General features: G+C 37.1%; 3 protein-coding genes across 3 annotated transcripts; 2 read left to right on the plus strand and 1 right to left on the minus strand.

Annotated features, from left to right (window-relative positions):
- The first annotated feature begins 11,105 nt into the window (after window positions 1-11,105).
- Window positions 11,106-27,742, plus strand: LOC100374757 (galactose-3-O-sulfotransferase 2-like). The gene is made up of 5 exons (XM_085492229.1): window positions 11,106-11,430; window positions 19,416-19,511; window positions 21,712-21,839; window positions 26,149-26,265; window positions 26,388-27,742. Exons 2-5 carry the CDS (start codon window positions 19,506-19,508, stop codon window positions 27,424-27,426), a joined length of 1,290 nt encoding a protein of 429 aa, XP_085348355.1. The 5' UTR covers window positions 11,106-11,430; window positions 19,416-19,505; the 3' UTR covers window positions 27,427-27,742.
- A 13,596-nt stretch (window positions 27,743-41,338) lies between these two features.
- Window positions 41,339-44,105, minus strand: LOC144359205 (uncharacterized). The gene is made up of 3 exons (XM_078012436.2): window positions 43,967-44,105; window positions 42,809-42,962; window positions 41,339-41,697 (listed from the first exon to the last, which is right to left on the minus strand). The coding sequence occupies exons 2-3, from the start codon at window positions 42,900-42,902 to the stop codon at window positions 41,474-41,476; spliced, it is 318 nt and encodes a 105-aa protein (XP_077868562.1). The 5' UTR covers window positions 42,903-42,962; window positions 43,967-44,105; the 3' UTR covers window positions 41,339-41,473.
- A 23,352-nt stretch (window positions 44,106-67,457) lies between these two features.
- LOC102802527 (putative G protein-coupled receptor 21) lies at window positions 67,458-68,555 on the plus strand. Its single transcript, XM_006812172.1, has one exon. It carries the CDS (start codon window positions 67,458-67,460, stop codon window positions 68,553-68,555), a length of 1,098 nt encoding a protein of 365 aa, XP_006812235.1.
- The last annotated feature ends 3,534 nt before the right edge of the window (window positions 68,556-72,089 follow it).

The following is a 72,089-nucleotide window of genomic DNA, read 5'->3' on the forward strand; positions in this document are numbered from 1 at the left end:
GCACGATAGACGCAGTCTAGTGCAGTCCTGGAGAGCCTTGGGGCGAGTGTTGACGCAGTCTAAGAGAGTCTTGGGTCAGCCTTGCGATAGTCTTGGGGATTTTTCCCCAGGGCGCTGTGTCTTATAGAGTGCTCGATTGACCGACTAAGACGAGAGGTGAAACGTATTTCGTTGTGTGTGTCTTATTTGACTGTAAAGTATAAGTGACTTTCCCGATCCCGTACCTCAAGGGGACGAGATATAGAGACGAGACGAGTTTCCCCCCTGGCAAGTGTAGAGAACGCAGAGGAGAAGAATTTTCCCCCTGATATTGGTATCATTTTTCAAAATTTAAAACATGATCATTTACGAATTAAAATTACAAGTTCGAATGTTTGTACCTCGAATGGAGCTCTATTTTGTTCATTAGTGTGAATAACTATGCACGTACATTGAATAGAACTATTCTAATATCAACAATGTTCCCACTGGATCGGCACGTTTACAAATATAGTAATGATTTGACTTATTAAACCCGTCATCAAGTGTTTTTTCGCATTGTCACAGTGCAAGGCCTGCTTATTGATATTGAGAGGGACACCCACAGAACTCAATAAAATAGGGAATTGCCAAAGAAGTGTACATTCCTTGATAGTAAATCAATGGGACATTTTTAGACAGCTTCTTCGTTGAACATTTGGATGATCCATCAGTTAACAGATCAATTTAAACCCAAATCCTGGCTCTGATATACGAAAAACAAGCTAAAATATAATTACCATGTAGAATACCGCAGTCACGTGTGATACCTATCAGAATAGATTAATAATTATAAAACAAAATGTCACTTAAATGTAAAATGTAGTGTTCGGCAGACGGATTATTTTTTTTTTCTCCACCACTGAACATATTATATTAACATATAAACCATTCACCAAACACATTACAGCTGGCAGCAGTTAGTCTAGCTAACTGTTGTTTTCATTGTCAGCCCATTGAGTCAGCTTTCTGCTTTTCACTATTCCATTACGATTAACAAAAGAACGCAGTTTAGCAGGCACACCATGGTATTTATTAAGGGCATACAATGTGCGTTTATATTAAAATGAACGCGTATAAATGGTGCCATACAACTGCGAAGCGTACACTTGATTTAACACGTATCGATGACTACAAGCAAATAAATTTACCGTGTAATCATGTAAAAAATATTTTCATAATAACTACATTAACGTATTGTACAGCAACTAAGAAAATCTGTATTATATTCTCTTTTACGGAGAATTATCGAATTTACCAGGTAGCTGTAATCTTCACCTTAAGCTGTAAAGGTGACATAGACGAAATAATATATTTCGTTATAATAAATTGTCTTCTACAATACAAATAAATATCAAGGCATCAAATAATAGACTAAAACAGTTCTTAATTTAGGATTCTCGAGACTATAAAAGAACGACGACCCTTTCCCTCAAGTAAAATACAATTTAGTCCCGGTGAATATGGTACACTGTAGAAAAAGAAGTAGTGTGCACTACAATTTCATTTTCACTATACATGTTAATATCATCACATCGCCATTCATGTATAACAGTCGTTGTAGTTTGCGTTAAAAATTGATATAGATACTTAATATGCAGTTCATTGGACATTCACAAGAGATATAATTCGTTCTCGCCATACAACATATTAATACAATGTACAATAATTAATACTGAAATATGAAGATTCTGGTCCATATATTTGTGTAGTTACTACATATTTCATTAACAATATTTTCGAAATGCAAATATTGCCATAGTTTATGATTGTAAAATTACTTTAGGTTGTTAAATGTTGATCATTAAAAACTCGGAGAGGCAGGCAATGGCAAAAATTTAAGAAAATATATGTTTCCGCCATCGTCCTTCAAAGAGTTTATAATGATTTAACCATAAAAAATTGTCTTGTATTGTATACTTATACATAACATCTGACAGGAGCATTTTTAAAATCACGAATTGGCCGGCAATAATTATATTGGTGGTCATTCACATCCAACTATTCCGGTATTCGTATTTCAAAATGTCATCAAATATCTATATCTGTATCAAATAACTATAATTATTATACATCTGTCACCGTACCTACATATGTTACGTTATAAGTATTGCACTGGGTATTTTAACTTATAACATTTCTGACTGACTGTATCACGTATCACAAGGAAATTTCGACAGTGGTTGAGGATGGGGACAGATTTACGGCCGGAGTTGGGTCTGGTTAGAAACTAGTGGGGTACTGTGGCAAATAATGGTTTATTTGTGGGTGGCTTTAAGTTTATAACGTATATCAGGGTACTGTAGTCATGATTTTTGACAATTCTTGAAACGTTCTTCCTTGAATAATCATAGTAAAACAATCGGTCGCCGAACCCATCATTAGTGAAATATACAGTGATTTATAATGAAATTTATGTCATAATGGTCACGAATTCACTAAATAATTGTCAATTTATCAAAGCATTGGGCATATTTCCCGGTGATGTGGAGGATTCACTGGATTTTGAGTTCAGACCGGTGTGTGGGCCAAAGGTCAAACATTATACATCTTTGTAAAGCAAGTAATAATTTAGTTTAGACTGTATGAATTCTAATAATCCTTGAAACGCGACACTTGTCCCTTTGCAACAGGGTTCCAATTCTTTCCGCCATCACATCCACTATTGCAAATGCCAGGGCTTACGTAGTTTGAGAGAACAACAAACAAGAGATCGGTGAAATTTTGCGTCTAAAGTCTATTTTGAAATGTGAAAACTGACTGCTGCACCTCATTTCTAACGCTGGTTGACCGTGCTGGAACTAGGTTTTATATTTATATTTCGTAAACAACTGAAAATCTACAGTGTAGCTCTCGAGCTAATGGAGAGAGTTTGAAGAAAATAGCAAGTGTTTTATATTCATACATACATATCGCTGACGCAATTTTCAAATACGAACATGTAATTATGAGGTCTGAGAACGTTATTGTAAATTGTCGCACAATTATATAATATACACGCAGTACACATGTAGCGATTATCAGTTGCAAAAATATGCTTACCATGATCAAATCTGTTTTAATATGACGTAATCTATCTATAATTCCAGGTAATATATGTATACATCAACCATGGAGCTTTTTTTTTAGTTCCATGCATCAACCTAGCATTATAGAATGGTCTAGCTAGTGGAACGTTTGCAGCTTGGCTGCTGGCCATGTCAGTCTCGTTGATTTCAGACAACTAGCAGATTGACGCTCCGTGTCATTGAAAGTTGGGATGTTGGCAAGGCATTGTCTTGAAAGTCGAAATCAGACTAACGCCCAACGTATAAATACATACTGGACCTTACGTTGTGTCTGATACATATGACACTTAATATAACAATACGAAATTGGTATAGAGAATTATTACATCACAAATAAGTTAATCACTTTATATAAAATACAATACGGAATGGATGTTTACCACTGACACAACAAAATACTCTTCTGTTGCAATATGCATCCGTTTTATTGATAAATTAACTGGAAGGCAACGAACAACATACTAGTGTGTAATGTAATTTATAGTATATGCAATTCAACAGATACTAATTAAATACTCATCTGCAATTACGAATAGAAGACACGAAACGATATAACATATTACGATTTCTTCTGTTTGCGATCGTGGATGTATGAAGTGAATTGTTATGCAAATATGACATTTAATAAGTAGGAACAGGTTGGTAGGGTAAATGAAAATCTGTATTGTATTGGGGTCAACGAGGCTGACTCCTGGCAAATTTTTTGAAAAGGCAAGCCATTTAACCAAATATTCGACGGATCGATGAGAATGACTACTGTTATTGCATTGGTCCTGGTATATTCGCTTATATATAAAACAATTACATAGATTTAGTTTTATCCTGACAGATGTGAAACACCCGTCCAAATATTGGTATAATATAATAATACAAAATGAACTTTTTCCACACTTTGAAAATTGGACAGCAACACCCTGGTTGACAGTTTACTCGAACAGCACCTACAGTAGTTGCACATTGATTTACTGCGACTTCTAAAATGTAACATCACAGAATACAGCAATAGCAAAAGCCTGTGGCGGTGGAATCACCCGCCAGTTGACAAATATGGGCATATAATTTAATATGTATTCGGTGATTGGATATTTTTCAAAGGGGTAAAGGTCGAGATATACAAACATATAGTGCGCGGAACAAGAATCGTATAGCAAATGTACTGGAGTATAGTTTCGGTGACAAACAAACGGAGCAAGCTGGTTATGGAGTATCGTCACTCTCCCTTGCAGAGTCTTCTTGACCTAGGGAGCCACAGAGAGCTGCAACTAGACTCTGCCACAGGCGACATTTTACACCTAAATTGTTGGTATTCCGCGTTTTTTTTTAATTCATTTGTTTCTGATATCCCAAGCTTCTGTTGAAAAAAAATGTGTGTTATTTAAAATAAATATGTCAAATATTTTTACATTCAGTGCTAAAATCTTTTCAAAATGTTAAAATAATGAAAAAGTGGATCGGTAGGAGACGTAGATGTGAATCGTCAGTTCAAATCGTCTGTGCGTTCGCATCATTGCCTCGGGGTGACGCGGGCGCCTCGCGCCTGCCCAGTTTTTGTTCGCTTGCTATATGACGTCACAACTGGGCGATGTTAGGAAAAAGATAGCGAACTACGAAATCGATAGGTAAAAAGATGTTTAGGTAATTTTCTCTAACATAAAATGCTAGTGGGCGTGATTTCAAAATAAATTTTATACATTTTATACGAGTTTCGTTCGCATAGCAGCAGACCAATACATCTACTTCCTACCGCGTCGTTTGCGGCACCCCCAGGGAGCGACGTGAATGCACTCACGGCAAAGCAAAAAGTAATCATTAATATTTAAATTAGCTTGTGGCAGAGACTAGTGAGACGTTCCCTGGCGACTACCTAGCTTAGTGATAAAAGACCCATAGTCTCTGCGACGGAGAATGGGGTATCGTAACTAAGTTCATTCCAACCTTCACAACATAGCTGTATACGTAGATTGTGACGTCAGAGATACGACCTGTGCTTTACCATCCAGTCTCTGCTGGGCTTTGTTTACTCACAGTCCCTGTATGGTAGAGGGGCTGTGGTTTACTGTTACAGTACACCATGTATGTAAATGTGTCGAAATGGGCGTCGTGCGAGTGGTTAGTGCTAGTAGCACTAATCCGAAAAAGTACTAGATCTAGTGCTAAAATGGCACTAGATCTAGCGCTAAAATGGCACTTGATCTAGTGCTAAAATGTGCACAGTGCGAGTGGCATTGTTATCGCATTCTCAACGACGTCAAATAATAGGCGTGGCATCAACAACCACTTTCATATGCAATCTGCAAACAGTATAAAACATTGGCAATATGCGTGAGATGTCCATAATAATACTTTCTTTATATAATACCGGATTCTGCCGTAAATTCGCCCATCCGAAAAATCGCCCTGGGGATTTCACGGCTGATGGGCGCTTATTTGGGGTTCAAAATTTCAAAAAATAATTATCAAATATTTTGGGGGGACATTTTCATTGTATCCAACTACACAGACTTTCTACGCCGTCAGTTGGGCCACCCAAGACGAAAGAAACTATTTCAGAATTAACAATAATTAATAATTCTTGCTGAATTAAAAAGTAGACCACCTGAAATGTCATTAAAGTGTCGCCCAGTGTCATTTTTCAAATACATTTGTTTTTATTTTATTGGCAACAAAAGTATATTTTAAACGACGTTTCTAATAAAAACGAACACAACTGCATTCAAGTTAAGCGATCCCGGCATACGATCACAGATGCTCAATCCGGACATGCACGTTTCACAAACGTTGATTATTAGTCAGTAGTGATTATAATAACGCACAAAAAAAAAATCGTTAATTTTTATGAAATTCAAATAAAATTCAACTTAGTTTCATCGTAAGCAAATGATTCCGATCGCATATAAACGCTCGATGCGGTAGGATATCCGCCATGCGCTTCTCTTGCATGAGTTGAGCTAATAGGTCAAATCGCTAATTAAGGCTACACCGATTTAATTTTATGGATGACATCCGCGCGCGCATTAGTTTTCGCCTGTTCTCAAAAAAAAAAAAAAAAAAATCTCCTACGACGAGTCTCCACAGATCGGTTTTCTGTCCGGAACTTGCCGACTCATATTGTCGCAAAGCGCCGACTTGTCGTAAAACTCGTTTTGGACTACCTCAAAACTTCGCTGGTTCCCGGCGTCCTTTGCGAATGGTAGGTAGGAGGCAGGTAACTAGTAATCGCCATATTGTTCCATTTGGGCCGGTTTTCCGGCCGGAAGGCACGTGACTGAGTGACGTAATTTGAAAACATTCCAAGTTCCGTTCTGCGTAAACATGTCTATAATACTACAATAAAGCCATGCTCAAACATACTGCCTGCTTAGATTTACACATTTGAGATGTTTCTGACATTCCTCGCTGTTTCTGTGAAAATTTATAACAAAAGAAACATTTTTTTATTCACCCAACTTTTGAAAGTAAAAGGAAACCTCTGAACGGCCACGAGCGTAAGTGCTGCCGTCAGGTAACCAAGGGAAATAGAACAAGCAACGAGAAAGTGACGGACCAATCAGAATGCCGGATTCATTACTAGTTACCGGCCTCTTGTGGCTTGGTACGCCATGACACTTGAGGCGGGAACCAGCCAACCTCAAAACCAAACTCCGCACAGTTAGATGCGCGTTACGTAAAGCGCAAAGACCTATGGGAAAGAGATTGCCTCAAAACATGCAAATTTTGCCATAAATGATCCAACATGGCGACCACACCACCAAAATACGTGAGCATAAAAGTTCAGAGGTGAAACGGAGGGATTGTTGTAGACTGGTACGCAATTGACATTGGCCAGGGAGACGTTTTTACAGCTATACGAGAGGTCGGTATCGGCAAGCGAGTTTCGCCCAGACAACTTTGAGAACATATTGTCCAGAGTGGCTGTCCCACGTTTCTTCTGCAATGTCGAGAGAAATGGGAGAGGAGTGGAGGTGTATGGTGGCCTAAAAGTCGGTCAGGCGACAAATCAGTTCGGTTGCTTTGTCCGCATTGAAGTCGACGAAACTGCAACGAAAGCAGCAGAAGCTCCTTGGCCGATTTTCTTCTTATTTTTTTTCATTTTCTGATTCGGATAATTTGCTTGCACACACATTCAGTAATATTTTGATCATATGACGCATTTTCATCAAGATACATGTACATAATTTTCTGCATCCAAATTTTTGTTGACTCTCTGTTGGTGTTTTTTTTTCAATATCGATCCTTGAAGTAGTTCTTGAGCATTTGTGTCTACACTTAGTCTATCTGAAGTGTCACTTTAAAAGCTGTAGTTTGAATGTCAAAGAAGTTAATTTCCAGGTTGCTGTTGACAAACTTATTGTTCATTTTTAATTATTTTTTTTTTCAATACAAAACAGTAAGTTTTTCTTTATTATTGAGTTGATGTATATGCCTTTGGCAAAGCTAACATCTGCCTTACCCTATTGCCTTTTCAAAATCAAAGGTGATGATACCTGTGACAGTAATACAGTACGAAATGAGTACATCAGCATGTGCCTCCTACAAATAAAGACTTGTTGTTTTTTTGATACACTGTGGTTAAATTCGTAATAATAGCTCCGTAGTCCTGTGGTTTTAGCAGCGTTTTTTTTTTTGGCCGAATTTTTTTTTTTCGCCCTCTCGCATTAGTTTTGGGGTCTTCAGAGGATGTCATCCATAAAATTAAATCAGTGTGGCCTAACCAATCAAAATGCTGGATGATGCCAACGCGTTCAAATCACCATAGCTCATTTAAATATGTTAATGTTATTGAACGCAACGCAGAAGAGATTTGACGATGTTGTAGTACGCTCTTTTGGTTTGGATTTTGATGGGAAAATGGCATGATTTTTTTTAAAATAAAAAAATAGTTGTTTTCAAAGATGAACTTAGCATAAGAAGAATAATTTAACATTGTTTACAGTGATAACAGCTCTTTGTCCAAACGGAGCTTACGCTAGTCAAAATAAACACGCTCTTGAATAAAAACTTAAATAGACTGATTTAGGCGTCAGGAACGATTGAAATGTCCGATAAATTACGACAAAATATTTTAAAAAATAAATTTAAAAACTGCCGAAAAATCGCCCTGGACGATTTCTTGGTCCCATTTTTTTAACGCGACCATACACTGGGTTTGTTTAGCTGTAAGGGTTAAAATACGTATTTCACAACCGGAAATTCAACAGACGAACTTGTTACTTCACATGTTTTAATTATTAGCAACTGTAACAAGAACAAGATTTTGAGAGTCTACAACAAAAAATCCTAAGGGCTTCTAAAAATATTATTGCAGAGAAAGTGTCTAGACATATATAATATGATCACGTTAAAAAATGTTAAAATCGGCGAGGTTACATCATATTCCGTTAGTTCCTCCATGATACAATGTAACAACAGGATTTCGTGAAAATTGCAGTACACACACAATCCACCGAGCTTTACAGGGAGCCGGGACTTCCCCCACAATACCATTTCATACAGTATATCTATTCACAATTTGTAAAAATTGCGCAGTTCGTCAGTTCGTGGTAGTTCGTCTGCCTACAGAGGCGATACGAGTACCGTGATCGGGACTTCGAATTATATTGTCATCGTGTAACATCGCGCCTTGTAACAAATTTGTTATACGGATTCATTTTTTTTTTCATTTCTGTTTTTTAGTGTGTGTGTTTTGCCGTTTTCCTGCTTTCTTTATTGTACAACTTCATCAAGATCTAAACAAGGATACGATTCAATAAAGATTATATTACTTTTTTTCGTATTTTATGTGTGTATGTCAGTTTGCGTGTACGATTTATACTAGTTATACAAATATAGTTCATTACTGATAGTAGTAAAAACACACCTGTAAATATGCGCGGACTCACATTCAAATGGACGGAGTCAAAATCAAGTCGTGTATTATTCTAAGCTATTGCTTTTCAGTGGAATTCACATATAGAAACGGTATTGTTTTCATACAGGTGGGACAGCCTTTGTTCTTGATTGAGGTACATGCGCACAGTGCGTGAACACCAATGGCGGGCTGTCCTATTTGGTAACTCAAGGTTCCGAAAAAAAAGGTACAGTATGCTTTGCTAGTTCTTTCTCGAAGGCAATCCAGAAGCAGATTGACATGAAAGTGTGACTCGAATTGGACACTGTGTCGTTGTTTTGCCAACGTCACCTTCTTGACCACGAACGTTTATAGTACTTTTGTTTTTGCTTGTTGGTGGTCCCATGGTGGTCCATTGTCACAAATCGTTCTAATTTTACTGACACGTTACTCCCGTAATAATAATTTAAAACTACTGTTGTCTTATTGCTTATTTTGCCAAGCTACTAGTATCTATTTTCCGTTGCCATGGATTGCTCAGATTTGTCAAAGATGGCAGCCCAAATTAGTACTTTGATCCGACCCAAGCTTCTAACACCATAGAAGGGAGCACCGCCACTTATGATGTTTGAAGGTCAAACTGTTCCTCTAACCATATGGTAGGCCATGAATATGCAGTAACGATTCTCCTTGTTTGTTTGTTCGTTTGGTTGTTTGATCATGGAGGTTTTTGGTTTGATGTACATGAAAGGTCGCTATCGGCCGAAACGTACCATAACAAATGAAAAACACAGTATATCGCGGGTACCAGAAAACAAATACTAGTATGCCCTGATTGTTCAAAAATATAAATGCTTACAAAAGGTTGTTAATTACAAATACATTTTCGGTGTTCATTAGCTAAATTACTTGAGTTATTTATCCGTGGTTAACACTACGCTATATGTCGTTATATTTAGAACGAAATAACAAAAAATGAAACTCACTTACAAATCTACGATAAAAACTTTCCTTTAACATTGCTATACTCATTTGTTTTTTATGCAGAAAAATACAGTAAAATTATATTTATTAGAGTTATTGTATATACATTATTCTTAATATAGCCCCCCCCCCCAAGCGAAAGAATTTCATAATGTCGAAAATGATGTTAAAGCGCGGTGGTCGTCGCGCAGCGCGTGTTCGAATTTCATGTAAATAAACAATGTATTTTACACGAGTTGTATACGTCGCTATGAGTCTCCTACCGAACAGGACGCGGCGCGACGACTGCCGCCCTTAAACTTTCTATTTCTCGTCACTTGGCAATCGCTATTGTCTACCCTGTTCAATATAATACGTGGAATGCTTATTATTATCGACTCTCAGATGCAAATGTTGGTCGTGATTCAGTCTTGCATTTGACATAAATCCACTGACGTCATCAGGATATTTTTAGATAGCGGAAATCAATATGACAAAACAATACGTACCGGAATAATAGATGACGGATTCATTATTTCGAATGTTTTGCCATGCATCCGTGATTAAATAGCGGCTGTTATGTGTGTGTTATTTGTATTGCAAGTTTATTCGCTCTACATCGACACAGTGTCTTCATACAGCGTACAAGTCACACACTATGGCATGCCTACTACATGTAAATATACAAGAGAAGGAAAACTGAAAACAATATAGTCAGCTATCTCAAGATAAGGTCATGTACATGCATTAGTAAACCAAACATTCACCAACACAAATATGGAAAACATTTTTTTTTCTTGTGTATATTTTTTTAATTTTATTGTCACTTTATTTGTTTGTCTTTCTTCACATCTGTATTGCATTTTATTCAAAATCCTAATAGGGATACGAACGCAATAAAGATAACTATTATTATCATATTTAGAAAAAATCTGGAACTACAGCAAGAATCACGGAAACTAAAATTCAATCACACAACACGACGAGGTAACTACTGACGAAACATAACCTAAAACTATTTAGATAATGGGCGAACAATACGGTGACTGATAAATATTTGTCAAGATTTCACCCTGGCTTTCATAAATAAAATGAATCAAGGGGGTATTGACAGATCAGACTCGCACACAAATACACATTAACATAGACTCATCGGGACAATGCATATCGAGTAATTTATTTAAAACGGAACTGATGACTAATACGTGGTCGGGAATCCTGGGAAGTACCGAGAATGAAAACATGATGTACTCGACGACTTGTATGGCGTCTAGAGACTATGATATAAGGGATGATGCAGCGACAAGCACCGGCTATTATAAACGACGTTTGTAGTCGAGCATTCGTATTCGCCAAAAAACGACAACGTTTACCTGTATACGAAATCACTAATAACATGGCTCCAACATATGTAGGCACATATCCTAGCACGGGAAAGTGATGGAAGCGGAAAATGAATATTCATAGTACTCTGCGAAGATTGACCGGGATCGAGGGAAGAGAACGAGACAGGACTCGTCTTTGTCAGCGCAACGCGCAACACAAATCCGTTACGTGAGTTTAAGAGCCACCGTTGATATCCATGATTAATATGAGTTGTTGACTGCAGATTATTGGACAAACGTTCTCATGTGACGTTAAATTCCAGCTATTGATCATTAACAAGTTACTACTACAATGCATTACTCGCAAATCTAGCGGTTGCGGGGGAAGCTGGCCGTTCATCCTCCCCCTCTCCCCTATTCTACACACATAGTCATATATTTTGTTTTAATTTCACCAACTCAGTCAGGGCCACGTATCGCATACATTTTAATTGATACTACCATCTCTACTGATCTTCACGGTGTCACCATCTTCTCTGTCGTGTACTGCCACAAATAATAATTTAATTCGATATCCTAATAAAAAATACACGTATTGTTATGTGTTACTCACGGCGCTTTTATTCGGCTGAACATTCCTAATTTATATCACACTGAACAACGACATCGTTAGATGACCAGACCCTTGGAAACAGCTTTGACGAAAATTTTGTTATTTTACGTTGCGACAATTATCAGACAGTACCAGGTGTTGGGGGTGTCATGTATATATATGCAGTCGTCTCACGTCAGTGACCTTGAACCCGGTTCTGAAGTGCTGTGGGCCCACAGTGTTATTATATTTACATGCATATTTTGTTATTTTACTTTGCGACACATTAGGAGACCATGGAGGTACTTTTCTACCTCCATAATCAAACGAATAGTACCAGCTGTTGCGGGTGCCATGTACTGTAAAATGGTTAATTATTCACTGGGTTTTAATTTTGCTCATTTCGCTGACTGGAAAATGCGCTAAATTAACTTGAAAACCCACTGAATATGCCTGAAATGCTATTTCAGTGAAATTTAAAATGAATATATTTACGTACATTCATATACATGTTGACGAATTCGAATCTTTGACTGTCTGGTATTAAACCAGGTATGGTACGCCTACCTATAACGTGAACATCTATATATGAACGAACGATATCGTATGATTTAATTCCTTACACAATATACTAAAGGGATTCCCATTTGAAAACTGGACGGGGGGGGGGGAATTTAGTAGAAAATGCTGCCACAGTCGTTGAAGAGACAAAAATTCAATTGTCAATCTAATGTGATTGAAGAAAATCGTGTAAAAAAAAGAAGATCTTAAATTGAAAATCCCTATACTGTAAATACTTTATTTCCGCTTTGAATTTAATTTCGCTATTTTCGCTGAAGGAATTATTCAGTGGAAACAAAATCCAGCGAATATACCTTTTTCTCCTAAATTTCACATGCAACTCACCAAAAATCAGTAAAAATAAATTCTATACGAAACGTCAAAAATGCCCTTTCAGTGAAAATTTAAGTATTTTACAGTCCATCAGTCTCATACAGAACCACCCCTTATCTATTCTAACAACAGGAGGCAGCTGTCAAATCTGCGACGGTGAGTTGGAGTTGTCGTGTTTGCGTACTTCAGTCGACACTACTATTCATGCATTCGGGAATAACTGAAAGTCAGACTTCAGAAAGGCCAACTTGGTCAGTTGTGACGTAACATTCTTCATTCGCATGTTAATAGTTGCGTTCACGCACAGCTCCTTAGCACGGGCTAAGAGGTCAAATTCCTTAGCCCGTGCTAAAACAAAACGTGCGTGAACGCTTAGCACGGGCTAAGGAATGCTAAGTACGGGTTAAATCTGATCCGAATTTAAGACGCAGTCTAGACCTTAGCACGGGCTAACGAAGTATGCGCGAACGCTTAGCACAGGGCTAAGCGCACTCTGTGGCGACCTTTGGGTGTGAAAATTGTCCCATGTTCGTATAACGACAATATTCCACCAGTCATTACTCCGCGCTCGCTTCCACACTAATCGGGTCACTGTAGTAGAGCGTACAGCAGCCAGCTCCAATCGTAGACAAAATAAATTTGGTTCGCTGTCTACGACATGCATTAATACACGGTTACTAAAAATGATTTAGTAACCGTGATTAATAAAACTCTGTATTCTGTTACGACCGTTGTATACTGTTTATGTGCATCCAAATAAGTTGGGTCCGTCTTCTCTCGCGTTCCTGTGCACGTCGCTTCAAAATTAGAAGGAAGCATGTCAGCAGCAGAAATAGAACCTCGCGCGTGTTATCCATTTTTCGTTCGTGAATAGCGGCTTACCAAAGGTCACCGACTAATGGCACCCCTTAGCCCATGCTAACGACTGGCCCTCCCTGTGCGTGGACGCAATTGGGTCTAGCCGAAATGCAAATATGCTAGATAAGCCTAATTCAGCTTAAATATTAGCCCGTACTTCGTGTAACGTGTTGTTTGCTGTGTCCTGTTTAATGACCAACTTGAAAGGTACGTAAATAAAACACTCCTGAAATTAAAAGTCTAAAATTGATAGACTAGTACATTATATAACATTATTTTAAGACAGTTACGCAAAGACCGTGGTTGTCGTAAAGCGTGTGTTCGAATTCCGTGCAAACAATGCATCACACCATGCTTAAAGCCGATGGAAGGACAGCATACTCGTGATCCGTGACATCCGTGGCGTCGTGCATACGGTTTATTGTCACCGTGACGTGACCTCTTGAAATTGACCTATACAATGTAGCCATAATGGAGTTATAAATAATCAGGGTCATGAGATAAGTACAACAAGTATTGTAGCAAATTGGAAGAAAATACATTTTACCGTTTCCTGGTTTACAATCAAAGGGTACACAGATCCAATGGTAGTATCATGGAACTATAAACCCCCGGTAGTATGTAAATTATAGATGAACGAGGCGAGTGAGCTCTGCCCAGAAACTGAGCTAACACATTTTTAACAATTTTACTAAATGATGCTCTTATAAATCAATTACGGAATCCTTGCACAGGGACATATTTGTTGTCTTTAACAGATTAATTTTAGCTCAAACATATAACAAATCGTGTGTTTAGTCATGGAACTATTACCCCAGACCATTCGTCCCGGTGTTATCGCTATCGCCACACGAGACTCCAGCTTGTCTCCTATACAATTTTCCTTCCGCCCACTTAATTTTAATATTCATATGACCTTTGCACTGACATCGATAGCCAATCGCATTCGACCGCGGACGTCACTCTAAATAAACAACTGAATAAATTAATATACCATATTTGGAAGATAGCGGGTAAATTCAACGTTGTTGGTGTGTTCCTTGGGTTCCGAAGTCGCACGAAACGAGTTCATGTTCCGTTATCTTTTGCAAGTAAAACAGGTCGATATGTATTAAACATGGCATTTGTTTTCTTGTTTTAACCCCCTTATTACGCAAGCTTCCGTCGAAGTGGTGTTTTTTTTCGACGATTTGTGGCATGTTGCAAAACGAACGAAACATTGCGGCATTCTTAGCGGTGGATAAGGGATCGACTATGTCGTCACATTTATGTCTCGTTTGAAAGAGAATAAACAACCGCTCAGAAAAATATGTTGCTAATATTTAAGTGCGGTGCCTTGAAATCGCCTGCCCGACGTCCAAATTTCAAAAGGATGTTCGATTTGCAATGACGACCGTTCATATGTACTAGGCGACGTTACTAATTACTACTAGGGTCGGTGTTTGCATTAAGAATTATAGAACAAAAGATCAGCAAAGCAGTGCTTTTGTCGGCGATTTTGTCAAAGGGAATATTGATAAAATGTTGCAAAACAGAATCGCGAGTTGGGTGAAAAATTGCGCCGGCGGCATTCTCAGCGATGGCGACACCCGAGAAACACCGTGTCACGGTGCATTCGTGCATCAGTACACCAAAGAAATACATACATATTGTTGCGGACGACTATTGTAGACTGTGTTCGTGTAGTCTTCGAGTTTGTGGACAGTTAAAGTCGTGTGTGAATTTATTCAAGCCAGGAAAAGCAGGAGGGATAACTTATGGAAATCGTCTTTCCAATTTGATCCAGTGCGACGTTGTGAAAGGAGCGACTCTGTCGTCTCATCTATGTCTAGTTTGTAAGAGAAAGATTGATAGCGCAGAAAAATCCGCCAATAATGTAAAACAGTGGCGTGAAATTGTCAGTCATTCTAATATCTCCCAACCTGTGAACGAAAGGGTTAAGCGTGCTGCCTTGAAATCGCCTGCCCGACCACTCCGATCCGATGAACTAATCAAAACTAAAATGGCGCGTGTCACGTGACTTTGTTTACTAAAGATAGCGTGGGCGTTTGATTGACACTCAACTCATTAGTATTCCACCAATCACAGCTACATCTACTTTCTGGATGTGCGCAGTCAAATTGTATAGGAGACAAGCTGGAGTCTCGTGTGGCGATAGCGATAACACCGGGACGAATGGTCTGGGGTATGGAACTATAGTTTAAGGTAGCGAGACTATTATTTGCATACTTGTTTTCATCTTCTAATTGTGACTAAATGACTACAAATAGACCCGGGAAAGTATATATTTTTAGAATCGCCAGACTTCAAGCTTTTCACAAGTGTATTTTGCATGCCCGTATCTGCATTCTACGACGCGTTACTCAATCAAAGGTGAAAAATTACTTTTTCTGTTAAAAAAATAATTACGCATTTACGCTGGCGATAAGAAGTATTTTTTTCACTTTTCCTAGTTGTTCAATAGTCTAGTAAATTGAATGTGTCTGGTCAGTTTTATTCAAGCAACGCGTTTTAAAAAATAGTGTGCTGAATTTCAATTACTGTTTTAGTCACATTGCCCCCAACTCAAACCACAACTCGTTGGTAAATAATCGATGAAATAGTTTGTCTGGACACATTCAAGTTCCTCTCATTGTCACCTTAAAGCTGTGAAAATTTGGTGTTAATCCGACGACAATAAGTATACGTTATTTTTTGTTAAAGACCTTGTATTTTGAAAAACATAAACTCCTAGAAAACGTCCATGAAGTAACAGCAAAGATTTTCAAGCTTGTTTATCGGCACAATCAATTTGTTTTCCCATCAAGGTCTATTTTACCATGTGTAAGGGCATCCAAATGTGTAAGGCTATTAGAAACCAAAAAATAAAGGAATGGGATAGCTATAATTGGATAAATTCGGCATATGAAAACACCAAAATCAATGATTTTTTTTCAGTGGCTGTGTGACCTTGTGTCTGACACATTCATATGCAAATGACTAATCTGTGAAACAAACAGGGGCGGAGACAAACCACTCGAATGTTTGGAAACACTCATTGTGTGTCAGATAGCTACTGATAACACATCCTAACATTGCTTTGTCTTGAGTTTATCTTTGAAATTTATAGGCACACAGATTAAACCTGTGTTGTTGATTTTGGAAAACACTACTGAGGCTGCCTTGCTTCCCTTCAGAAAATATGCATTTTAACCAACTTACATGACATTCTATGTTATGTTGACTTTATCATATGAAAGTTTATAGTGCATTTCATCAATTAATAAATAAATGTGAAAATCGTAATTTTCAACACAAATAATAGTCTCGCTACCTTAATAGAGAAAATACATTTCAGACGCGAAATATTCGATTTTGAAAATTGGAAACGTAATAAACATTCTTGATGTAATACAAAGTAATAAACGTACTCTGATCTATACCCAAGCTCGTATGCAGATGCATCATGGTTAGGTAAAATAAAAAAAAAAAATGTAATCACTCAAGCTACTCATGCGTGGTCGTACTTGTGCGGGTGACGCTGCTAATTCGCTGGTAGGTGGAGCATTGTTTGTCATGCAAAGAAGCAGGAGACAAATGCTCGATTGTGCCGTGTAAACATCCAAGAGCGAGATGGATGAGACTGTTACCTCAAACAACCGTGTTTCCCTCCCCACAATTGTAGTTGCCAATACCTGACGTCGTTCTACAACGACGTTCACTCACGGCTTTTGTGTATTTACGCTGTTTACCCAGTGTCTATTACTACTACATGTAGGAGCACGTTGCAGCGTTCACTCCGGCGAGTAAAACTACGAATAGGAGGGGATAATCTCACCGGCATCTATGCGAACAGGTACGGTTTGAACAGCTAGTACGACAATTTAACCATCTATTGTGGCATTATTTGTGTTGAACACAACGTGTTTAGTCACCACACGTATTTGCTTTCTGGTCGATATTTAATCTTCACGCCGTAACAATTCCATTGCTATTCCAGTAACTGTTACCCAAGGCCAACACTGAGCTGACGCGAAAACGAATGTAAGTTGCAAAGCCTTGCGGTTCGCATTATTTGTAGACCCATACAAGTGAACATAATTGCCACTAAAGCATGTTTACTTCATGCACAGTCCCTCTGTTAAAGGTAAATACTCCACCTGCCGCTATAATGGACTATACCTAAAACTATATGGAGCAGGTCACTTACATCAACGTCAGTTCTATTCCCAATGAAAACTAATTAATATATACGGGAAACGCTTTATGGTAAAAAAGAGGACGAAGGCTTTTGATGTTGTCATCGTACGATCTTGTCAGTGTGAACATCGCAGTTGTACCAGTGATGATCACTACGACGACAACAACAATATGAATCAAAATTCTTGTGAATGAGGAATGTACTTTGTTAGCATAATAATCAAATTTAAAATACAAAGAGGAAATTACAAGCTGTTCATATTTCCTCCTACAATTTAATATTCCATCAGCCTGCCTTCGAAGAATTTCCCATAATTTATCACCCTACCTACACGCGCGAAATCCCCGCGACATTATAAAGAAGTACGTGCTACCTTTTTACATTTTTTTAATCAATGTATTTCTAGTACCAAATTAATAACATGGAATATGTTTATGATAATAGTGTAGTCTATCTAAAACTCATTTGCTGCCTGGGTGTTGTTTGCATGTGTGCACTTCTATGAATAGTTTCGTCGAATGCATCTGCCCGCATCCAATGGCGCATATTAACTCTACCGTGACGGTCGGTTAATAACTTGAGCTTATCACATTTACATTACAATGTCGAATGTAGTAATGTATAGTACCCGAATGGCGATTCCAGCGTCAAGGTTAACGTAGTAAACGATTTCATGGGGTTTTATGATAATATGTGTCTCAGGTGTGTTTTCGTCTTGATGGGATGTTCCAATTGGCTTTCTTCGTTACCGTTGCCGCTCGATGTAATTTAAAATGTTTTCATTAAAAATGGAATTCGATTTACCCAAATGTGGCTCGTTCAACGATTTACCAAATGTGGCTCGTTCAATGATTTACCAAATGTGACTTGTTCAATGATTTACCTAATGTGACTCGTTCAATGATATACCAAATGAGACTCGTTCGTTGATTTACTAATTGTGTCTCGTTCACTGATTTACCAAATGTGACTCGTTCAATGATTTACCCAATGTGGTTCGTTCAATGATTTACCCAATGTGGCTCGTTCAATGATTTACCCAATGTGGTTCGTTCAATGATTTACCCAATGTGGCTCGTTCAATGATTTTCCCAATGTGACTCGTTCAATGATTTACCCAATGTGACTCGTTCAATGATTTACCTAATGTGACTCGTTCAATGATTTTCCCAATGTGACTCGTTCAATGATTTACCCAATGTGACTCGTTCAATGATTTACCAAATGTGACTCGTTCAATGATTTACCAAATGAAGACTCGTTCGTTGATTTACTAATTGTGTCTCGTTCAATGATGTATGACTCTGTTAAGGCTGAAGGTTATCTTGATATATACCCTACATGCCTGTGTCCTCTAAACGTTGCCATAATTGTTTAATTGACGACCATGGTTACCAGACGTATTTAAATTAAGGCCGGGTCACTCCACGTTAATCAGTGAAATGCCACGATTCTGATGACTTAGTACTAGAGAAACTAATATATCAAATACCGAATAATAATAAAAGATAATGTGTGTTCGGCCTGTTAATGTGTAGCATTATGCATATACACTTATGAAATAAATTACTACTATGTCATACTGAAATTGCTATGGCAAGTCGGCGAGTTACTGCGCCCTCGGTGATGAACTCAGAAGAAAAAATCACAAACAGATCGTTGACGAATCCTTAATATGTTTCTGTTTCAGGGAAAACGTTGATGCATCTAGTATCTATTCCCAATTGCGATCAATGTTACCCATATATAGTGTGTCATTCGGCGATCGTGCTACGTCACCATGAAGGTAATATAGGTTTTAATTGATATATCACCACAGTCTTCACACCACGTGTTCAATGTGGGTCCCAGGTGACGAATACAACGCATACTAGTAACTGTTTGTAGTACTTTGGATGCACTTCACACGACGTGAATTAAACGCCACATCTCGGTGGTTTCAGTTCACGATGATATCAGCTTTCCTGCTAGCAAGTGATAGAGAATACATTACACGAGCCATTTGTATTAAGTGATACTGTAAAAGGATTAATTATTCATTAGGTTTTAATTTTGCTTATTTCGCTGACTGAAAAATGCGCTGAATTAAAACCCAGTGAATATGTAAAATTTAGCTTAGAACACATTATTTTAATGATAAAACCATGAATTTAAAACCCATTGAATATGCCTGAAATGCTAAATCAGTGAAATTTAAACCCAATGAAAAGTAGTTATTCAAGTTTACAGTAGATGATTCACACCAAGCGTGTTTTGATATATGTATGGCTATAGAAAGGAATAACAATGCATTTAACTAAAATTTTCCTATTAACTCATCTACAATATTAATCCGACATTTAGACTTCTGTACCTAGTGAAACATTGAGTAGTATTAAATTAAATAACCAGAATCCCCCCCGCTCCATACAGTCTGCAAATTGCACGACAATGCAGTCTTAATGTATCAGTTAGAATATTTGAATTGACCAGTAAATTAATTTTTAATGTATATATAATTAGCTACGTTGCCATGACAAGTTCTTAATATAGAATACTATTCAATAGTAAACGGTAAGGTCATTTTCTACATTGTTATATATATATGTGACATCTGCAACGAAGTAGAAAATAAAATAAAAATATGGGATCATCGTACTTGGTTCAGAGAAATTTATGTACAAACATGTACAGAATAGACTGAAGATAGTGTCGGAATGTGATTTTGTACGGCAAGAATATACCTCACTATTAACAATCGTCTTTTGGTAAGATATTGCAACAAAAAATATAATAATAGTGGCTTACAATTTAATTTGTTCATGTCTAGAAGTATTTTTTAACGGATTCAAGTGCTAATTTATAAATATTATTTTACAGTTATTATCGTGCAACAAATTGATAGTAATTAAAAAAATCCTCATATTGCCCGCTATTGTTAATATAAGCTGATTCAACACGCTTGGAAAACATGGTAATAACTAGACTGTCGACAGTCCTCGGGTCTAATTTGATAGTATACAAATGTATATCAGCAAACGACTTCGGGTGTCGACAGTCTAGGCAAAGTTAGCTGACCTATATTATGTCAGAGTTAGCACATAAATGTTCATTGGACACCATTCGGTACTGGTACTGTCAAGTGCGCGCGTTGCTGTTTTATTTTTCATAGAACAACGATAAATAGTTTATTTATAATCAACCTAATTTTTAGTTATTTAATGACGTCATTCACGAAATATATTTAAAAAAATGAGAATTCCTCGTTATTGCGTTTGTGAACAACTCGCATAAACGGACAATGATATCTCATATAATCCGTCACCATTGGATTATATTAAGTCGTAAACACATTATAATCTTCATATAATTGGCTCCGTTGCCAAAACAACGTAATAGCTGCTGTTTGTTTTCACTGTGCCAACATTTAGTCAAAATTGGGTCGGCTATTCATTAAATTCTTTAAAATAGAATATGGAGGAATAAATTATTACTTTTAAAATAGTAACAATTATATATACACACACTAGCAAAACGCGGGATTCGTTCTCACAACCACGACAAAGCGCCTGTCTGTTATGAGATTGACAGCCTGGATTGCTAGATAACGATAGTTATTGGGTCAAGAGTACGAGTCTCAAGATACCGGCAAATTATCTAAAATTTACGATATAGGTTTTGCGATGGGTGTCTTTTGTCATCAGTAGAACTCGCGAAAATATTTATTTGCAGAACTTGAACGTGACCCAGAAAATAGAAATCCCCCAAAATAGTGGGTGGTCGTGTCCGGTAGTAAAACAATATGTTTATAACAGATACACATAAAATAGTAATTTCCCATTGTACATAATGAAGTTATATTTATATTACTTACTTCCGAAGTTAATGAAATTATATGAAGCGTTTAAAGATGCGTATATTCAGGTATGCAACTGTTATATTTAGTTTTGTTTTGTATATTTGTAACACAACAATATTGTGATCGTTTTTTTTGTTTCAATCAACAGATAGGATTTGTATTACTCTTCGTCCTAATAGCAGGATGTGTGTTGTTCATAACCTACAGCCTTATAGAAGACAGGTTGTCAACAATAAAACTGATGCCGATCGTCCCTTTCTCTGGTGGCACCATGAGGTAGGCTTAATCCGCGTGCGAGGGAGTCAGTGGTTGTCTACTACGTTGATTTTTTTGTAAACAATGAATTTACAAAATAAATTTGTAGTGTCGAACACAATATTTTAAGCGATGCTAAATGGAAAATATATATTATTTAATATTGTCGTCTGACATGGCGATAATCGAATCGGATTATAATGATATATTTATTAACTCAAATTGTCTATTATTCGTTCGATGATAGATGGCGTACGTACTAAAATACAGAATATTTCATGTGATTTTATTGCATTGTTTGTCAGTGAACTCATCCAATGTGATCTCGTTCATTTTGATCTTATCCAATATGATCTGGTTTAGTTTGATCTCATTCAGTGTGACCTGGTTCCGTTTGATCTCATCTATTTTGAACTCCTTATGTTTGATCTTATCCAATGTAATCTTCTTCGGTTTGATCTCATCCAATGTGAACTCGTTCAGTTTGATCTCATCCAATGTGAACTCGCGTTCAGTCTCATCTCATCCAATGTGATCTGGTTCAGTTTGATCTCATCCATTGTGATATCGTTCAGTTTGATCTCATCCAATGTGAACTCGTTCAGTTTGATCTCATCCAATGTGATCTGGTTCAGTTTGATCTCATCCATTGTGATATCGTTCAGTTTGATCTCATCTAATGTGATATCGTTCAGTTTGATCTCATCCAATGAGATCTCGTTCAGTCTGATCTCATCCAGTGTTAACTCGTTCAGTTTGATCTCATCAATGTTATCTCGTTCAGTTTGATCTCAACCAATGTGAACTCGTTCAGTTTCATCTCAATCCAATGTTATCTCGTTCAGTTTGATCTCATCCAATGTGAACTCGTTCAGTTTGATCTCATCCAAGGTTATCTCGTTCAGTTTGATCTCATTCAATGTGATCTCGTCCAGTTTGAACTCATTCAATGTGATATTAATCAATTTTATCTTATCCAATGTGGTCTTCTTCAGTTTGATCTCATTCAGTTTGATCTCATCAAATGGGATATCGTTTTGTTTGATCTCATCCAGTGGGATATCTTTCAGTTTTATCTCATCCATTGTGATCGTCTCGTTCAGTTTGATCTCATCCAATGTCATCTCGTTTAGTTTGATCTCATCTAATATTATCTCGTTCAGTTTGATCCCACCCAATGGGATATTGTTTAATTTGATCTCATCCATGTGATCTCGTTCAGTTTTATCTCATCTTATGTAATCTCGTTCAGTTTGATCTCATCCAATGTGAACTCGTTCAGTTTAATCTCATCCAATGTGATCTAGTTCAGTTTGATCTCATCCAATGTAATCTCGTTCAGTTTGATCTCATCCAATGTTATCTTGTTCAGTTTGATCCCATCCAATGTTATTTCGTTCAGTCTGATCTCATCCATTGTGATCTCGTTCAGTTTGATCCCATCCAATGTAATCTCGTTCAGTTTGATCTCATCCAATGTTATCTCGTTCAGGTTGATCTCACCCAATGTGAACTCGTTCAGTTTGATCGTATCCAATGTTATCTCGTTCAGTCTGATCTCATCCATTGTGATCTCGTTCAGTTTGATCCCATCCAATGTGAACTCGTTCAGTTTGATCTCATCCAATGCTATTTCGTTCAGTTTGATCTAATTCAATGTGATCTCGTTCAGTTTGATCTCATCCAATGTGAACTCGTTCAGTTTGATCTCATCCAATGTGATCTCGTTCAGTTTGATCTCATCCAATGTTATCTCGTTAAGTTTGATCTCATCCAATGTTATTTCGTTAAGTTTGATCTCATCCGATGTGATCTCGTTCATTTCGATTTCAACCAATGTGATCTCGTTCAGTTTGATCTCATCGAATGTGATCTCGTTCAATTTGATCTCGACCAATGTGAACTCGTTCAGTCTGATCTCATCCAATGTGATCTGGTTCAGTTTGATCTCATCTAATGTGATAACGTTCAGTTTGATCTCATCCAATGAGATCTCGTTCAGTCTGATCTCATCCATTGTGATCTCATCCAGTGTTAACTCGTTCAGTTTGATCTCATCAATGTTATCTCGTTCAGTTTCATCTCAATCCAATATGATCTGGTTTAGTTTGATCTCATCCAATCTGAACTCGTTCAGTTTGATCTCATCTATTTTGAACTTCTTATGTTTGATCTTATCCAATGTAATCTTCTTCGGTTTGATCTCATCCAATGTGAACTCGTTCAGTTTGATCTCATCTAATGTGAACTCGCGTTCAGTCTGATCTCATCCAATGTGATCTGGTTCAGTTTGATCTCATCCATTGTGATATCGTTCAGTTTGATCTCATCCAATGTGAACTCGTTCAGTTTGATCTCATCCAATGTGATCTGGTTCAGTTTGATCTCATCCATTGTGATATCGTTCAGTTTGATCTCATCTAATATGATCTCGTTCAATTTGATCTCGACCAATGTGAACTCGTTCAGTCTGATCTCATCCAATGTGATCTGGTTCAGTTTGATCTCATCTAATGTGATATCGTTCAGTTTGATCTCATCCAATGAGATCTCGTTCAGTTTGATCTCAACCAATGTGAACTCGTTCAGTTTCATCTCAATCCAATGTTATCTCGTTCAGTTTCATCTCATCCAATGTGAACTCGTTCAGTTCGATCTCATCCAATGTTATCTCGTTCAGTTTCATCTCATTCAATGTGATCTCGTCCAGTTTGAACTCATTCAATGTGATATTGTTCAATTTTATCTTATCCAATGTGGTCTTCTTCAGTTTGATCTCATTCAGTTTGATCTCATCAAATGGGATATCGTTTTGTTTAATCTCATCCAGTGGGATCTCTTTCAGTTTTATCTCATCCATTGTGATCGTCTCGTTCAGTTTGATTTCATCCAATGTGATTTCGTTTAGTTTGATCTCATCTAATATTATCTCGTTCAGTTTGATCTCAACCAATGTGATCTCGTTCAGTTTGATCTCATCCAATGTGATATCGTTCAGTTTGATTCCACCCAATGGGATATTGTTTAATTTGATCTCATCCATGTGATCTCGTTCAGTTTTATCTCATCTTATGTAATCTCGTTCAGTTTGATCTCATCCAATGTGATCTCGTTCAGTTTAATCTCATCCAATGTAATCTCGTTCAGTTTGATCTCATCCAATGTTATCTCGTTCAGTTTGATCTCATCCAATGTGAACTTGTTCCGTTTGATCCCATCCAATGTTATTTCGTTCAGTCTGGTCTCATCGATTGAGATCTCGTTCAGTCTGATCTTATCCATTGTGATCTCGTTCAGTTTGATCTCATCCAATGTGATCTCGTTCAGTTTGATCCCATCCAATGTAATCTCGTTCAGTTTGATCTCATCCAATGTTATCTCGTTCAGTTTGATCTCATCCAATGTGAACTCGTTCAGTTTGATCCCATCCAATGTTATCTCGTTCAGTCTGATCTCATCCATTGTGATCTCGTTCAGTTTGATCTCATCCAATGTGAACTCGTTCAGTTTGATCTCATCCAATGTTATTTCGTTCAGTTTGATCTAATTCAATGTGATCTCGTTCAGTTTGATCTCATCGATTGAGATCTCGTTCAGTCTGATCTTATCCATTGTGATCTCGTTCAGTTTGATCTCATCCAATGTGAACTCGTTCAGTTTGATCTCATCCAATGTTATCTCATTCAGTTTGATCTAATTCAGTGTGATCTCGTTCAGTTTGATCTCATCGATTGAGATCTCGTTCAGTCTGATCTTATCCATTGTGATCTCGTTCAGTTTGATCTCATCCAATGTAAACTTGTTCAGTTTGATCTCATCCAATGTTATCTCGTTCAGTTTGATCTAATTCAATGTGATCTCGTTCAGTTTGATCTCATCCATTGAGATCTCGTTCAGTCTGATCTCATCCATTGTGATCTCGTTCAGTTTGATCTCATTCAGCGTGATCTCGTTTAGTCTGATCTCATCCAATGTGATCTCGTTCAGTTTGATCTCATCCAATGTTATCTCGTTAAGTTTGATCTCATCCAATGTTATTTCGTTAAGTTTGATCTCATCCAATGTGATCTCGTTCATTTCGATTTCAACCAATGTGATCTCGTTCAGTTTGATCTCATCGAATGTGATCTCGTTCATTTCGATTTTAACCAATGTGATCTCGTTCAGTTTGAGCCCATCCAATGTGATCTCGTTCATTTCGATCTCATCCAATGTGATCTCGTCCATTTCGATTTAAACCAATGTGATCTCGTTCAGTATGATCTCATCTAATGTGTGTATAATATCAAAGTCAAATAAATTCACTTTTTTACTTCTTTTTCTATTGTAGACATGTGAATATATTCTTAAATGAAGAATCCATGAACCACAGTTCAATTGAAGGCAGTATGTTCATCCATTCAAATATATCAAGTGGGCCGCCTGTGCAGACTTCAATCATCAATAGGTTAGATAACAAATAATCATTATCAATAAATCGCAAAATTATGTTAGATGAACAACCAATTGTAGCCTGTTGAAAGTAGAATTTGTGTATGATCTTACTGTGTCAATGATTTTATATTACAGATTCCTTGAACCCGATCATGGAGACAATCGTGAAAAACTGAATATAGTTTATATCAAATCGCATAAGACGGGAGGGACTACCGTATCGTCGATACTAAATAGGTTTGGCTACAAGAGAAATCTGTCATTTGCAATGAACTCTAACAAAAATTGGAACGGTCATTTACGAGAGTTGCCCTTGACTAGAGAATCGCCGAAAGATGTTCTTCTGCCATCGTTGGATGGTGGAGACGATTGGATGAATTATCGGTATAATATAATGGACATACACGTACGGTACAACAGGAATGTTATGGATATGTTGATGATGGGTGGAACTAAGTACATTGCTCTGTTACGTGATCCAGTTTATCAACTGGAGTCTGCATTTGACTTCTTTGGCCTTGCTTGGGAAATACGCAGCCTTCGTAAAAAACCCAACGCGTTTCAGCTTTTTATGACAAACCCAGACAAGCACATGAGATGGGCGAGCAAAGCACGCCGCATCGACTTACGTAACAACCAATTTCACATGTTGGGCTTGGAGAACAAGTTTTTCAACGATGTACCGTATATAAAGACACGCGTAGAAGAACTCGACCGGGAATTTGATCTTGTAATGATACTCGAACATTTCGATGAGTCACTCCTTCTGTTGAAGAAACTTATGAATTGGGAATTTGAGGACATTCTGTACATTAAGAAAAATCAACGCCTGGCGCGATCTAACATAAATGAGGACATTTCTAAGAAAGTGCGGAAGTGGAATGCGGCAGACGATATTTTGTATAAGTACTTCGAAGAGAAGTTATTGGCAAGAATTCAGGAGTATGGCGCGTCTTTCAATAGTGATTTGATTGAATTCCAACGTATGAATGAGATTGTATTCGATCGATGTACTGGCGGGGACGCGACTAAACAGCATAACAACAAAATCTTCGAGTACAACACCAAAGAAGATACTGACACATATTGCAACAGTTTCGTATATTCTTTCAAAGACTGGGTAAACATAATTTGGGAAAGTCAGCATCTAGATGATCCTACAGTCGAGTCTTAATGCACCTGTTGCTTCTGCGCACAGCACATGTGAATGTGACAATGAGCAGATATGCCACCTGTCTTTCTCTATATAAATCAACTAAACAATTTGTACATATTTGACTTTTACATAAGTCTATTTGAATCGCACAATTTGTAGCTGTTTGTTCACAAATATGTGCAACAGAAACTATTATCTGTCTCAACTCAGGAATAAATCAAATGTTGGAGTTTCTGCCGGATTTCTGATCCTCTCAATGTACTGTAAAATCATTTATTTTCACTGGCATATAATTTCACCGTAAAATATACTGTCATCGAACTACTGTATAGAATTTAGTCTCATGTTGACTATGTCCCAGACAGTTTACTTACCTGCCTTACTCATTGTCAGTGTCTGACTGGCATATAAAAAATGCGATCAAGAAAACGTCAGAATAGTAAAAAAAAAATGTCAGTTGCCCAAGTGAGCCGCGGAACCACTACAATCTGTCAGCCGTCGCCGCTCACAGCAGCGATATGATTTTACACATAAAAATTAGGAATTGCAAGTAAAGTCACATCACATTGAAATGAACACTAATTACAGCTATCCCGGCCAGCAATCGAATCATCAATCTCTATGAGTGATGTAACTGGTATTTCCATCTAATATCACACTATCCTTAAAATGCTAAATGAAAGTTATTCGTGAGTGTGCGTATTTTCGTATATTGGCATAAATATTTACACAATCCAAAACGCACTGAACGGGAAGACGATCTTGGTTAAAATTGTTTGATTGGCATATTAAAATACTTTATCAGAACGGAACATGTTTTATATTCACCAAAAAAACAACGTTGCTGTGTTTCTAGGCACACAACAAGCTAAAGAAACAAAAGAAACCGTTCGATCCGAACGACCTGCGCCTTTAAAAATCAGGTCTTATTGCTCTTACGTTTTCGAGCGAAAAAACGTCAAACCAAAACGATTCGCTCTATGATTGTTTGATAATATCATTAATTCAGTCCAGCGTTTGGATAGGTTATTTATTACCTATGCCCTGGAATCGACAATTTGCGATGTAAATCACCCCGGCGACGAAATAGGCGATAATAGCCTAGATAATAAGGGGTGAGGGACTAAATGTTTTATATACAGGGTATATAAAAACGTCTTACAATAACTTTACAATAACTGAATGATAATAATAATAATAATTAACGACATAAAATAATTGAAGATTGATAATAATTATAAATAAAACAACATAAATTAACTGAATAGTATTAATAATTAACTCCCCCTTTTCCGATAATTGCCAAATACCTGTCATGATATGTAATCAACAAAGTATGTTAATTATTAATTATTAACAAGAAGTCCTCATTATGCAAATTATGTGACCTTGTTTACTTATAGTTGTTTGGAGTTGAATAAATCAGTTCTTAGTAGTAGTAGCTAGAGACAGTGTCTTTGTCAGTTACTAAGAATGACATGGTGTCAGAAGTGCAGATTGAGCTGAAGAGAAGGAACAAAGGCAGAGTCACCCAAGGTCAAGCTGTAAAAGTACAGAGAACAAAGGAACTCACAACAAGAAACTTTTGAAAAGATCAGAGACGACTGAGAAGTATGTGTTCCTAGAAGTCATTCATTGTAAATTATGGCACAAAATAACCAAAATGGATTTTACCACTGAAGGCAATAAGGCTGGAAGATGGAAATCATGAAGGAAAACAGTAGAGTTGTCTTTAGATGTTAGTATGGCAGACAAAACTGAAGCTGAGTTATTCAGTACATCATAGCCCCTGAAGCTAGGGAAATCTTCGAAACTGAAGATGATGACACAAACACTGTACCAAAAAACATCATTTACAAGTTTGAACAAAATTCGTCTTAAAGAAAAGTTTGTAGTTCTCGCCACAAGTTTAACACTAGAAATCACGGAAGAAATGAATTCATTGATAATGAAGGTATATATTGTGATCAAAGTAAAGAAAAGTTAATGCAGAAACAAAATCCAAACCTAGAGAAAACACTTACCATATGCAGAGCTCATGAAGAGCTAATAAAAAACAGGCATGATCTGGTGAAGAAACCAGAGTACATAGTGTTAGAAGAAGAATTACACAACAACAACAACAACAACAACAACAACAACAACAACAACAACAACAACAATGGCACGAACCAACAACAAAGCCATTATTATTATGTGGAACTGTCCAGCATATGGCAGGAGAGGTCTGAAATGCCGCAACATGAATGAATGCCAAAAGTACTGTAGATCCAACATCAGTATTTATGGATTAAATGAAGAAGAATCAGATACTGAATCCAGCACACTCTATGTTGGAGCCATCAAAGAGAAATGCAACACCGAGGTCGAAGAAGATGAGTTATATGTATCAACTGACATTCATGGCACAGATGTGAGATAGATTTAAAATAGATACATGATCTCTAGCAAACATCATACCAGTGAAGATATTCAAGAACATCGGTGACTCAAGCATTCAAATTCAGAAGACTCGCATTACACTGACAAGTTATAGTGATGACAAATTACATGGAAAGAGTTTGGATTTCTCCGTCACAGAGTGTGACCAACCACCTTTACTGGGATTTAAGGCTTCACAAGACTTAGGGTTTAATCAAGGTCATGAATATTAAAGAAAAGAAGAAAACCATGATAATGAACAAATTTCCATAAGTGTTCAATTGTGGATTAGGTTGTCTAACTGAACCACATCATATCGGGTTAGACACATCCGCCATACCAGTAGTACATCCACCAAGGACGATACCAGCATCCAAAACACTGGATGATATGGAAAAAACAGAAAGGTAGATGAGCCAATCCATGGTTGTTGTGGAGAAACCAAAGACTGGTAAACTACGCATATGTCTAGACCCAAAAGACTTAAATAAAACAATCAAAAGAGAGCATTATCAATAGCCTACACTTGAAGACATAACAACACGCATGTCTGCAGCTTTCTCAAAGCTGAAGCCAACCATGGATACTAGCAAATACCACTTGACGAGTCCAACAGAACAACCAGGCCCTGTGTTAAAATACTAAGATGTCACTGAACCAGTTACTGTTAGTTTTGATGCATCAAAATCTGACCTAGGAGCTGTATTTCTATAGGAAAACAGACCAGTAGCTTATGCATCTTGATCAATGACTGAAAGTGAGACCAGATATGCTCATATTGAAAAGAAGATATTGGCCGTAATGTTTGGTTTGGAGATATTAACCCAGTACACTTTTGATAAGACGATCCATGTTGAGTCTGATCACAAAATGTTGGAATCCATCATGAAGAAACCACTTGCAGCAGCACCAGCAAGACTGCAGCGAATATGACACATCACTGAGATACAAACCAGGGAAAGAACTAGTCACATCTGATACATTGTCAAGAGCTTCCTTATTACCTAACTCAATGAGAAGTAATGACAACGGCATCGTATGGATGAAGAATTGTTATATGTCGTGCATCATCTCATGTAAAATCTGCCAATGTCAGTTGAAAAGTTGCAAGTAGTTAAAGGAGAAACAGCAAAAGATGTCTCTCTTAAACATCTTACACTGTACTAATGTATATTTGACGGAAGAACAAGTCACAACTCCATGTCAGTATTAATGAATACTAGAAGCATCAAGATGAACTAACCATCATTAATAGAATAATATTCAAAGGAGAAAGAATATTGATTCCACAAGACAAGAAATGTTGAAATTAGTATATATAGGTCATAAGGGGATAGACAAGTCAAAGTACGTCTAAGAGACATTTTGTTCTGGTCTGGAATATCGCAAATCAAAGCAGAATGAACCAATGATACCAACAACAATTCCAAATGGACCATGGCAAACTCTCGCAACTGACTTATGCTAGACAACACTAACTATTTTGTCGTGTTAGACTAATATTCCAGGTTTTTTTAAGTTATGAAACTTGGGAATACTCACAGTAGCACAGTTGTAAACTACACCAAGTCATTCTTTTCAAGACACGGAATACCATTTGAAGTTAAACGCGACAATGGAACATATTACATTGCAACTGAATATCAAAAGTTTGCTAAACAATAGGCCTTCCAACTTGTAACAACTAGACCATATATGAGCCAATCAAACGGTTTGGCAGAGCGAACAGTACAGACCATTAAAAATCTAATCCAGAAAGCAAGAGATGATGGGAAAGACTCTTACCCCAGCAAACTGGAGTATAGGAATCCAACAATTAACGACATCGGATCACCAGCACAAATTCGAATGAGCTGGAGACTGAGATCAACATTACCAACAACACAAGTGCACCTAAAACCAAAAGTAATAGAACCATTCATCCTTAAAGAGAAACTGAGAAAGTCAGACAAGATCGCAGAAAATGTTTTATGATCGCCATGCTAAGCACCTACAAACAGGGAAAAGGATGGGTGATAGCAAATGTAACTGATCATGCAAAAACACCTAGATTATACGACATTGACACTATAGAAGGGAAGCACTAACGTCGTAACAGAAAGCATCCAATGAAAACAAATGAACAATATTATTTTGTAGATGATAGTGACATGAAAGAAGAAACAGAAGTCATACCAACTAGACCAAATAATGAAAGGAGCATAACAAAGACAGCAGTATCAGTGCATAGTAATGCCACTGTACCTGAACTGAAAACAACTAGGAGTAGAAGAGTTGTCAGAAAACCAGACAGATACCAATCCTCTGTGTGATGGAATGAACAAAAACATGACCACAGGACAGAATAATACCTGTTTTTAATTTACTTATGTCTATTGAATAGGATAGTCTACCATATTTCAATATAGGTAAAAACAAGTAGTATAAAGTAGTTAGACAAAGTTTAAACTGATATTAACTGTGAACAGAACAATAAGTGTGAACTGATATGCACTCAAGTAGAGTTATAGAGTAAATAACCAAAAAAGTGTATTTTTAAATACCAGGTTAATTGCTTTCAGTCACGTGATACGCATAAATGAAACTAGGCGAACATTTAACTACTTTGTCGTGTCCGACGGCCTTGCTGCCCTTGCCGTTGCTCAGAGAGTACCGGTAAGTGTTTATTCCATTTCTTGTATCCGTCATCTTCTGAATAAAGATCTACAATTACCACCTGTCTATGGCCTTGATCTCAATTATGACAATCTATTAACTTTTTTAAAAAGCGTATGTAAGAAGATTAACCTTAATAATGATGGGACAACTATTTTATAATATTATATTGACATCGGAGTTTATTGTATAGTATTCGCTCTCTTCAGAATATCGTGTAACAGCGCCATCTGCGTGTTTGGATGTGTAATAATGATTTGCCTGCCTCTATTATCAGCAAGTATGCCAGTGTCTGTAGGTTCCCAATTTCTATCGCTTTCCCAGTCAACTTTAACAGCTCTCGTGAACATTGGCTCCAGGGGTGGGGGTCACTCTATATGCCGTTAATACCCCCATGTGCGTTCCAAGGCGTGAAAGGGCGGTGTTTTCACTTTCTAAAGCGGGCCCGCACGGAAGGTAAATAGGCCCCTTTAAAATGCTAATGTCTGCAATAGGTCCCCGGGAATAAACTCACAGGCTTGCTGCACCCGCTGTCGGCCCCTCTTGCAACAACTACTCCCATACTCCGCCCTAGGCCCGAGTTGGCGGACCAACGAATGACACCAACAGGAGTTTCATACACAGCAACCACAAGCAGCTTGTTTGAGTAGATAACACGGCAGAGAATGCTCGCAATAGGGGGTAGGATGTTCTCAATATATATCTGCAATAGGGGGTGTTTTTTCTTCAATATGTCTGCTCTAGGGGTACTAAATTTACATTGCGTCCGCAATAGGGGGTATGGTTTGCCAATGTGCTGCCAGCCCTACTCTGGGGCCTATTATTTTTTTAGCAAGAATGCACATGGTGTAAGGTTTTAATATAGGGTGAGCCCCCCCCCGCGGGACATTAGCCCGTCAGTGTTTTCACGCGTGGGCAAAATTCTGCTGGTGTAATACTTGCTAGATTTTCGCCCTCTTTGAACATTGAAAGTTCAATAGGGTCAAGTGTCTGGTACCCTGTACGAACCTTTAATACTACGCTGGTGTTTTCTCTGCCAACAAGAATACTTTCTGCCTTAGAAATAAGTAATACTGCCATTTTTGATTACTTCTGTTTCTTCTGCTTCTGTTTTCGTTTCACCTTATTTGTTGCCGAATAACGGTAAATTTGCATTTTTCGATTTTCGATAGAATTTCACTTTTAGAATAGCGCGGTAATAATATAATAAATGTGTTGTTGTAAGTTTTATTCCACACTACCAGTAAATGCTAGAAAAGGGCGAATTAATACTACAACATATTCGACACGATTCTGAAAGTAGTAATAGATCATTTGCATACAGTAGACATGATAGTTGGTTGGTTGATTAAATGGGTTATTTTGTGAGAATTCATTTGATGTTTTTAACATATAGATTGAATAAAAGTGGGATCAGGTTATCTCCCTGCCTCTGTTTACTGCAAAAGTTAGTGTAAGCCCTATTTTTGTAGAATTTACCAGAGATGTTGTTTTCACAAAGTTTGTAAAGTAAACCTTGATGCCAAATTGAATAGAAAGCATTTATTAAAGTCAATAAATCGTGCAAAGATTTGCTTTTACTTTTTAAATATTTAGTCAGTAACTGTTTAAGTACAAAGATATGATCAGCTGTTCTAAATTTTGGCATGAAGACATTCTGTTCTTTCATTATAATCAATGTTATTTAAAAAGGCAAAATTGTCCAAGCATTGTAGAGTGAGAGTACCATCATCATAGCGTATATACATGTGGGATTTGGTATATTCGAAATAGAGTAAGTAAATCAGTAACATTGAAAGGAAAGTGTGCAACAACATATAATGCTGATAACATTTGGCTGTGCAGGCCGGCAAACAGAATATCATCATGGCTAAAAACAGTTATATAGTTCGTATGTGTTCATGGTGTACGCCTTCGAAGTCATTGCTCATAGACTGCACATAGGTGGTGGGTATGATCTTACAGACGGAAGATAGTCGACAAAGAGCCTCATTTACGCCATATTTTCACCAGACAAAGTATACTATATATTATCAATCGCTAAACTAACTTTGAATATTATGTATGTATACTTTTGGTCCTATACTGACAGGTTACAGAGGTCAAACAGACATACAACGATATGAGGGAGAATATTGAGTTGCATTTTAGACCAGGCTGTCCGTATTTCTGACAAAATTGGTGTCCCACCTACAAACCCACTGGCATGTGGCAAGGCGTCAAACAAAACGCTCAAATACACCAGAAATTTCACCTGACGAATATTACAGGCTATTCCTTTTCTTGACCACCTATGCAGTGAACTGAATGAAAAGTTCACAGGTAAGTAATTTGCCCTTATATTATTTGATTTGAGGATATGCAGAGTAGAATATTTTTCTAAATCTGATAAATTCTTAGTTTGGATCACTGGTTTTGCATTCTTCAAGTTAATGACGCAATATACAGTATTTCTTTCCAGGTTCATCAGCCAAATGTAGTCAATTATTGGATTAGTATCTCCTGACAGTGTGTTATTGGATAATACTAGTAGTCACGTGTACAGCCACGGTTTGTAATGTCAAACATATGTCGGAGATTTATCATCAGCACAATTGTTCGATCACGAGTTGTATAAGAGGCACTTGCATCACAAACCAGTCTGACGCGAGGGTTCGAACTACGAGGGCGCTATATAGCCGGAGAGACTCGTTTTCGTCTACGCAATCACTCTGTTAATGGCCATTGCAGCGATATAATTACTGTATTGGCGTCGGCAAAAGGTCGCAAACGTCCCATGTTTTTTGGCTTTTCGTGAGATTAGTAACCATACATTGCAGTTTTGTACAAAAATTCCATTTGTTAATGAAGCCTTTTTTTTGAAAACGGTAATTTAACGATCTTCTATTTTATGTTTACTGACATCAAGGACACGTTTTATTCACATTATCAGTAGAATATCACAGGTCACAGATCATGAGCCAAGTTGCTATTTTCACCACACACTCCATCATAACTCCCGAGTTAGTGTAGACAATTTTAAGACTTTACCACTCTGAACCTCCAAACGTGGCAATGTTGAACTTCATTTGTTCACGCCTCCCTCGTCCCCGTCAATACCCTGACGGGCACAAAGAGTGGCAACCCAGGTAAGTCTATGGTTTGAACTATACCTGGACTCTGTGGCAAGGATATAAAAATATTAAATTACTATGAGGGTCGGCAAGTGGTATTTTCCTAAGCTGTAATCAATTGATTTCATCTTCGTAATAATGTAATTTATTAAATAAAAAAAGTAAATTCGTAGACATGGGCAAGGTGTAAAATGTAATCAGCTATTTTATTGGTCCGTAATTTGTACAAAGATCTTATTTTTCATAAGCGTATAAAAAGTATTTTCCAAATTAAATGTCGTAGTTCTTATGCAATTTTCAAAATTATTAAATATATTGTGAAAATGAAATTAGGAATTTTCTTTATCTGTAAAGTGTAAAAACCCATTTTTTACTGTACACGGAACTTTCATTATTTCTCGTAAAAACAAAAAAATGTCCTTTTTGTAACCTGTACCATTAATTTTCATTGTGTTTCTGATGATTTAAAACATTTTTTATGAAGCTCAATCTGATTATGATACATGTACAGTTTTTAATGGTTTTGAGTAAATCGTCTGAATTTGTGACATTTGAAAATTCTACATTATGTTTGTTGTGATACCAATGAGCCAGTAAAATGTCATCAAACCAAAATCTGTGTCAATGTGACAATGATACCTGGCGTTTCTTTAGTACGGTAGTACCAAAAATAAATGAAGCATAATAAAAGAAGACCGAGTTTTCTTGCCCACGGGCAAGGGCAGAGCTTAGTATTCTAATTTGACTGATTATTCAACAACAGCAGCTGTCGATCGATCGTTTATTGTACAGAGACAGTAAACGTCTAAGCTCATCTCCTGTTTTGTGTTCATCCAGTAATCTAAACTGTGTAGGGAAAAACAATCATCTCATTTCTGGAGTCGAGGCAGCTTCCGGGAAACAAAATTCAAGTAGGGAATACACGTATGCCACATGTTCAATACATGTCCTGCCGTATCCAGTAAAACAAGGTCTCGTCCACCGCAATAAATAACATCTGACTAATGTGAAATAGATCTGCATCTCTGGTAACTGCACTATGCAGGGCATTCATGTTTAGCTAAGAACGACTCCCGGTGTATGCATTTAGTAGAATAAAACTTGTTTTGGTTTCACATGTAACTTTTCATGTTCAAAGAACAGGAATACCTGACCCTGGATAAATCCATGACAAGCAAACACATTGCGACAGCCAAAAGGTATATGTACATGTTTAATATAGAAAATAACAGTTCAGGGAATACGAAGTTTCGTAAAGAGAGACGCGAACCAATTTTGTATAACGAGATTTTTTTAGTAACGATAACAGCCAGTCACCCAGAAAGCACACACCTTAGAAAAAAACAAAAGTTTACAATTATATTTAATCAACAGTCTCAATATGTAACCAGTATTTAATTTATATGACAATCGGATAATTGTATTTAATATAGTGAATCAAATGATTACAATTTACACTAAAATCGATAGAAAATGAAAGATGACTAGTACTGAGTGAAATCCATTTCATGTTAAAATGACACGCACATTTTACAAGATGCGTTATTTCATTATATGTGAAGTACGGAATTTGTTTATGTCACAATAACTCGCCCTTGAATGTTAATATCAAACACACTTTGTTATCTTCGGCCGTGATTTTATACCCGCCATTTAGAAAATGTCGCGAAAACCCGGGCAGCGAAACCACACTAGGTCTGCGTAGGCAGCCATCTTGAAATTGAAAAACGTCACCCCAATAAACCGGAGAAATATAAAAATGTCGTCGTCGGGCCACAGTAAAAATAACGCCATTCGATGCGTTATCATACAACTTCTTTGTATAGTTATGTTTTTTGGTGTAAAAATTCGTGGCAATGTTTAGCGTGGCGATAACGAAACCCTCGGTAGAACAGAAAATCATTAATAAAATTGAAACCGCTCCACGGATTCTTTAGAAAATTCGAAGGGCTAATGCCAGATTTCAAGCAAATTCCCTGGACGTAAATACGAGATTACACGGGAACTAATGTAACGATGAAGACACCGAACGGTCATAGTTAACAGCGCCCTCTATAATTACATTCAAAGATAATGTGAAATGTTGCATGTAAATTAGCCTCTCTCGCGTCAGGCTAAAACGGTGCTTTGAAATGGTTGTTGACACCCCCCCCCCCCCCCCCCCCACACACACACACACACACACTGAACAGTGTAACAAGATTACCCTACATATGCAACATATTTAAATTGAGTTGTTTGGGACTACTTCAAAGTTAAGTTTGTGCTGTTTTTATTTGATTTTAGCTATTTTCACCGGCCTTCGACCGGCATTCCACAGCAGCTCGCGCAGAGCCCATAGAAATACATGGTGGAGTGGTGCGCGTTTTATGATAGCAGCGTGTAGCGTCCTGTGACTTAGCTCCGCCCCGAGAATTTTGACAGCTTGGCCAAGCGAGTTGATGAAAGAAGCAATATGATTGGCTGTTGGTGAACTGATTCTAAACTGCAAGGGCACTGTCACATACACATAGTCCTAATGAAATACTAGTACTTCGAGGTGAACCGGAACATTCACCTTGACAATTCAAGATAGTGTTGCGGATACTTTAGCAAAGTTGCATCCAAGGAGGATGGATCTTCAAACCCTGGTGCGTAATAACTTAACAATGTAGCACAAAGTAAGCCACTTCAATGTAAAACTGAGAACATAAAAATGTCAAAGCTCTAAGACACCATAAAATTCGCTTTTATTCAAAAATTCCCACATTTCACATCAATTATATTATTTTTTTCGAAACTCCTATTCAAAAGTGCTGGCTACGGGCCTGTTCATGGTGATATAATGCTGACATTATCAACAGAGACTACATTTTACGAAAAAAACGGAATAATAGTCATAAACATATTCAGTCACGATGACCTTCGTGGCCGATTTGAATTGACAAATCCGATATCGAAAGTACGACTGCATGCCTACACAGTTTCTCTCTTTGCGACCATATCACACCGATGACGTCGCACTCCGATGACGGTGCACCGCCAGATATCACATACATCGCTATACATATCATGTTTACAATTGTACTGCTGATAATATCAGGTTTATCATTTTTTGTCTACATAGCGCGTACCACCACCGAAATGGACTTTGAAGCTCATAGTGCTGTCGTGGCGTGGCGGGCCATATTTTGCATGTAAAAGTTCAAAGTACGGTGAACCGAACGAACTTCGGAGCCTGGTCTCATTTTGCATTTTTTTGTTTTATTAGTAAAAGAACAATACTACTTTTGCGGTTCATCTTGAACTTGAAGTTGAAGTTATTTGCTTGAAACATGGTTTGAGTTACGTGATGTGTGTGTCGTATACTCCCTGTGAGTCCCATGCCCACCATTTTAAAAAGTTGTTTATTAATTTTCAAAATAACATTTCAATATTTTAAAAATTCCAGCGTGACTTCGTGTATGTCATAGAAAATTATCACGCTTTTGTCATAATAGCTAGTATGACTTCATTGGTCGTGGGTAGACCGTCAACAGCCCCTTTTGACTAATGTTTCTTTTTCAATTAAATCACCAATACTATTTGTTTTAATCTAAGAAATGCTATAAATAACAATCATGACAAAAATATTTCGAGTATTACTGTTTTGGGGACAGAAATTAAAGTGGCTGCATTTGCAGATGATATGACAAGTTTCATGTCAAACACTGAATTTACAAGGGAATATATTTCTCATACAATAAGAAGGAAATTACAGGAAAATTATACTAAACCTTTATACTATCTTTATTCGATAAAATACAAATAATCAAAACGCTTTTTACAATTTACATATATTCTTAACTCAATGATGATTAAAAAGCAGACAATTCAGGAAGTTCATAAAATAATTAACACATTTTTGGGATTTGGTAGACAAAATTGCGAGAAATTCAATAATCGGAGGGGTGGGCCAGGGAGACCTAAATGTGTCAAACCTTGGGAATGGGGAAACAAAATCTCACCGAGTAAATACAAATCAAATAGGTATAGAACAACAAGAAAATATTGATGGAAAATAATACGATATATTTTGAAGACTTCAGGCAAAGATATATATTGAGAGTGTCAGATCTTTTTGGATGAATATGATCTGATTCCCTGGCAAACTATACGCCAAGACAATGTATATCTCCTTGTTTCAAAAACATATAAATGAATTGAAAAAATAAGAAAAAATAACCAAGGTCAATACAACATGTACCAGGCGTTCCCACATAACTAAACATAATTACCCCCAAAAATAAAAAAAAAAGTTTTCATCACACAGGTAAGTGAACATAAATTATGTGAGAAATTAATCATGCATCATATAAACATAAATTACACAAATGTACAGCCTTATATAAAAAACAAGAGAATTCCAATTTAAAATTCTTCACAATATTTTTATACACCCCAAAAAAAAAAACACTGCATAAAATTAACCCAATAAAGTGTTTATTCCACTGTGCTGCACTTTCTGTAAAAGTGAACCAGAGAAGTATGAGCATCTCTTTAGTGAATGTCGGTATACAATAGCATTTTAGAAAGACTTGTTATTTTGTTGGGGTGAACACCCCAGCAATATTTGTATGGTTATTTCTGATCCAGAAGAATAATTGCTGGTGAACTTCATTTGTTAGCTGATCAGGAAACATGTATACTTCTCAAAGATGACTGGTGGAAAGCCAAATTTAATAGTTTTTTTTATCAGTTATTATATGTGTGAAAATATGAATGCGGAAAAGAATATCACATTGGGGTTGCACTTTAAAAAATTGGCTCCTATAATAACATATGCGAGATAAACCTTTGTATTCAACATGGAAACTACAGGAATGTACTTTCAGGTTTTGTTTGATTTCTGTACTCGATGAACTTTATACAGAACATGTTATTTCTCAGACAATCTGTAATGTACGCGTTAGACACTATGAAATGTACCCAATAAAACTTCTTTGAAAACAAAAAACAAAATCCCATCCCCGCAGCTATTACATTAAAATATTTTTTTCGTTTTATTTAACATGACAACAGTCAGCTTATGATGTATAACATACTATCGGTAAACCCTATATTGGCGGATTAATATCACTTTCGTACATTGGGTGAGCAGTTACTTTCAGCCAATCACCGCTGGCGATTTATCGTACTAGAAATACACACTGAATTTCACAGTGCTAGCTATAACAAATTCATCAAAACTGATATGTTACCATTACCATGAAATAAAACAATGTCACACTTGGCAGACACCATGGGACAATCATTTTTGTGAACCCAAGATTACATGTCATTACATTCATTTCAAGAATTAAAATAATAAATGTAACTTTACAGTTTGGATTTCCTTCAGCATGAACGATTAATTAAAAACATGCGAGCGATTACGATACATGTTCCGCCGCTTTCAGAATGTTTTAAATACGCCACGTGTTTTAGTTAGTTGTTTGGTATGCCTAAATCCTTAGTCAAATTACGATGGAGATGTAGTATTGCGAATAATACCTAATTATGAATTGTATTTCAGTTTAGGGATTGACCATAAGACTGTCTGTGGGAAATCCAGAGATGGCATGTGTTTTAACAGCATTTCATGAACATTGACAACAAAAATATTACAAAATAAAAACACATTTGATTGGGAAATGGCAAAGAAATCTATAAAATAATCTTAACTAAGTGAGAGAAAACAATATTTGCACATTGTTTTGTCTACCATGTGCCTTTCTTTCAGATTTTCTAATATGATCAATCCCTTATGATGCATATATTATACCCATTTATTACGTCAGGTGGGTTAGACCAAATCACATCCACCCAAATGTTTGCCGATCATCTTATACACTGTATCGATTACGCAGTTCTCTGTTTCACTCAAACCCTTCTTTAAATCTTTTCTCTACACTCTCTGCTAGATCACTGCGCCCGCTTTTCTTTAATAGAACAATCAACAGTGTCGGGTCAGTTTTACTCAGTTTTCCCGTTTCTTTTAGTTTTTCCAGTAGTTTGTAAGGACCATCTCGTCTAATCTTTTCCCTTTGTGCTTTCTGTATATGTTTATCGGCACACAAGTCTACCATTGACAAAAATTCACCTGCGAAAATAAAATTAGTTCAGTATGCATACATTAAGTTACACATTACACTTTGTTACTGCACAAACCCTCAGTCATTGTCGTAGTCGTAGTCGTAGCCATACAAAGTCGCGCAAGTCCAGATTGCTGTTACCAAGTGGCGAATAAATCTCCCCCAACGTAGTTTTCGGATACAATTTTATTTCCTATTTTTATTTAATAATGTTTATCTTTGTTGTGATAATTTCGTATGTATTCTTCAGCTCTTTGTGACATGACCATTCTAAGACTCACTTGCCAAACAGTACCGATTGTAGCTGTCTTCGGTGACCAAAACAATGTAACCAATACCGTCAGTCAGTACCGAAACAGTAAGCATTTCTATGAAAAAGTTGAATTGTACTTCCGAAACACCTCTACTACATCTTCAAGTCACGTGACATGCATATATTTTATTTCAATACAAGCTATATAAAATCAGTAATTGGCGCGTGATATTACGATATATAAAGTACGAGTTAAATGTTGAGCGTAAGAGATGCTGTTCTCTTTCCAAACGGCCCTTCTCAGTTCTCTAGTCAGTATTTCAGTCGTGGAACTGATATGAATACGTAGGATTTATTACATCTCCAAACTTAAAACTACAATAGCCCCGGAGACTCAATTTTCCGGCTTCCTTTAACTTCTGAAGTAATAAGTAAGCATTGTCTTCCTTCAATATTTTTTCCCTCTCGCGTTTTTGTAGGTATTTGTCGGCACAGTATTCAACCATTTTCTTTAAATCTTCTGAAATATTATAAATGTATTTGTGGTGAGTGGTGCAGCATGCATGTATCTATTGACGCGAAGGTCTGATCCCGGTATTCATAGTAAACATTCATATAGTAGGGTATGTATTTTAATACGAGTTGTCAATGTTTGCAGCGTACGTGAAAGGTGAATTTGAGAACACACATACTATAGAGGGAAGAAGCATTATGATACAGCAACAATACCTTGAAAACAATATTGTCCAAATGAAAGAATTTTCATGTTTTTTAATGTGTAGTACGCATGACGTAACGATATACGATGATGACCAGAAAGAACGCAATAGATAGGGATTTGTTACTAAATTATTTCAGGAACCTACCTTCACCGATTTCGCCTGATATTTCCACCATGAACGATTGGAAATTGTCAATATTGTTGTCATCAGAAGTAGATGATCCACAAGCAGCAGCCATTTTAAAATAAATGAGAACATTAACAATATACGTGATCTTCTATTCTTGGTATCTTGGATACTACAAACAGTCAAATATTGTATTAATTAATGTAGTAGGATACCATTAAAACGAATTATCAAATTTTCTCGACTTTAACAATGTGTCTGTTTGTGTGTTGTTGTCCAATAGCACAATTACTGGTATATAACAGCTTGAAATTAACATAGTTTGGTAATATTTTGTTTCTGTTTGTATTAGTCAAATGCCCTCCTTCGAACGACCTTAAAGTTGCACTCTGGGAGTATTCGTAGGGCCTTATTTGGGGTCGTTGAACTATTATGAGGGTAAAACTTTTTTGGAAGGTTAAGTTCATTTGAAGTAATCGCAGGTCAGCGTGCGCGTCACAGATTTATTGTTATTTAAGTTTTATTTTTTTTATTTGTATTGATCCATTGCAAGCAAAACTCGTGTAAAATGTATAAACGTTTTTTTAACATGCCCACTTACATTTTATGATGTTCTTCTTAACTGAACTACCTGTATTTATAAATAAGTGTCATAAATTATGCCAAATTTGCAACTGACTAATTCATATCAGTGGTTTCGGCACGTACGGTAGATAGTGAACGGTGTACTTTGGTCGCGCAACAACAATGAAGGGTTGTTAGCTGAGTAACAAACAATATAATATAATAAGCCATTTTATCTTGTTTTCAGATGAATTTGTACGCAAGAAATAAAAACAACCAATCTTTTCTTATTCGGACTTTTTTCAGCAACATTATTAGTGTTCAGCTGTTGTCCATTTGGAACTGTGTAGAAGATGGCAGAATTAAAATAATGCACGGGAAAAATTCGATAACAGAAAACAACATTTTTACGCCTAAATCTCACAACTGAAAATCTTCAACATAATAGTGGAAAACAAATTACAAGTTCATCACGTAAAACAAACATTAGCACAAAACTAAGTTAAGGGAACAAAAATATTTGCCATCGCCCTCCTAATGGTCCACCACTTACCTACAAACTATCTGAGGGAATTAACAAGTTCAGTCGGAAATGTTTGCTTGGCGACTTACTTCACGACTTCTGGACTGTTTTTCTTCTCTCTGCAGCATTTGTCGATGCCCTTGGTGCCAGTAGTCTTCCACAATCAAATAAGGTTGTCACTCATGGGACACAGCACTAGAGTGTTTGATGTGGTCAACGCGCCGTGATGTTACCAATTCAGTTCTAGGGTAACATCGGAATTCTCTGAATACAACACTAAATCATTATTAAGCGCCGCCCATCCATTGTGTCTGCCGTTACATTAGATCGAGTGATTCATGCTGGTAAGATTTTGCAAAGTTATATACATAATTATTAAACTCGAAATTAGTTCCAGATTAAGGGTAATTTAGGGCAAGGTAATCTGAGATTTTTTTCTTAAGGTAGAAGCCTAGTCATAAATGGCGTGACAATGTTCATTAGTTTATCATGTACAATCATGAAGCTAATGTCTCATGGTACAATAAAATAGCATTATTTTGTGTGTTACAGTTATGCTTTTTGAGAAACGTGCCCTAATATTTCTTAAAAATTGCTATTTTCAGAACAATTCCATGAAATGGAATTCCACACAATGTTAAAGAAAAATTGCATTTTTTGACACTTTTTAAAACCCAGATTTTTTAAATAATTCAGAACAAAAAGTACTCCATCATTAACAATATATGATTATGTCACCAAGCTAGATTTTGAGATATTGCATAATATCTCTTTCATAGGAACCTGTGGTAAAAGGGTTATAATATTAGTGTCAAAATGGCGACTTTCCACTAAAATACAACCATCAATTTCTGGGGGAAAAGCTGGTAAACCCCAACTTTTTTCAGGTCAATATCCTTGTATTGCCTTTGAGTACAATTTATTGCAAAATGAATAAATTCTGGGTTTTTTAATTTGACTAGGCTTCTACCTTAAAACATTCTTCTACATGTTTCACAAGACTACTGGCGGGTATACGCATGTTCTCGCGATAAGATATAAAGAGGTCTATGGCATGTTCCTGGTTTTCAAAATCAAGCCATGACGCGATGCTCGTTCTGGACATTGGCCAACCCTCTAAAACAGAAAATAGTATAACCACAATCCGAGTACAATAACGTGTATTTTCGGCAATAATTGTAAAACTGTGTTCCCCATTAGTGTTACTGTTACTGAACAGAATTCAGTAGAGTTGGGTTCCAATCATTCTGACTAACCTGTGTTTATTTGTCAAATGTTCAGTTTTTATAAATGGACGGTCAAATATGACCCAGTCAGGCATCAGGCATTTGATAATTACATGAGCACTTTAACTTCATCGTCTTGAGCCGTGACGTCCTTGAACACGTTATCGTTTGTTATAACAAGTCATTCACTGTCGAGTCAGTTAGTTACACACACGGAGTTCCATGCTGCACACAACCTCCACTAAATAACTTACTGAACCAAACAACACCGTTCTGTGGACATGCGGTAGTAGAGGAATGTGTTCACATATATTCTGCATTATAGCGTTCATAATACAGAACATATAGCAAAAAATAAAATGACACTTTTATTGTTGATATCCGCGATGGACAAAAGAGGACATAATGATTTTCTCTCATTGTGAAATTCACACCTATCATAAGTGTTGGCGGTGTAGGTTTGTTATCAGACCACCAATAAACAGACTGGCAACGCGGGTATTTCTTTTTATTTAACGTGTATTTCGGATTCACCTTTGCTATAACCTTTTAATCATATAAACAACAGGGCGCGATAAAATAAAATGTCTACGAAGTCACGCGATAACGCACCACTTCACGAGAAACTGCCACAGTGTAAGGCCTGCTTATTGCAATTCGGAGAGAGGATACCCACAGAACTCACACTGGACAGGGGGTTCTTTCACTGCTAGTATGGGGTAGACAAGACAATAGTACTGGAAATGAAATACACATACACCAACATATCAAGTTAATGTTCCTGGCTTTAATACCTCTCAAAATAATTACAAGAAATAAATCACAGAAAAATACAATGAATAATTTCACTAAAATAGTGTGCATTGGTGATAACTCACAGTTCCAGGATGTAGCAATGGACGACAGTCAATGGCTTCTGCAACACAACAACGAAGAAATATAGGAGTCTTGCTTGCAGAGGAACGCTGGTATTCTGGAGGGCACCGCTGAAAGCAGGAGATCGCAGAGCAGTTCATACAAGTCTCACAGAACGATGATTGAAGCCTGTATCACTTGTCTCACAATAGGATACGCAGTAGAAATGATGGACCCCAATTGAGTAATTTGGGCAAACTATTAGCTGGTCGCGTGACCTAATTCCCAGAAATCTATAATCCGATTAAAACCTAATTGTTTTTATTTTAATTGTTTCTTTTTTTGTGTGTGATTTTACTATTTTGTTTTCAATTATTTCTCTTATTTAGTTTTTTAATTGTCTGATTGTAAAAGCTCAAAGATCTGAAAAACCTTCATAGAACATCTTGCTCAACTCTCTCAAACTTCAATGACCAATCAGAGAAGGATTTATATACAACAACGGTGACTTCAACGCTTGCCCACAAACGACATAATCATTTCACAAACGAGTCAGAAAATTAAAAAAAATAGAATTAAGAAAATAAATGTCAAAAGTGTAACGTAAATAAAAAACAAATGGACAATTAAAAGAAAAAAAAAGAAAAACGAAAAGCGATAAGAACGATTTTTAAAATAATTATGCACATATCTAATTTTCTGAGATCGATTGTAGATAGATATTCACTACTAACTGGGCATTGTGTACATGAACGAAGAGATTTATATAAACTGTTAGATGGTCACGTGATGTCATTAATTATGCACATATCTAATTCCCTGAGATCGATTGCAGATAGACATTCACTACTAACTGGGCATTGTGTACATGGATGAAGAGATTTTAATAAACTGTTAGCTGGTCATGTGATCTCATTAATTATGCACATATCTGATTCCCTGAGATCGATTGCAGATAGACATTCACTACTAACTGGATATTGTGTACATGGATGAAGAGATTTTGATAAACTGTTAGATGGTCACGTGATGTCATTAATGATGCACATATCTATTTTTCTGAGATCGAATGTAGATAGATATTCATTACTAACTGGGCATTGTGTACATGGATGAAGAGATTTAGATAAACTGTTAGCTGTTAACATGATCTCATTAATTATGCACATATTTAATTCCCTGAGATCGATTGTAGATAGACATTTACTACTAACTGGATATTGTGTACATGGATGAAGAGATTTAGGTAAACTGTTAGTTGGTCACGCGGTCTCATTAATTATGCACATATCTAATTCCATGAGATCGAATGTAAATAGAAATTTACTACTAACTGGATATTGTGTACATGGATGAAGAGATTTAGATAAACTGTTAGCTGGTAACATGATCTCATTAATTATGCACATATCTAATTCCCTGAGATCGATTGCAGATAGACATTCACTACTAACTGGGCATTGTGTACATGGATGAAGAGATTTTAATAAACTGCTGGTCATGTGATCTCATTAATTATGCACATATCTAATTCCCTGAGATCGATTGCAGATAGACATTCACTACTAACTGGATACTGTGTACATGGATGAAGAGATTTTGATAAACTGTTAGATGGTCACGTGATGTCATTAATGATGCACATATCTATTTTTCTGAGATCGAATGTAGATAGATATTCATTACTAACTGGGCATTGTGTACATGAATGAAGAGATTTAGATAAACTGTTAGCTGGTAACATGATCTCATTAATTATGCACATATTTAATTCCCTGAGATCGATTGTAAATAGACATTTACTACTAACTGGATATTGTGTACATGGATGAAGAGATTTAGGTAAACTGTTAGTTGGTCACATGGTCTCATTAATTATGCACATATCTAATTCCCTGAGATCGATTGCAGATAGACATTCACTACTAACTGGGCATTGTGTACATGGATGAAGAGATTTTAATAAACTGTTAGCTGGTCATGTGATCTCATTAATTATGCACATATCTAATTACCTGAGATCGATTGCAGATAGACATTCACTACTAACTGGATATTGTGTACATGGATGAAGAGATTTAGGTAAACTGTTAGTTGGTCACGTGGTCTCATTAATTATGCACATATCTAATTCCCTGAGATCGATTGCAGATAGACATTCACTACTAACTGGGCATTGTGTACATGGATGAAGAGATTTTAATAAACTGTTAGCTGGTCATGTGATCTCATTAATTATGCACATATCTAATTACCTGAGATCGATTGCAGATAGACATTCACTACTAACTGGGCATTGTGTACATGGATGAAGAGATTTTAATAAACTGTTAGCTGGTCATGTGATCTCATTAATTATGCACATATCTAATTACCTGAGATCGATTGTAGATAGACATTCACTACTAACTGGATATTGTGTACATGGATGAAGAGATTTTGATAAACTGTTAGCTGATCACGTGATCTCACTAATTATGCATATGTCTAATTTCCCAGAGAGCCATTATAGATATACATTGACTACCAAGTTGACATTGTCCACAGGAGATATGAAAAAAAACAGACCCGCTTACCTATTTGCATATATAATTCCCAGAGATCTGTGGAAGAAATGCATTTACTACTAAATTGATATTTTCTATATGGAAAATGATTATAATTATGTCTCATCACCAAAAAATAACTTTCATGTATGTCATCATGATGTCACGCATATGCGCATGTATTTTCTTCATGTTCCAATTCCAGATGGTCTAGTGGAGGCCATTTTAGTCATACAAATGTATTTGCTAAGTAAATGTCATTTCTAGTGGGACGAAGATAGATAAATTAACAAGGTACTATACTTATAATAAGTTGATTTACAATATTGAGATTATTTTTTTATTCTATCAAATTAAGAAATGTAATCTTTTCCATACTAGTGCTCTTCTGTCTAATTTCTGTGGTTTGTCGCTGGTTCACTACTATTGCCAGTGTTTACCACCGTGACTGTTTGTCAGAACCTTCCATCACTGTCAACAATTACCGGCCTTGCTAAAATAATGAATAAATTAATTTGGTTATGCATAAAATTGTTTTACAAAAACAATCACCACAACAAAAGTCTAGTTATAGTTGGTAAGAAAAGTCGAACGACAAGATGTATGAGAACTACATTATTCAGCACTACCCAAATATACTATGGGATACTCGTACATTATTCAGCATCACCCAAATATACTATGGGATACTCGTACATTATCCAGCACTACCCAAATAAATTATGGGATACTCGTACATTATGCAGCACTACCCAAATATACAAAGGGATACTCGTACATTATTCAGCATTACCCAAATATACTAAGGGATACTCGTACATTATTCAGCATCACCCAAATATACTATGGGATACTCGTACATTATCCAGCACTACCCAAATATACTATGGGATACTCGTACATTATCCAGCACTACCCAAATATACTATGGGATACTCGTACATTATCCAGCACTACCCAAATATACTATGGGATACTCGTACATTATTCAGCATCACCCAAATATACTATGGGATACTCGTACATTATCCAGCACTACCCAAATATATTATGGGATACTCGTACATTATGCAGCACTACCCAAATATACAAAGGGATACTCGTACATTATTCAGCATTACCCAAATATACTAAGGGATACTCGTACATTATTCAGCATCACCCAAATATACTATGGGATACTCGTACATTATCCAGCACTACCCAAATATACTATGGGATACTCGTACATTATCCAGCACTACCCAAATATACTATGGGATACTCGTACATTATCCAGCACTACCCAAATATACTATGGGATACTCGTCCATTATCCAGCACTACCCAAATATACTATGGGATACTCGTACATTATCCAGCATTACCCAAATATACAAAGGGATACTCGTACATTATCCAGCACTATCCAAATATACTAAGGGATACTCGTACATTATCTAGCACTACCCAAATATACTAATGGATACTCGTACATTATCCAGCATTACCTAAATATACTATGGGATACTCGTACATTATCTAGCACTACCCAAATATACAAAGGGATACTCGTACATTATCTAGCACTACCCAAATATACTAAGCGATACTCGTACATTATCTAGCACTACCCAAATATACTAAGGGATACTCGTACATTATCCAGCACTACCCAAATATACTATGGGATACTCGTACATTATCCAGCACTACCCAAATATACTATGGGATACTCGTACATTATTCAGCATTACCCAAATATACTAAGGGATACTCGTACATTATTCAGAATTACCCAAATATACCATGGGATACTCGTACATTATCCAGCACTACCCAAATATACTAAGGGATACTCGTACATTATTCAGCATTACCCAAATATACTATGGGACACTCGTACATTATCCAGCACTACCCAAATATACTAAGGGATACTCGTACATTATCCAGCATTACCCAAATATACTAAGGGATACTCGTACATTATCCAGCACTACCCAAATATACTAAAGGATACTCGTACATTATCCAGCACTACCCAAATATACTATGGGATACTCGTACATTATTCAGCATTACCCAAATATACTATGCGATACTCGTACATTATCCAGCATTACCCAAATATACTATGGGATACTCGTACATTATCCAGCACTACCCAAATATACTATGGGATACTCGTACATTATCCAGCATTACCCAAATATACTAAGGGATACTCGTACATTATCCAGCATTACCCAAATATACTATGCGATACTCGTACATTATCTAGCATTACCCAAATATACTATGGAATATTCGTACATTATTCAGCATTACCCAAATATACAAAGGGATACTCGTACATTATTCAGCATTACCCAAACATACTATGGCATACTCGTACATTATTCAGCATTACCCAAATATACTATGGAATATTCGTACATTATTCAGCATTACCCAAATATACTATGCGATACTCGTACATTATTCAGCATTACCCAAATATACTATGGGATACTCGTCCATTATTCAGCATTACCCAAATATACTATGCGATACTCGTACATTATTCAGCATTACCCAAATATACTATGGGATACTCGTACATTATTCAGCATTACCCAAATATACTATGGGATACTCGTACATTATTCAGCATTACCCAAATATACTATGCGATACTCGTATATTATCCAGCACTACCCAAATATACTATGGGATACTCGTACATTATCCAGCACTACCCAAATATACTAAGGGATACTCGTACATTATCTAGCATTACCCAAATATACTATGGGATACTCGTACATTATTCCGCATTACCCAAATATACAAAGGGATACTCGTACATTATTCAGCATTACCCAAATATACTATGGGATACTCGTACATTATCCAGCATTACCCAAATATACTAAGGGATACTCGTACATTATCTAGCATTACCCAAATATACTATGGGATACTCGTGCATTATTCAGCATCACCCAAATATACTATGGGATACTCGTACATTATCCAGCATTACCCAAATATACTATGGGATACTCGTACATTATTCAGCATTACCCAAATATACTAAGGGATACTCGTACATTATTCAGCATTACCCAAATATACTAAGGGATACTCGCAACAGTCAGTGTTCAGTGTGATTCTATTTACAAAGTTGATTGGACAAAACAAACGCGTCCCTGATTCGCAGAGAAATAATCTCCGACTTTGCCGCTGTATATATTTACATGAAGGTGATATAGATTCTTGATTCGTCGTCTCATGGAGGTATATGGAAGTATGTTTATACATTCATGGTCATCCAGTGCACTTTCGCCGCTTTTATACACTCTAGTTCATGGACGTATAGCTTAGGAGATAATATTGCCTTGTTCGCGTCGATCAGAATTGTTTTTGTTTAACATTGTAAATTATTGTTCATCAACGGTAATGTAATCAGGTTAGAATATGATATCGAGTAAGGACTTCGGGACGGGTGTTTGTCTTCTTGCATTTGTTGGTTTATGGAGTATATTTAGCAGTATTCATTCACCAGTTTATTATTATTCTCAGTGGCGGGGCAGAGGAGCGATCGCGCCCTCGAAAAAATGTTGGGGCGTCGCCCTTTCAAAATCAAGCTGAAACCCTTTGTGTCAGAAAAATTTGCCCCTGAAAATGCAGGAAATTGCGTTTCAGAGGGTCTTTATTTCAAAATTGTTAAACCGGAAAGATGGCCGCCATTTTTCAGTATGCAAATGAGACTCAAACGTGAAACATCGCTTCCGGGTGCTCCGCAAAATCACAATTAAGGAGCAGTCAGCTCTATGATGCAAGTAAGAAAACAGCTTTGAAAGATTGCGGGCCCCGTGAGCGTTGAACGCGATTCAAATCGGATAGTAGCGCAATGCATGATGTTAGTTTACGGAATTCGGTTGAAATGATAACAGCTGTGTACCAAGTAAACAACTGGGCGGACCATGCAAATTACATTTCCCATGACGCACTGATGCAATCCCTGGGATTGCGGAGCCGCGCTTTAAGGGAAGCATGCCCCCGGACTCTCTAGTATGGTGGTTGGCGAGCAGATCTCGTGCCACCGAATCTGATTCTAAATAAGCGATCGATATTTGTTTTTTTCGTTAGATTTATAGAGTTTCACCTGGCACATTCAAACCACTTATTTTTGCCCAAATACTGACATATTTTGTAATCAATTTGAAATATTTTAGCCGAGGGGGAGACGTGTAGTGGCGTGAAGCTAGGCGATTAGGTGCCGTACGCGAGCGCCGGTTCGAATCACGCACGCAGTACATGTTTACTATAATTTGACATAGTATTTACCTTGCCGTTTATTCGGTGTTATTTACTTTACTTTCTATGTCTACAGCAACTATAAGTTTACAATTGTTTCTCAGTACATTTGTACTTATTCAATGACATATTTTAGGATGTGTTGCTGTCACCTCCATCCATGTTATAGCATCACCTGTCACGACACAGGCGGGGGTTACTGAAGATTGAACCCGACAAGTGATGTTATTGAATTTTTTTTTACTAAATTTGGGGTTTTCACGAAAAGCCAATAATAGGAGCCCCCCTTCCCCTTCTATTGTGAATTTGTTATTCTACTTTTTGATGAATTTAAATTACAGCCAAAATTGCCTAATTTGTATATTCATGTAAATAAATGACGTAAACTCTCATTAATGTTTGAGGTGTAAAAGTAAAACATGACCCGTTTCTTACTCGAGATAATGAAACAATTAATAATATGTATCAACGTTTCAAATCAATAAAAGTAATAAAAATTCTCGGTGTTATTTGCTTACATTAGCGATAGAACGTGTTCTTACGTATAACACGTGCGCGATCACTCCGAACACACCCACGTTCCAAAAAAATTGTATTCTCGTGGCCAGAGCTACGCCACAGAACGTTCTACCTTGTTAAGACGCGCACCACTGTACCATGTCTTTCTATGAGCTCTGTGCGCGAGTTGCTGTGAGACGCCGGTCGAGGAGCTGGCGAAAGTCAAGGAAACAGCGCATACTCAACTTTGAAGTAATCCTGAGCAACTAAATTTATATATGTTGCGCATGTAGTGACAATGTTCAGAGGATTCTCAACAATTATTCCCAAGTACGGTTTTCTGGGAGTTTTCGGTCTCTGTTTTCGCCTGTCAGTGAAAATACCCAGATGTCCACCCGAGTTGGTCGTGTTTAATACGGGTCCCGTGTGGCGCATACAGCGCGTGTTAAAGTACAACAGTCGTCGCACCGATTTCTTTTCGATATGTGACCCATAGCAACGTATACAACGCGTGTAAAATTCATAGTTTGTTTACACAAAATTTAAGTGCGTGCTGCGCGACGCTCGTCTGCGCCAAGGTGCGAGCGAGCTACCTCTCTAGATCGGCGTTCGAATTACGCGCGGCGGACGTTCTTTTCATGCTAACGTTCCACGATCAGTTGCTGACAATCTACCTCGAATATGATGAAGATCATCGAATCAAAAGCATGTAGACATTACGGTAAGTTATTAGATATTGAGACGAACGCAAACTCGTCTTCTACGCAAGCGTATCCGTTAAAATGTACCAATTGATAAAATCTAATGCGAGTTTACTGATCTCACTTTTCCAGTTGTGTTGGTGAGTGTGACAATTTGTTGTACACATTTTATGTTTCAGTACTGAGAATTAAGTATAATTAATGTACCAAGTGGTATGGCTAGGCTACAACGTCTGTTATGGTCCAATGAATATACTGAATTCAACGACGTAGTCCTAATTGAGGGCAAGTTCGTCCAGGAAACAATAGATGGGGACAGTATACGGTATGTCTTACTCGGCGTCACGCCACTTGTACTAATTATTGCCGAAGATAATATGAACCCGAACTTAAACACAAGTCCCGAAGACCTCCCGACCGACGACGATTTTGACGTTTACGATCTTGAGTTGTCACACATGTACCCTCTGCAGTTCGTGAAGTTGTCAGTCTGGCGCAAGAACATGTGCAAACTTAAACTGCAAATGATGAACGACCAGTCGCAATATTTTGAATTTGCTGAGAATGTTGACAAGGACGAAAAATGGCACAACTGGGTTGCTAGGATACACGACATCCGCGTGCAATATCTAGGAAATGAGCATCGTCATCACCACAGACAACGCCTGAATTCTCACCCGATCAACGAGCAAGCGGCGCACCACGATGCCTTGCATCTTAGTGCCGACGTCTTTCAGGACAAGAATGCATCGCCGACCGTCAAATGGATGCAACACTTTACTACTACTGTGGGCGAGACACACAACGAAGATTTCAACGACGAGGGGACCGATGACTTTAGTCTTGGTTTACCTACGCATAATGCAGAAATTGTTGACCACGGGGAAAGTGACGAAGACAGCGACAGTTCTTACGATTCCTCGGTGTCCAGTGACTCGGGATTAACTGAAGGAAGCGACTTGACAGACGACGATGACGACGAATTCGACTCTGATATACAACCAGACAGGTTGCGACGTCTGGTCTTGTGTGTTGGTGACTTTTTTGGTGTCTTCAACGCCGACACGCATACACATGGGTTGTTTACGCTCCGCCAAACGGCCTCGTTAACCGCCCTGGACGGTATGAAATGTGCTGAAGATAGCCAGCTTAAACGGTAATACATATTTATTTATTGTTATACATGACTGGCATTTAATTTTACTTTTTTGAAGATTTGAGCGATTTCATGTGAATTTAATTTATGAAACGAAAAAAAAAAATTAAAAACCAGCGAATAATTTACAATATCTAGACTAGTTACGCCTTTTTTTAATTGGACCCAACAACAAGATCAGCTGGTTCCCGGTGTTCCTTGAAAAAAAAAAAAGTCTTGTGATTATTTCGTATATTCTATTAATTGCAGGGTCCGCGTGGAAGGCGAAGTCGACCCGTTCAATAATGACCGTGAAAGTTTGACTCGTAGAGCTTCCCTCCCCGACTTACTCGAAGGCGAAGCAAACTTTCTGGAAGATATGCCAAAAGCAGCTCAATTGACCCACCGCGCCGAATTCGTACTAGCCGAACTGGAGAACGAGGATGAACACCTACACGTACGTTACGTTAATGGCCACGTGATGATGCTGACTGATGAACAAGTGACGCTGCAGGAAGAAGTTGAAAGGGCGAGAAAGCGAGTGGATGATTTGAATTTTTCAATACTCAATGAAAGACAGTCTATCGATACAAAACCAAAATTTAGCCACGCAGTTAAAAAGCTTACGACCGTTATGAGAATGAAAAAACTCCAGCAGTTAAAGTGAGTAACGGAAACTTTATTTATACGTCTTTTGTTTGGACAACTGTGTTACCTATTCGATGGTATGGATGATGTGCGACTTGCGGGAAATTGACAAAATGGCCGCGTGTCATATAATTCCCAAATTACGAACCTTCGTCAATTCACGGTCGTCGTCACATAATTCAAAAATATGCAGAGAGTGCTTAGTAAAATATGGTAAAACGATTAGTTGACAAGTACACACACATCGATCATGAAAACAGGGATGCCGGTTGATGTTATTATGTCCATGGTTAAAATTCGATAAACAACTTGACGGAAACGACCTCTAGCATTTTGCCGCGATGGAATATTCACTTATGCCACACACGTATGTCACATGTTTGCCCTAATGAGGTAGAATCCAACTCAATAATGCAATTACTCAGAATTAATTTATTTTCCAATAAATTGTACTCCCAGACAAATTGGTGTCACCAGCTTAATTTTCGAGAAAATGATGGTTGTATTTTAGTGGGCAGTGGCTACTTTTGGCAGTATTATAATGCTTTACCATATGTTCTATGATAGCTATTATGCTATATCTTAAATTAAAGTTTGGTGACATAGACTGAGAAAATGACATATTGAGAATGACGGGGTACTTTTTGTTGTCCTCAATCTTTTAAAAAATCTGGGCTTTAAAAAGTGTCAAAACGGCCATTTTTCATTAACATTGCGCTCTATGGGTTTGTTTTAAACATAGCGATCCATCCAGTTTGAAAAACAAGTTTCTCATAATACATCACACTGCAACACACAAAGGAATGTTATTTCTATGGTACCATGGGACATTAGATTTATGTTTTTAATTAATAAACCAAAACATTGTCATGCGATTTAAGACCAAATTTTCAAAAAATTATGAGTAAGCTTCTTCTACCTTAAAGACGCCAGTAAATTTGAAAGTATCATCTCAAATGAATATACATGTAACTGTTTATGAATTTCGTCATGTATAGATATATATAATGTACAATAAAAATGACCCGTTTTGATTAGCATATTGTAAAGTTAATACGTTCGAATGGTAACTTTAATATTTGTATGTTCGATAGGATGACAACGCAGATAACAGCGGACAGAGAGTTAAATAATGTTCCGATACAAGTGACGAATTTTGATAAACCAAGTATAAACGGTAAGAGTCGATTGATGATTTTCGCTATTTTTTTCGATTGTGGGCAAGGCCACATGTAGTGTGAGTTGTAGTGTAAATTACGACGTAGCGTGAGTTATCTCGTAATGATCTATAGTGTGAGTTATTTCATAATGAGTTGTAGTGTAAATTACGACGTAGCGTGAGTTATCTCGTAATGATCTATAGTGCGAGTTATTTCGTAATGAGTTGTAGTGTAAATTACGACGTAGCGTGAGTTATCTCGTAATGATCTATAGTGCGAGTTATTTCGTAATGAGTTGTAGTGTAAATTATGACGTAGCGTGAGTTATCTCGTAATGATCTATAGTGTGAGTTATTTCATAATGAGTTGTAGTGTAAATTACGACGTAGCGTGAGTTATCTCGTAATGATCTATAGTGTTAGTTATGTCGTAATGAGTTGAAGTGCAAATTATGACGTAGCGTGAGTTATCTCGTAATGAACTATAGTGTGAGTTATGTCGTAATTTCATATTGAGTTACATTGTGAGTTAGTTCGTAAGGACTTATAGTATTGTTTGCCACTCTGAGGTAGTGTGAAATATGCCTTAGTGTGAGTTATGTCGTAATGAGTTATAATATGAGGAATGACTTACTGAATAAGAATGTATGCTGTGGCTTACTCGTTATTAATGTTAGTCACGGCTTGCTAATCATTGTGTAAGTTACGGCTTATTGAGTAAAAGTGTAAGTTAATAATTAATTATTAATTTCTGTGTGCGTTGTGGAGTTAGGTGTTATTGAGTAACAGTTTCTACTCATGTATAATAAATATAAATTACTGAGCAATTGTATGAGTTACTGAGTAATAATGTGAGTAACTAATTAATACTGCTAGTTAATAATATGGGAGTGACTAAGTAATAGTACAAGTTACTGAGTAACAGTTTGTAACTCAGTTACTCAGTGTGAGTTAATAGTGTATTATTATGGTATGTATGCTTAAAGGGCGGCAGTCGTCATATGGGTCTCATATAAACAAAGATGGCGACTTTGGCCGTTGCGCAGATCACCGAGTACAAATTGAGACGTTGCCAAGCTTTAATTAGATATTTTCTAGGTGATTGAAAGGTATCGAAGGAGTCAGCGGCCGGCGGTAATTGGTGCAAGTCGCGCTGAGATCAAACCTCACATACTTATGATTTCCATTAGAGGAGCGCATTGGATTGTGGGAAAATCAATGTTTATCAACAGAAATGTCGCACATGCGCAGCGCGACGACCACCGTCCTTTAAATGTTTAATTATATAAGGCATGTATTTACGTATTACAGACGATGCCGATACTAGACCTATACTACACACCAAGACGACTGGAGGCGAATCGGGCGATATGTCACACCACAGCCGCGACGAAAATGATGAAGCCGACTGTGGTGTAACTAGGCAACCTATCGCCAAGCCCCGCAAGAAGACCCCAGTTAAGAGTAACTGGGCTAAGCTCACCTCAAGGTTTATTAAAAGAAAAGGTTTCAGGAAAGATAACCAAATCACAAATGAAGCACCCCGTGCCGACGATGTTGCAATGGATGTTGGCGAAAGCCATGACGACAAAACAGTAGCCGAACGCGAGCACAATACTACTAAGCTGCTCGTCAAGAAACCACGTAATAACGTGTCTTTTAGAATTACTGCAAATGTATTCCTACGAAACAAGGCAAAAAAAGATGAAGAAATAACGCATGAGAGTAACGATGTTGAGCGTCTCAAACTTGATGTCGACGATCATGGACCAAACACGAATGTAAAAAAGAAAAAGCAAGCTATCGTAGCAGAGCCTACTTTAAAACATGTACGTAACATTGACGCACGGACTCTGGCCCAAGAAATGACGCTAATAGATGTAGATTTGATCGTGAGAGTTCGTGATAATGAACTAGTGCAGTGTGGATGGATCAAGCGAAACAAGGTAATGAATGCATTTGAACTTCACTAAAGGTACTCAACTGCTGCACTAATCTTAAAACGCTACAGTCGTCGTTCTCTGCGTTCTGTTCGATATGGTACTCATGTAGACGTATACAGCGCGTGAACGACTGTAGCGTTTTAACTAGCAACCCTTTAAATAAAATAAAATTTACTTTCTAGAGTGAGTTGAAATCACAAATTTTTCGTGTTCATGAAACTACTCAGGGGTCTTGCATTTTGGGGAATTTTTAGAAGATCGTTGTTTCGATGACGTCACAAGGCATTAAGTGAGGCGAGCATCAATAAATATCAATAATATCAATATATTGACAACCCAAGCATTGGTGTTTACAATGCTTTGGTGAAGGGCAAGTGTAGCTTCATCAACAAATCAAAGAAAGCTTAGAAAGAACTCCCATGTGCTGAGAGTATTGGAGACACATTAAATATAATTCGAAATTACTTAGCTGAAAACTAATTATGCAAATCAGAAAATTAATATGACCAGATTTGAGTGTAAAACTAATGAGGTCTGCGCAATGTAACAGAAAATCTATGTCTCCAAGTTTAATTGAAATGTGATTAGAACCAAAAAATTATGAATTATTATGCTTATTAGGGAATTAATATGAACAGATTTTTACCCCAAACTAATTAGGTTTGTACATTGTCCTAGAGCATCTTTGTACTAAGTTTCATTGAAATGGAATAATTAGTACCGTGAAAACTCCAAAAGTTTCGACCCCTTTAAAAATTCGACCGCCTATTTATTTGCCGGGTTTCGGTGTTTTATTTACCTCCAAATTTTCGACTCCACTAAAAATTGCCGACTCATTCTTATTCGAAAATTGCGACCAGTTTTAGTTTTCCCCCAAACGAAAAAAAAAACCGATGTGAGCGTTCAAACGGGACCTTCCTCGAAGGCATGAATCCGGGTTTCTGATTGACTGAGAGATTTTTATTTTATTGGTAACGAAAATATATTCTAAATAAACGAAGTTTCAAATAAAAACGAACACAAAAATCTCGGCATGCTGCGTTTCTGAATTGTTGATTATTACTGTACACAGTAGTGATTATAATAATGTACACAAAATAAATTTGTTGAATGGTTATGAAATACAAATAAAAGTCAACTTAGTTTCATCGTAAGCGAATGATTCCGGTCTCGTATAAACGTTTGATGCTGTAGGATATCCGCCATGTTCTCTTAGGTCAAATAGGTCAAATCGCTAATTAACCAATCAAAAAGCTGGATGATGCCAACGTGTTCAAATTACCATAGCTTATTTAAATATGTTAATGTTATGGAACGCAATGCGGAAGAGATTGATGTTGTAGTACGATATTTTGGCTTGGATTTTGATGCGAAAACGGCATGATTTTTTTTAAATAAAAAAATTAGTTGTTTTTAAAAAATAAACTGGGCATCTGAAGAATAATTTAACATTGTTCACAGTGATAACAGCTCATTCTCGAAAGGAAGCTTACCCGCTCACGCTAGTCACGATAAAAATCATACACGTGTACTCTTGAATAGACAGACGTCAATGACTACGGTAAAACTTACTCTATTTTAGCCGGCAGGATTGATTGAAATGTCCGAAAAATGACGCCAAAATACACCTTAAAAGTCCCATTTTATTTTCTTAAATCCCATTTTATTTTTTAATCCAAGGGCGAATTTACGGCAGAATTTGGTCCCTCAAATAAGGGACACGTGAGCTTTGATTTTAACCGGATACATTGCACTGGGTCGGGGAGATAGTTTGCATTTTTTAAAAACTAATGAAGCACACTGTCTATCATCCCCATTTTTTCATTTGCTGATTTCTATTCTGAAAAATTCGACCGTCCGAAAATGCACCTTAATTTTGACTCTAAAAACACGTCACATTTCTAACACCAATTATTTAAAACCGGTCGAAATTTTGGAGTTTTTACGGTACTTTAGATATCAGTGTGAAAGCTTAAAATTGGTTAATTATGCAAATTAGGTAATTAATATGTACAGATTTTAACCCACAATTATTCAGGTCTGTCTATTGTCCTACAGCATCCATGTACATTCATTGATATGTGATGTATAGTACCTGAGATATCAGTGTGAAAGTTGGTTAATTATGCAAATTAGGTGATTAATATGCACAAATATTTACCGGAAACTAATTGGGTCTGCATAATTCTAGATTCATTGAAATGTGATGATTAGTACTTTAGATATCAGTAGAAAAGCTGAAAATTAATTATGCAAATTAGGTAATTAATATGCACAATTATTTACCCTAAAACTAATCAGGTCTCTGCATAGTCCTAAAGGATCTATGTACCAAGTTTCATTGAAGTGCGATGATTAGTACTTGAGATACCCGTGGAAAAGCTGAAAATTAACTAATTATGCAAAATAGGTGATTAATATGCACAAATATTTATCGAAAACAATCAATCTCTGCATAGTCCTTGAGTATGTAAGTACCAAGTTTCCTTGAAATGTAATGCTAACTACTTATATCAAATGCTGAAAATTAATTAATTATGCAAATTAGGTAATTAATATGTACTGATATTACCATAAAAACTATCAGGTCTGTGCAGTGTCGTATGACATCTATGTACCAAGTTTCATTGAAATGTGATGATTAGTACTTGAGATATCAGTGGAAAAACCGAAAATTGACTAATCATTATGCAAATTAGGTAATTAGTATCCACGGATTATTACCAAAAACTAATCAAAACCTAGCATTAGTTCAGAGCATCTATGTACCAAGTTTCATCAAAATCCAATGAGTGGTTGTTTAGATATCAGTGGAACAGTCATGGAACCACTAAAAAATAGCTAATTATCATGCAAATTAGGTAATTAATATGCACGGATTTTTACTAAAAATTAATCAAATCTGCGCATATGTTCAGAGCATCTATGTACCAAGTTTCATCAAAATCCAATGAGTGGTTCTTTAGATATCAGTGGAACAGTCATAGAACAGCTAAAAATTAGCTAATTATCATGCAAATTAGGTAATTAACGAGCATGGATTTTTACCAAAACCTATTCAAATCTGCGCATTGGCCCAGAGCATCTATGCACCAAGTTTCATCAAAAACCGATGTATGGTTCTTGAGATAGCAGTGGAACAGTCGGACACACATACACACATACACACACACATACACACATACACACATACACACATACAGACACACTAACTGCAAAGACTCCCATTTTGTGCTTCGCACATGGGAGTCAAAAATGTGACGTAAATGGAAAGAAAGTGCTCCAATATTGTTATATTCTGTACTCAGCCTTCTATAAAAATAGCGTTTCCTAGAAATTTTCCTTTTTCTAAGTGACTAGAGATTTCACATGCAACCAGTTGTTTACGAACGACATTAATTACACCCATTTACCGAAACGTGAAATATTTCGCCGCTAGAGGGTGTATTTTTAGTGTAGTTTCCGCCATGTGATTTAGCGCACTTACTCAATGTCACAGGACTTGGCTAGCCTACTAGAACGAGTCTGGGATGTAAATTCAAATATGTCAAACTCAGTGACTGTTTTATTTCATACTCGCAGCATTCCGCGTCTCCAAACGTCACCGCACTCATCGAATATTTTGAGAGGATTGTCAATCTAGTTGCAACGCAAATTCTTATTGAAGAGACGATTGTTGACCGAGCAGACATACTAGCCAAGATTATTACGGTAAGTGTTCTCTTACGGTTGGGGATATTGTGTTTCTGACAAGGTCCAAGCATAACTATTCCGTCTGTTAACATTTCATTTAGTTTGTTCAAAAATTGTTGCTTAATTGTTTACAAAATATTAGATTTTAGAAATATTTAACCATGATTTTAAAATTATAAAATATTAGCTATCAATTGCTTAATAGTTTATACTAACCATCATAAAAATGTCTACTTGAGCGGGATTCGATCACATGACCTTCAGTATGCACAGCTGATTCGCTGCGAACATATGAAGCGGTACATAAGTAGTATTTTGGAGTAACTGGTTTCGATTTGGTTTACTTACTTCAAGTGAGAAAGAAATATAGAATGTGATAAGTTTATTGAACGTTCATTATTTCTATTTTCTATGAATGCAGGTAGCAGATATTTGCAAAGACATGAATAATTTCAATGGCCTACGTGCTCTGCTGGGTGGATTGCAAGTCACACCGATCTATCGACTACATGCAACATGGGACTATTTGAAAAAGATGTACCGAAAGGAGTACAAGTGAGTATCAATCCAAACAGTGTATTGAATCGGCCGGGTACTTTCATTGGAAAAAAAATACAGTTTCCCGCATCAGTAGAGACGTTTATATTCCTATCAGGGGTAATTCTTTTCCTCTGGGTTCTCCACACTTGCCAGGGGAAGGGAACTCGTCTCGTCTCTCTATCTCGTCCCCTTGAGGTACGGGATCGGGGAAGTCACTTATACTTTACAGTCAAATAAGACACACACAACGAAATACGTTTCAACTCTCGTCTTAGTCGATCTTTTGGAGCACTCTATAAGACACAGCGCCCTGGGGAAAAGTCCCCAAGACATCACAAGGCTGAACCAAGACTCGCCCAAGACTGGACTGCCTCAAGGCTCGCCCCTGGACTGGACTCTCGACTGCGTCTGTCGTGGAGTATTCGCCAAGACCCACTCAAACTCTCTTTATTCATTTTCAAAACTCTAACCAATTACAAAACAGTAAAAGACTCTAGGGCGTAACCTTCAATCATAAAGCCAATCACACTAAGTACTGAATACGTCATATCTTTTGATTAATCGTTCACTACATTAATAACTATGGATATAAACTGTCAGAATGAGTAGTCTAAATAGCGGTGGTTATCTGGTAATTAGTTCCAAATCACTGAGCCAAGTTCCGTCCAAAACTTCAAATAGGCCTAAACGATGACAGACATAACACAGCAATTCAGCTAATAATCAGCTAATTAAGTCGACCAACAGATACGCAAAAACAAATTCATGACATTCCGACGAGCTCCTCATCTCGTCTGACCATTATATTTAATCACGACATTCTCATTTATGGGTGTGTCGCACTTCACTCTAGCGACAAAGTGTCTATGTGGCGTGATCTGAGTGAAAGAAAAGACTATCACAGACTGAGTCGATTTTTCGATCTGAAATGTGTTTTGTATTCTGAATGAGGGACTAATATGAAACGCTGGTGATTTATAGGAAAGGCTTTTTACGAAACAAATACTCCGGATTTGAATTTATTTTATAGAAAAGAAAACAGTTTTAGATTATACATTTAGGGTACTTTCCCACCTGAATACGAATGTGACTAATTTCAAATTAAATTAAAAAAACAAACAAACATTTACTTGAAAGTGTCCATCATGACTCAAATATTAGAATAGTGGCGGTTCACATTTTCGCCAATCAGGAATCAGAACACATGGAAAACCTGTTTGTTTTTATATTGAATAAAAGCTCTTTCTTTTCGTTTGAAGGATGTTTCTGGACATGTCACACCTAATGAGTTGTGAGCGAGGTTTTACCGTTTATTACGAAGCTTTGAACGAGGCTATGAAGCAGCCGCCATGTCTGCCGTTTTTTGGATTGTTTCTACAAGAGGTCATTGCCCAGCATTCTACTAAGCTGATTGTCCGCAACAAAAGGAAACTTAAGCTTGACATCGAGAATGATGATGACAACATAGGTATTATTGACAGCCGTATCGAAGAGAAAAGAGGTTGGGTTGGTAATACGAGTGAGTTAACGACGTTGAACAAAGCAGAAGAAGAAAACAATAACACTGATTTTTTCGGACAATTTGTGAGGGCAATGGCCACAACAATCGATAGAAGTTCCTGGGTTGCCAAGCGATTGGCGCTAAACTCATTTCTTCCCGTCGAAAAACACGAAAATGAAGCCCTAGAAGAGGAGACTGGCGTTCAAGGTAGTAATGTCTTAAACAAAAAAAGGCGAGATGAAATTCGCCGAGCCATTTTAGATCACGCTCGTAAGCGAATAACGGAACGCGACGAGGAGAAACGCGCATCTTGTGTCGGTGAATGCGACGGAGATGATGACGGTGATAACAAGCATCCCGAACTCTTTCATACAATGAAGGCCTTTTTTCGCAGTAATACTTCAATGGAAGAGAAGAAAACGCCCGAACACCCCCAAACGACCGCCACGGGCAAACAACCGCACGAGTTGCTGTTTGAGTACCAGATTAGCGCCGTCAAGTATCAATTTACGAGCAACAAAGACGTTAGAGACTTTCTTCTGCGAAAAAAATATAATTCGGACCATGACAACTATTGCATATCATGTGATAGAGAACCCAACTTTGTGAATACACTGTAAATGTGGTCCATACGTCGTGTTGCCAGACTCTTCCTGAAAATGAAAACACATCATATGAGATACTGATAGTTATAATAAACCGCTGATATACTATTAAACTTTATGTGTACGTGTAGTGGCATTATTGAATATTTATTTGTAGTCCTAGTATTTAACCACACACTAGTAATGCTTAGAAGTAAAGATTAATCACGAACTTTAAAACGAAAATATTGGCCATAATTTGTTGAAGTTACGCCGTACCCTGAAGTTATATATCGTCGCGCCGCGTCCTGTTCGATATGAGACTCATAGTGACGTACACAACGCGTGTAAAATACCAAAACTATACAAATCGGCAATACACCATTCGTATCCTATAATGACGTAGCTCTTCTGTAATATCAAAATGACGTATATAGTTGACAGACTGTCGTTCAAATCGACACATGTACAGTAGAGTAGCTGTGTAGCAGTTTTTCTTCTAGAATATAGTCAAATCTCTCAAAACCATAATATTTACTGATGGACAGCTACTACAGATTAAAATGATATCGACGCTTTGAACGACCATAGTTTCACTCATTTACGTCCATATATTTCTTTTGTATTTGTAGTGTAGTGTAGTGGCATTATATTCCGCTTAGCATAGGCGCATAGGCATAGGCGCTTTGCCGCTAGAGGGCGCGACATCCTCGGGCGGACATCCGGGCATTTTCAGTGCCTGGCAACCATCGAGGTGAAAACAAAGGCCAAAAATCGCAGAAATCGGTACTTTGGGATGGTTGTTGAAACTCCCCTAAACAGTGTAACAAGGTTAGCCCTGCATGTGTAACATATATAAATTTGGTTGTTCAGGATTACTTCAAAATTGCAGCGCGCACAGGAATGTATGGTACAGTGGTGCGCGTCTTAGCAACGTGGAACGTCTTGTGACGTAGCTTCGCCCCCGAGGATAACTGTGAAATAACAATGTGGGTACAAAAAACTATATAAGCCGTCATTATATAACATAATTGCAAACTTTTGGGCGCAAGCATACTATACGTCATGTTATTTTACATAATATCACTGAATGTTGCTAACTGTTCAAGTGAGCGTCCTAATTTATGATACGTTTGTTTGTTTGTTCTTTCGCTTGTCCGTCCATTCGTTCGTTTGTTTGCTCATTCCTTCAATTGGCAGCGCGTTGATTTCCCAATCTGTCTGGTAATTCACTTATGTAGTTACGCATACGAGCAGTTGAAACATGAGTCGTATTCGTTTGATTCTAAGCTGGAAAATAAAATAACAAATTTGCAGCAGTATCCCCATTAATGTTATTGAGGCTGATGAATCCAGTAACTAGCCGGGGTTGGATAATTTATCCATTTTCTGCATTGTCATACGAGTGTTATAATTGTCACTTTAATAGCTATCACCTCCCTATAACAATATACTCATATACAATATATTTACACCACATATCATTGTCGTCGTTCCAATTAGTGTGTTTGACTGTGGAAAGTATGTACAGGTATAAGCGTTAATTGGTACACTTATCTGCTAAACACATGCATAAATATATTTATACTTACTAGCGATGCAATTATAATTAGTATTCTATAATTTTTAAAGCGGGGGAGTCGTCACCTGCGCATGAGTTAGGTGGCCATAGCGTGTCATTGTTTACAAACAAGCGTCTACCTATGACCCTTTGCGCTCTTAGCGTGTTTTTTTATCGTCCCTTGGAACTCAATTCCCGCGCGTGCGCAGGTGACGACCCTCCCGCTTTAACTAATTAGCTTCTTGATAACGTCACTATCATTTGTTATAGTGATATTGCGTGAATGAAGGTGTGGTGTTTAGCGGAACCCTTGTTAACGGGGTGATCGCACGATTACATTCATTAGTAACCAATAAAAGAAGGAAGCGCTACGTGTGAACACTTCGTCAACACCTTTTTACTATAAGAAGTATTCCATAAAAATCATATAAATATATCCTCATTTCAGCGACAGGCTAACACACACCAGTTTCCCTTCACGGAAATTGGAAACTTCATCCACAAAACGAAGAACTGTATTGAGACTACGGTTCATGTTTAGTCCTGGGCGACTATAGTACCTAGTGGTGATCTGCCTGTCCAGGTAGACTGACTTGCCAAGCCGGGAACAAAGACGACGGTAGGTGGGTCAATATATCCAACCACAGATTTGGGTTGATCGTATAGTCTACCAAAACTGAGAATCTAACCGGACCCAAGAACGAAGATGCATATGTCGAACACAGCACATCACAATTTGGATGACAACCAAGTCGGCACGACTACGGTGGATGGCATCGACATATTTGGCCGTGAAAGTGCTTATTTCAACGATCCGTTCTATATCATACCAATATTTATCATCATTGTCACAGTAACAATCATTTGCGGCAATAGTTTAGTCTTAGCTGTCATGCTCTTTGGAAAATCACTGTCTAACACCAGTGGGCGATTCATGGCGTCGCTGGCGTGCGCAGATCTTGGCATCGGCGTTCTTGTTACGCCTTTCTCCATCTACCCCTCCGTTATCAACGACTGGCCATATGGGCAAGATTTATGTATTATGGCTTCGTTTTTTACCGAACTATTTTCGTGTATCTCTGTGAGTTCACTGGCACTTATAGGAGTTGATCGCTACCTTTCCATTGCCAAACCTTTACGATACCACGCTTTGATGACACCGGAGAAGGCACGCAATATCATAATCATCAAATGGATCGTGGGCATCTGTCTCTGTAGCGCCACTCCTTTAAAACTTGTCAAGACTATATACTACGCTGATATAATGGTCTGTAACGTTTCCTGGGAATCTGAATTAGTATATTCGTACGTCATGATTGGCATCGTTGTTGTGCCTGCATTTAGTGTCATAACGTTCACGTATTATCATATATTTCGTGTCGCTTATAAAGCCGCCCGACAAACAGACATTGAAGAACAAAGATTTCATGGAGCCCATTCTACAACTAATAGGAGGAAGAACGCCATGAAATCCTTTCTAGTAGTGCTAGGTTTCTCCGTATGCTGGAGTCCATGGTTAGCACTACAAATTCAAGAAAGTTCTGTCTTTGCATCAAACAACGGAGGAGAACAGGAAGACGGGGAGCACCCACATTACCCGCAGGCACATTTTTTCTCTATGTGGTTGGCTTTCTCAAACAGCTTTCTCAACTTCATTATCTATAGCTTGTCTAATAGAGCATTTCGCGCTGATATCAGAAAAGTATATCGAAAAGTTCTCCGATTCTGCGGTTCGGGATATGATGCTGACAACGACTGGCAGACAAGCGAAACTGCCCCCACGCACAATATCTCAGTCGAATGACACTTGAGCCGTCCCCGGAACCAGTTGGGCATTTCCCATCTTCATGACCCGAAACCTTTATGGCCGAGTGCCGGGAAAATTATGAGAACACAGTAGTATGGACTATTTCAGTATAATTATAATAATAACCCCTCTTTCCCGTCTATAAACTATTGGCGAGACAGTTTCTTAAGATTTTGTCATGTCATTTTCATATATTCGAACTACATACTATTGCATTACGTGAAATACACATTAATCCTGCTGAAACAAAATACAACGCATTGCAGTACTGAAGCAACTTTTTCAAAAACTTGTATGTCTACTAGAATGTGCCACTGATTTTAAACTTCGTGTGTCATGGGTTCAAACAATACAAATAGGTGATTTTCCGTACAATTGCGAGATCTCGCGAGATGCATGAAAGACGCGCGTCGAACGTCTGCCGCAAAAATCGAACGATTTGATTTTGAACTAGAATTTCTTTATTTCGTAGCTTACATTTACCGGCCAATCTTCGACAGAGGAATATTGCTTCCGAATACCCTTACTTAATCGAAATTGCCTATCATCAAATGTGGACAGCACATTATTAAGCATGGAAATGTCCCCGAAATACTTTCGCGTTTGTCGAATCCCACGCGATGTTTGACGCGACTACGACGCTATGACCTTTGTTTGTCCTGTTTTTACGTTCGATTTCACGCATAACGCGTGATTCTCGCAGTGAACGGAAAATGGTCTATTAAAGGAGTATGTTTATGAGTCAGATACCATTGCATTTGTGATGTTCAATTTCAAACAAACAATTATTAATGCATTCCAATTATCCACATGAGAATTAATGACAATGACAGTTTTATTGAATGAATGGATCCCATACACATGCTCTAGTAAGTAAATAATGAATTTTGATATCACGGGCGAACTGTTCTCATTTGCGTTGAAAGCAAGAACGCAAAACACAGTTGTCGTACCTATTATAAAATCTTCCCTTCATTAGTCGCAACGTGCTCTGTGTATAATACTTTATATAGATGTAGGTAGCACGTGATTATTCATGATTATGTCGAGTAAAATACACCGTTGTGGATACTTCTTGTTTGAAGATACATTATGAACGAACACGCGTATTTGTTGTTGATATTGTTCTTTGATATGGCATATTAAAGACCAAAATGGAGTATAATTTATGTGTACTGGAAATGATGGTTTTGTTGCACATTGTATGGCATTAGTTCATTGTATTGAACAATTCAATTGATTTATCGAACGAATACTTAGTTGTCTACTGCATAAATACGTTCATGATAGATCACCGTGCAATATCTTCCTCAAAGTATAGCCTCATAAAATACAGTTCTCGTCCATCTTCGAAACTTACTTTCTCTTTTTTCTCAAGATAGTGTATCCATGCTCTAATCATGTTCAAGTTGTAAGAGTTCTAATGGTGTCTGAGAATATCACAATTGAAAAAAAAGGAAAACATGAATGCTTTTCGATATATTTCATATTTCTTATTTGCTATTTCATAAGGAACAAGGTGTACTACGGTTGCTAGGATACCAGGACTACCTTTATATAGTTTTTTTCTAATCACAACGTTAACATTACTATATTAAAATTCGATGCTGTAATTATTGGCATATTTATTTCTTTGAACTCAATGCTTCAAAACCGCCCAACTTAAAATACATTCAACATCCCTTTTCCGACTGTTTTGACAAATTAAGGCCAGACTTTTTTTATTCCTTGTTTCTCGAGTTTTTGTAAGGCAATTTTTTTGAGGAGGGCGGAAAAAAAATAAAATTAATTCTTTTTTTCCATTAGATTTGTGTGATTCTCAATAAATTGTAAGTGAGAACATTGATCGGAGAGAAGAAATGAAATACAATTTTATTCCATGTATAACCTTGTTTCTCATCTGCGCGAGACTTTGGTACTTTGATCATGATACTCCTACGAAAATGCAACTTGGATTTGTTATGCGGCGGACGGTAAAAAAATGAAGATAAAAATAATATTTTTTTAGCAATTTTTTGCGCTTACAAGTCGGCGGGCGCGAGAAATTACGCTGAAATAAAATTTTATTTTTATTTCACTTTCGGCTCTTGTTCATTCGGCGGGTTCGCGAAACAAGGGATAATACAAGTCTGGCCTAATAGTTGAAACAATTAACAATTAGTAAAATGTATGCATCAAAATATCCAATTCTCGGTATGTATCAAAATTATGCCCTACGCGTATCTCAACGATAATCTTAAATTAAATTGTTAGGTCAAAATCGAAGCGATTTATTTGCACTTTACTTTATTTAGATTGATTTCATTAACTCAGTGTTTTACGGTATAGAATGTCACTGTGTTACAGTAAGCTTCCCACATCATTGAAAAAAACACACTCTCAATTGTTCACCCTTTCATTGTTTAACTGTTTGAATGTTGAATCTACTATTTAAAAAAAAAAGAGTTCTTAAGTTTACAAACAACTCGTATATGTACATTTCGTGGATGTTACAACAGCATTGATTTGTATATTTCATCATGTGATGTATTGTTACTATACTACTTATTTGCATCATAGACCTTAGAAAACAAGGTCTATGTTTGCATATAATATATTTACGATTGTAATAAGTGTTTTCATATGTATGTGGAAACTTAAGTTTGAATAAGAACGGCGACCACTTGACCACTGCTGGAGATGGTTACGTCATTATTCGATCATATTTGAATGATTTATCACAATACTCCCCGTTTCCACGTGAAACTTCAATCATGTTTTTATATTGTTAGGCTTGTACATTTAGTTTTGTATATCTTTGATAGCACCGGTTTTACGTACCGAGTGTTTTAATAATAATAATAATAATAATAATAATAATAATAATAATAATAATAATAATAATAATAATAATAATAATAATAATAATAATAATAATAATAGTGTTCATAATGTGAGTATCTACCAAATCGTCATAATGGGTTAACAATTTACGATGTTTTCTTTTTTCTGTAAGCGTTGCTGATAAAGCATCTATGTTTGACATTTGATCTGTAATAAAGTCATCGATGTATGTGTTAATGTGTTTAGTATCTTATTGTAAATAGACACAACCATGGTTTCTTCAGTTCCCATTCGTACTTGGTTCGTAAATGCCTTCGACTTTATCTCGAACATGTCATGTGAACGGGTAAGGTTTACTAGTAATTTTCACAGCGGTAAACCTGTGCTAAATTGCATTGTTCGAGCTGCAAAAATCGGGGTACCAAAACTTTGCCAAATTATAATTAACAGCACTGAAATTCGAGTTAATCGAACTAACTCATCAGAATGACGCGCTGCCAATTATAGATGTTATCATAAATAATCTCTATCATAATAAAAGGTTTTATGACGTCATAGCTTTACATTATCACATGATAACGTAAACCACTATTCGGAAGTAAAATTCTTTTTATTCTAAATTATTTCTGATAGTTGTGAATTATATCAACAATAACAAATCGTCCACAACATCATATTTGATTCGAAGAAGGGTCCAATATGCGTCGC

Source organism: Saccoglossus kowalevskii, chromosome 1 (assembly GCF_978046115.1).
Source record: "Saccoglossus kowalevskii chromosome 1, keSacKowa6.1, whole genome shotgun sequence".
Taxonomy (NCBI): Eukaryota; Metazoa; Hemichordata; class Enteropneusta; family Harrimaniidae; genus Saccoglossus; species Saccoglossus kowalevskii.

Coding starts and splice junctions, on each gene's coding strand:
- LOC100374757 (XM_085492229.1), top strand. Junction 21,840..26,148: donor TTCTCTGGTGGCACCATGAG/GTAGGCTTAATC, acceptor TTTCTATTGTAG/ACATGTGAATATATTCTTAA. Junction 26,266..26,387: donor CAGACTTCAATCATCAATAG/GTTAGATAACAA, acceptor TTTATATTACAG/ATTCCTTGAACCCGATCATG.
- LOC144359205 (XM_078012436.2), bottom strand. CDS start 42,902: ATGGCTGCTGCTTGTGGATCATCTACTTCTGATGACAACAATATTGAC. Junction 41,698..42,808: donor ATCAGGCGAAATCGGTGAAG/GTAGGTTCCTGA, acceptor TTATTTTCGCAG/GTGAATTTTTGTCAATGGTA.
- LOC102802527 (XM_006812172.1), top strand. CDS start 67,458: ATGCATATGTCGAACACAGCACATCACAATTTGGATGACAACCAAGTC.